A 72,089-nucleotide genomic window follows, 5' to 3' on the forward strand; every position below is an offset into this window, starting at 1 on the left:
ATTTTGTGTCCTAAAAAAAACATAAAACAAGCATTTGCTGCTTAAATATTCTTGGATATGTGGCCTTCCCTTTATCTTTTTGAGAAAGTCACTAATGCTTATATTGGCTTCATTCTCGTGACTTCATTTAATTCTCAGTACCTCCCTAAAGGCCATTAGCACATGAACTTGGGGATTATGGTTTTAACCTGTAGATTTTGGAAGAACATATTTAGAAACAGTAATAGGTACACCTCCCCTGACATACATTTTACAGAATTGTCTTCCAAAGTGTCAAGGTCCTCAAAAGCAGGGGAGGACTAAGGAATTGTCACAGGGTAGAAGAAACTGAGGTATAAGTACTGTATGTAATGAGGAAACCTCACTGGATCTCAACAAATTATAAGACTGCAGTGGGAAGACTGGAAGACTTAGAAAATTCAAAACCTGTGAAGCTTAGTTAATAGCCCTGTACCAAATATTATTTGGTATGATGTTGACAAATACATCATGATTAGAGATGATAACATTAGAGAAAGCAGGTAAAGTACATGTATGAAGTTTCTTTCTTAACTGTAACTTTTCAATGAATATATTATTCCTGTATATGTTGCATTTTCATATTATATGTGTGCATGGATGTATGCATCCTTGAATTCTCCATGCATGTGTTCAACCAACTACACGAGGTCATGAAATATTGTCTCCTGGACATGATATGGCCATTGCACTCATGAAGTCATGACTGCCACTGTTGACACCAAAGGGCCTGCCTATGACTGGACCAGCAGGATGATACTTAGTTATAGATGAGGAAGGAACCCATAGGACCTGCATCCTCATTGCTGGCAGTTGATCATTGTGAGAGGAGAAAAGTTCATTGTCTTCAGTAAATCACAGAGGCGTTACTCATGATCCAGTGGGTAGCTTCATAATCAAGGCCACACGTACACTGCCGGTTAAACTTAGGGAGTCATAGAAGAGAACAAAACAGAAAAGTCATGGTAGTGAAGGAGATCTTGTTGAAGGAGGGAAGGTAGCAGGAGTGGGAGGGATATAAGGTGGAGCTGAGAGTGACCAGAATATATTAAAGATGTATATGAAATTGTTAAAAGGAATAAATTAAAAAATAGAAAAAATATTTGAGGAAAAGTGTAAGAATATGGAAAGATTTTTTCCTTGCCATTATTTCCTAAATAATATAGTATAATAAATATAAATAACTATAAATGCATTTATATGTAAATATAAATATATGTAACTATAAATATATTTATATATAAATATAAGTATGAATAGTGTTAAGTTTATGAATAATCTAGAAATTATTTAAACTATTTGAGAAAAGTATTCATTGGTTATATGGAAATATTAACCATTATATATTAAAGACTGGAACATATGACAATTTTGTTATCTAGGCAGATGGAAAGAGGTTGTAGATGAATCCCCATGGATACTGGGGGACACTGCACATTTAAAACACATGTTAAATATATACAAATACAAACATAAAATTTCATAATAGTTACATAAAATTGGAATATTACATATATAATTGTAGTGAGCCGGACAGGATCGCCATTACAAGATGGCGCCGACATCCTGTCTTGTTGGAAATAAACAACTCCATATTTGGCTATGCCTTTGAGAGCTGCGTGTCACCTGCTTCCTGCATGCGCGGTGGATGAGGATCCTTGAGCCTATCCCAATGCGGTCTGGTGTCAGCTGTTGGTGGCAGCCAATCACAGGGCGACCCGTGTGCCATTTCCCTATTTAAGCAGCTGTCTAAGAGCCCTTCACCCCCTTCGCTTCATGCTCTCCCTGCCCTTCCCTTACTGCCCCTTGTTTTCCTGCCCCTCTTGTTTCATGCTCCCCATCAATCAAGGGTACTCCAATAAAGAGTGATCTGAGTGGAATCCTGATGTGGTGGTTGTTCTTTCTCGCCGGTCGAGAGGTCCGCCACAATAATTAAATGAACTAAAAGCAAATGTCAGAATAAACTATAAAAATCCTTTATATAGGAAAAATAATACAGATTCAACTAAAGTTGAGAAACTCATCGATTTTCAAATGATCATTTTATCTTTAAAAGAAAATGTAGAGACAGAACAGGAGTAGGTTCCTAACCTGCTAAATTTTTACGTGATTAAAACGTGATTAAAGAGAAGTCAGCATCAAGTTGATTTGAATTAGAACACTCTATTACCCGGCTCACTTGCAATTCAACATTTGACACCAAAAGAATTGAGAAGTAAAATAGGAGAGCACAGCGATGCTGTCCAAGCGCACAGATGGACTAGAGGAGTCTTTATGAAGTACATTGAAATAAAACAGCGGAGAAGCGTAGAGATCACATGACTCAGAAATGAGACAACCAAATTTAAGCTAGCTCTCAGCTTCACAGAATCACAGTTTCTTCATCAGCAAAATGTGCCTATCAGTATCTCATTTATCCAGCTATAAAGAATTGAAAGATCCCTCCAAAGTCCTGTTCATCAAAGCATTTGGCAATATACACTGAACACTGCCCTACAAGGGGGTCATTCTGTAGTCTCTAGAAAATGATAAAATTAGAAAGTGCAAATTTTGAAAAACTATTCTAGAGAGGAAGTGTGGGTATAGGAAGCTCTCCAGTAATAGGGATATTTACTGAATAGATAATTCTTTTTCCTCCATGACCCCTAAAAAAATTAGTTTTTCTATATCCCATTCAGGTAGACTAGAGGAATCCAGGGTTAATAGCAAATTAACTTTTTCTGGAGACACTATCCACTCTGTACATACTGGACAATGGGGAAAAGCACCTTTTCACTTTCACGCCTGTAAAATGAAGCCATTGGTAGATGTCCTCAAAAGTCTTTCCAGTTCAGGCGTCTTTAGGTTAACTGAATTCATTTAGGAACTGGTCATTCAAGAAAATGCTTTGCAAGACTACAGTTGGGGTATGCCCAAAGAAATCTGTGTTGCTTGTAAGATCACTTCAATTTTTACACATGCCACATGAAAAAAAAAAATCCATGTATAGTGTATCCTTGCTATAACCCTTCCCTCAGGAGATCCTGAATCCAGTGTTTTAAGGTTTTTTTCTATAACTGAAAATTAACATTCCTGTTAAGATTCTTAGGAATTTGCTAACCCCAGTGATCAGGGTTAACTGCCAATAATCTGAACAAGCAGTAAGCCACAGTTTAAAATGCCTAAAATTGTTACTGACTTAGAGATTATAATTGAAATCAGTACAATCAATAAGTTACAGTTAAAAATGCCTAAAATTGTTACTGACTTAGAGAATATAAATGAAATCAGTATAATCAATTTGCCCACTCAGATGTTAGCAATGTGACCAGAGCAACAACAGAGATGAACAAATATCTCTTTAGTGTATCTTCATATGTAACACAGACTGACACAACTAGATCATATGTTAGTTCTATTTTTAGCATTCTGGAAACATCCACATTGATTTCCACAATGGTTGTACCAATATGTACTCCCGTAAGCAGTGACTAGAGGCTACTGAAGGCCTCTTTCCTTCTTTCCCTGCATCTGCAGAACTATTTGTGATTGCTTTCTTCTTTGTAGCTGGTCTGATTGCTTTGGGGTGGAATCCCCAAATAAGTTTCAATTTACATTTCCCTGACAGTTAAAACTGTTAAACACTTGAAATATTTATTGGTCACTTACGTTTCTTCTTTTGAAAACAATATTCTTCCATGGTGGGGATGAGTTGGTTGTATGTAGATCATAAAACTAGAAAGGAAACCTTGAGACAGGAATGTTGTGGGAAGATCTCGTTTGATCCTAGCCACTGAGACCCAAAATAATCACTCAGAAACTATATTATTTGCAATACTGTTTGACCAATAGCTTAAGCATACTCCTAGCTATCTCTTATATCCTAAACTAAGCCATCTCCATTAAACTGTGCGTCACCACAAGGTCGTGGCTTACCAGCAAAGTTTCAGCGGGCTCCAGAAGAGGTGTCTGTCTCCTTCAATGGCTACATGGCTTCTCACTAACTCCACCTACTTTCTCTCTATATCTCTGTTAGGAGTTCCCACCTGGCTTTACTCTGTTAAGCCATTGGCCAAACACAGCTTCTTTTATTAACCAATGGCAATAAAACTTATTCACAGCATACAGAGGGGAATCCCACATCACAGAAAGAAGTTCTTCAGGAGATCTGGGATAGATAGAGGATAATGGAACATTTGAACATGAAGGCAGATGGAAGCTAATGGCGGGGGGGCAAAGGAGGGAGCAGGGGACACAGAAGAGCAATGGGTCAGGAGGATGAGAAAGGACAAAAGTTATATAAAAATGCCATCATGACATCCCTTACTTGGTATGTTAAATTTTAAAAATAATTTAAGAAAATTAAATCCCCCATTCACGGCATTGTGTGTTTGTGTGGTTTTAGCTTGTTGCTGCTGTTTTTATAATAGGCCTGCATCATGGTTTTCAAACATATAAATTTTCCGAACTCCAAATAGGCAAAATCAAAGTAATCAACTTCTTTTTTTCTTCAACTTGACCACTTCACAGGGAAGGAACTTATAAATCTAGTCCAAATAAACCTGTTCCATATCAGCTCAGAATAATTACCCAAGTCCAGCTCAAACCCCATCCAACTGACCCCAATTCACCAATTCTTTTATCTCTGTGTTGTTTACATAAATCTCATCTTAATCATCACTCAGAGTTTGGCTTGGGGGCTGCAAAAAAAGAATAACAACAACTTTAAAAGAACAAATGTATGTTAAACTCACTTTTACTAGTTGCATATTGAAAACCACAACTAGATGGCATTGTTTTCTGTTTGTGTATTAAGAATCAAATCATATGCAAAAGCCTTCCTATTTTCCCTTTTCTGAGATCATTTTCCTGAAGATAGTCAAAGCTACTGCCTATCTCAGATATAACCAAAAGAGTTGATCTTGCACCCGCAGACCACCGTCTGTGGGGAGGATTTAAAATCTTATTATTCTTACATGTGTGTCTGTAGTGTGCATACATGTATGTAGAGTGCATACATATGTACATGGTGTGTTTGCTTGTGCATATATACACGTGTGAATATCATGGAGATTTCCAAAGTTTACCATCAGGTTCTTCCTTGTTCATACTCTACTTCATGGAAGCAGGCCCTCTTGCTGAAACCACAGTTGCCCAAGTTCAGCCAGACTGTCCTACCGTGTTGCCCCAGGGAACCCTGTCTCTGCCCCTCCAGTGCTGGGATTAAAGGGGGTGCATCACCCCTATCCAGTTTTATGTGGGTTCTGGGGATCTGAACTGCGGTCCTCAGACTGGTGTGGCAAAAGCTTTAGCCTATGAGTCATCTTCCTAACCTCTTGAAGAGTTCTGAATGCATGGGAATTAACAAGTTTAAGGAGGCCTATTCCCAATCTGAGAAAGATGCAACTGGAATTCAAATTTTTTCAGATTTTTTTGACAGGTAGTGGTTTCATGAGTTAAGTAGAACATAACATCCCCCGACAAAGCCTAAGGAAGCAACCCATCAGATACATAATTATAGTTCCAGAGAAACATGCATATTCAACATGAGATAGAGAGGGAAATATAAAGCTTATCGAAAGCTCCTAATGATCCAGGACAAGTTTTCCCTTCAAATAAACTATGTGGAAAAATTATCTTCAAGAGCTTCTTGGATTTTAGAGTTGTGGATAATGGCCCTAGAGAGAACTAGTTCTCGAGTCTAAGGAGACAGAGAAGGAAACCCACCTCATTGAATACTACCCCATTAAGAAGAGAAGCTGTTTCTCCATTGCCAACAGTTTAAACAAAACTCTTCTGAGACTTGATGGGCTCTAATTGAGACGTCAACATCCCACCTTCAAAAGGACTTTCCTGGTTCACCAGCACATGGATGTGCTTCCTCTGTAGGCTTCACAGTAATTTATTGCTTCCAAATTGCAACTATTTTCTTTTGTAATGTTCACAGATTTAGATGACAATCATACAACAGAAATGACAGCCCATCTGGCACCAATTGACCCACTTTCAAACTAAGGACAATGCAACCCAAAACCTTTATCTCCAGGCCTTAAACAGCTCACACAGACCCATTAGGAAATTTATTGTCGTCTTTAAAAGACTTGTCTTTTTTCATTCAGTGTGCCCCTCTACAAAACCCAGCTGAGTACCTGGCGGCCATCTGGTCTCTGCACACACATACCAGGCCAAAAGTTCCAGATTTTTCTCTTCGGAATTTCCTTTGTAAGGACGAATCCGATTAGGTGAAAAACAGTTCTGGAAGAGTTACAAGTTATTATTTTGAACACAAGTGACATTTTCTTTAATAAGTGTTCCCAGACTAAATTCGCTTTGAACTCCAGATCTGCCTGAGTGCCCGGCTTTGTTTGCCGTGGTCACGTAGCCAACATGACGATACCTTTGGCCGTGACCCAGGTATTTTTAATCAGCAGAGCACAGTGTACAAAACAGACTCCAACGGCCCTTGCTCCCCGAGTTTTAAATATCTGGGAATCACTTTGGGGTTTACTAACACAAAGGAAACAAAATTCAATAGGGCTTTTCTGTTGCCCTAACTGCCAGTACCCAACAAAAAAGTCCCGAACGGAAGAGTGACTTTTTGCGAAGCCATCAGTGGTATGCTAAAGACATCTCATGATGTTGAGGCCTGTGAGGTGCCGTGTCTCTTTGATAGCGTATTCACAATTGTCTTTTCCTCTAAGTTACAGCGCCTCAACTGTGTTTGCACTTCAGAAACAGCCAAGGGGAGGCCAGGGCAATACCACTATAGCCAAAACTATAAACAGCAACACACAGATGTGTTTCAAGTGCTTATACCTTGAAGGCTCGCTACATGATTTCCAATGTGCAGGCAGGTTTGGTAACAGTTATTCCGAGCCAGTCACTTCATCATTTAACACTGAGTACAAAGGACATACTTGGATTTCTCTACCAGATAATCAGAAAAAATAGCCGGAGTGGCTGGAAAACAAATATTAAGGTCATACAGACAATGTTGTAGGAGTGAAGGAGTTATGTTACACATGCAGAATTGTAAAGAGCTTTGGATTATTTATTTACTTGCTTATTGATATATTGGGATCAACCACGGGGCCTTCTATTTGCGAAGCAAGTGCTCTATCACTGAGAAGTATGTCCAGCCCCTCTTCAGATTTTACTACAAGTAAAATGCAAAGTCATGGGGTAAGGCTTCAATTAGGAGTGCCATAATCTGATTTTACAAGGACATTTTTGCTGCTCTTCAGGGAATTAAATGAACACAATGGATATCACAGACCAGAAGTTTGGGATAAGACAGTGGAAACAATTAGAAACTTGTTCTACCACTGCCCTTGTCTGGGATCAAGGCTGTGGTATACTTGATGATTTAAAAAGTCAGGATTCCTCAAGGCCTTGCTTGGTTGTATTTCTCAAGGATCAGACAATTGACTGACGCCCTGATGTTTGGAGGGGATGTGTATAATTTCCTCTGACTCTGGAGTCAAGCTATTTTCAAAGCCTGGTACACATTCCTCAATTTAATCCGGCACGAACTGACTGCTTCCTACCTGAGACAGTCACTGAAAAATACAATAAAATGAATCTAGGCAGTTACTCTACTCAGACAAGACTCACATGGCTGTGCAGACATACTTACTGCTATGGGCTGTCAAAGGGTTGGCAATATCCACAACCAGCGAAAAAGCTATGGTCTCTAACACAAGTCTTGTCGAGGTGATAACTAAAATAATACCTTATACTTTCATCCTAAATTGTAAAGCAAGCATATTTCCTAAAGTTTAGATTCATGTGCAAGTCATAAAGCCATAGGATAAGCTGTGATGGATGAGCTAAAGGTCTCAGAGGGTGCTGTATGGGTAGCCAGAACTCAGCTGAGAGTCAGAAATAGCAGACACATAGCAGGGGAGAAGAAGAAGGACAAAATAAAACAGCATACACCCTGCTTTGCCTGCACCTTCTACTTTCTATTGCACGGTTTCAATTGCTTTTCTATTGCATGGTTTTCCACCATAGAGGCTGCTCTGAAAGGTGCCACTAGACATGGTGCAATCAAAGCCACGAGTGTGAGAGAATAGTCTCTGCAGTATGAGCAGACAGAATGCAAGCAGTGCAGCGTTTGAGAGAGAACACTGTGGCAAGACCAGGCAGTTGCAGGCAGTGCAGCATTTGAGAGAGAACAGTCTCTGCAGTATGAGCAGACAGAATGCAAGCAGTGCAGCATTTGCGAGAGAACACTCTCTGTGGCACGACCAGGCAGTTGCAGGCAGTGCAGCGTTTGCATTCAGGTTCTCTTTATTTGGATCAACCAATTCATTAACTTTAGCTAAATTTAGTTAAACAAAACTTTCTATAACATAACGCTACTAAAGTACAGGCGCAATATCAATTTAATCATTATAATCAGGAAATACATTAGCTGCTAAGCTCCCTTTTCTATGGAAAAGGACAGGATGACACTGGGCCATATCCAATCAACAGATCACTTAAACTACTACTCCTTCTCCATAATTTCTACGAAAATCAACTCTGCTCCCACGCGCATCAGAGACAAGCGTGTGTTATGTACCAATTCTGCACTCATGGCCTGCTGTTTTCCCTTTGCCAACTTTTAATCAAATTATACTTTTTAAAACCACAATCCCACTTGTTTGTACATTTGGAAACAGTGTTAAATATTCACTTTATTATAACTTATAAATTAAAAATTAAAGTTATTAAAATTTTATGTATTTTACAAATAAATTCAAAATGTAGTCCATTGCAATTATAAAACCAAGGTTTCAGCCATTCTTTTACTCATAATAAAATTCATCATGTTTTATTATAATAAACAAGATGTTCTTAAAATCTAATTACAGTTGCCTGTGCAGGGACTATGCATGTTTTTATATTTATCTGCTGTGTCTATTAGTCATCATGCTACGGTTTTTCTTCTGAGTAAGAAGGTATAAAACTAATGTGGTTTAACAATGTGGAAAAGGCTTCCTTCCCCCAAATACATTCCTCTACCCTACTATGCAAGAAATAGAAATCCCTTTGTTTGAATCTTGTCTCAATTACTTTCCTATTGCCATGACTAAACACCATGACTAAGGCAACCTATTGAAGAAAATGTTTAATTTAGGGTTCTTGGTTCAGGTCCAGCATGTAGGAAAGTCCATAAGAACCATGACAGAGCATGACAGCAGGCAGGCAGGCAGGTTACTGGACCAGTAGTTGAGTGCCTATATGTACAACCAAGAGAGAGAGAAAGAGCTAACTGGGAATGGCATGGGCTTTCGAAACCTCAAAGACCATCCTCAATGACACACTTCCTGCAACAAGGCCACACCTCCCTATCCTTCCCAAACAGGTCCCATAGTTAGGGAGCAAGTATTCAAATACGTGAGCCTACGGCAGCATTCTCATTCAAACCACCCTGGATCTCAACGAACCAAGTATTCATTTCTCTTTCTAGGGCTCTCTGCTTCACTTTTTCACTATCCTTGGTTAAAAAAAAAATAGTAATCAACTGAAAGCAAAAAGACTCACAAGATGGAGACACTATTTAGTAGAGTTCAGCTGTGCATCTCCAGGGTAGGGAGTTTGTGGGGGTGGGGAAGCAGTGAGGCAGAGGGCATCAGGAACACAGTCCTGAAAGGGAAGATAAGACACACAGAGGAAAGACATTTCTGAGCACATTTGCAGTGGTTTCCTTGTGTGAGTCACAGCACGATGTTTCAATTCTTAACAATATCAGCCTTCCTTTCATCTGGCGCCACCCATTGATAAAGATTACTAAGGGACTAGATGGAGTTGCTTGTATTTCCTGAGCCTTTTATCCCCTTTCAAAGAGTCAAGTTTCTGCACAATGCTAATAAATGAACCGTGGTGGGGCAGTTTGTGGAAAGTTTTAGCTGACCTGTAGCCCTAGCTTTATAAATAATTCTAGACAGTCATAAAGTCACTATGTTCGAAAGATAATTGCTCACGGAGGTAGCATGTAATCTCTGTGTAGGAAACAGAGCAAGAACATGATACCCACAAAGAAAGCTCTCCTTTAAGATTAGACCTTCTGGGTCTAACTTAAATGCACAATTTTACTTATTTACGTATTTATTTACTTATTGGTTGACTTCCAAAGAAAACCTTCTATATTATACATAGCTGTCATTGTGTTGTGTTCTTATTCACCCCTATCCTCCCTTTCCTTCCTGCTCGTCTCCCCTACCAAAAAAACACTTCCTCTGCCTTCATAACTCGTGTTTCTCATTACCCTCTCTCATTCCCACTCCTCTCTCCCTTTAGGTTTTTCCTTCCCAACTCATAGTAGTCACCTTTCTCTTTCCATGTCTCACATGTATGTGTGTGTGTTAGGTACATCGTTTCATGTAGAAATTTTCATATATTGGAATAATTTTACAACTATAAAGTTGAGAAAGCAATTATTTTATACACTTAAAAAGAAAGAAAAATTCCTTAGTGTTACAGGACTTTTAGATTTATCTTTCGCTAGGGCAATGGAGAGAAAGCATAAGAAAGAAATAAGGCCAGAAATGACATGATTAATGAAAATCAGGAGGACAAACTGCAAAGAAGGAAAAGATAAATGCTACAGTGCCAGAGTGGCTCAAGACTACTTTGGTGTGTGTTAGCTATGGGACACTATAGCAAATCAAGCATTTCTGCCCCAACCTCTGCCCCTGGTTTCTAGTGAGATGGCCTCTCTGGTGTCTGTATTCTATTCATGTACTTCAAAAACCATTATTGACAGCTCCTGCACCTAAGAATCGTGGGACATTGAGTTGGGATGGAAAGACTGTAAGAGGCAAGGGTTCGGGGGATTTGCTTTAAGAGCGTGTTCCCTATAGTGCACAGTAGTGTACCAGAGCTGCCTACTATCCACTACAGGTCAGAAGCCTTCGATCATTATTTCCCCACTTCTCCCTTCTTCCTATGAGGTTAGCATCAGTTATATTCTCAAATTTATGAAATCAGCTTCTTTATGTACCAGTTTTCTAATTTGGCTAATTTCACTTAACTTAAGTTTTTACAGTGATTATCTTAAAAACATCATCACTTCCTTCATAGTCCCATTGTCTTCTTAGTGGCTTTTTTTTTCTAATAGTGTATCATCAGTATTTTGTAAAGATATATTTGTCCTTATATTATATTATACATGGCATATATATGACATAAGATTATATGTATTATTATGTCTTTTAACTTCTTAATGTATGCTTTATTTTTTTTTCACTTATTGTCCTCATGTTCTTGGGCTTCTATTTGTCTGCAGATTGCTGCTCAACCATTGTTTTACACTTCTGAGTTCACTTTTAGCAAGAGCATGGGAATTTTTTTTCCTTCCGTGAACATCTTCGTGTATTACAGTCCTGGGTGTTCTCCATGAGTAGTAGTAGCCGAGAACAAATTCTCACATTAACGTTGAGATTTTTATGCTTTCAAGATATTCTGATGATGTAAGTTTCACACAAGAGCATTCCTTTCTGAGTGCAATCCCAAAATCTCAAGGGAGGTTTTGTGCTTTTATACACACACACACACACACACACACACACACACACACACACACGTACATATGTACATATATACATATGTATATATTTCTTTGTGTGTGGGTGTACCTGCATGTCAAAGTCAGAAAACTACTTATAGTTGTTGTTTCTCCCTTTTCTAACACGTGGATCCTGGTGATTAAATTCAGGCCACCAAGTCCCCAAGCCCAATAAAAATGCCTTTACCTGTTGAACAATCTCACTGACCTTTTCTGCTGTGCATCTAGGTGAATGAACTTTACACATTGTATATCTCAAAAAAATTGTCACACTTGCCTAGAATCTAGAGTGGGCAACAGCAACAAAAAGACAACCCCCTCCCTCCAAAAAACAACAAGAGACCCGATATTGACACCAAGAAACATTTAAGGATCTTAGCTCCAAATGCCTAGATCCCAGCACACGAACACAAACTTGAACAGCCAAATCCATATGCCTCCCCCAGAAGCCAGAAACCCTCTTGCAATAAGCCCCAGGAAAAGCAATTTAGGTTAAACACAAGGCAAAGAGTTCAACATTACAATTATGAATATGTCCAAGGCTATTAAAGAGGATATAAATAAATAGCTTAGTGAAGACTTAAAAAGAACAGTTGAATGAAATAATGAGGACATTTCTGCTGCAGAAATTCCTACTGCCAGTATCCTCTAAGTTACCCACCCACTTGGGCATGGCCTCTTATACTATATATGCCAATGTAAAGTATGCATACAGCTGTTTACAAGATTCATATGGCTTCATGCATAAGTTGGGTTCTTCTTGACTCAAGGGTTCAGAGCAATGGTCTTCAATTTGTGAGTACATGTCATTAAGCTATTTTAATAGTTTTTTGAAAAAATTCTGGTTTTGAAAAGTTTTTGTGAATTATGTTTTTAAGAAGTTTCTCATTATTAATTTATGCCCTCTGTTTTTAATGATTTGAAGGACTTCTTTATATACACCAAACTTAAGTTTTGAGATCAATTCTAATTGAATCAAAGACCAGCAGTATCCATGTATCTATAGATGAGCAACTTTTTTAAATCTCTTATTTTGTCCTGTTTATAATTAAATCGCTTTTCTCCTTCCATAATTTATATATATTTAAAACATTTTTCCTGAGCTATCACCTGCCTTTTCACACTTTTAATAGTTAGCCAGGGAAGTTGAGCATGACCTTAAGTGTCTTTTGGACATTTGAACTTCTTCTGTTGAGAATTCTCTGTTCAGCTCAGTGCCCCATTTTATAATTGGGTTGATTAGCCTTTTACGGTCTAGTTTCTTGAGTTCTTTATATATTTTGGAGATCAGACCTTTGTCAGTTGCGGGGTTGGTGAAGATCTTCTCCCAGTCAGTGGGTTGCCTTTTTGTCTTAGTGACAGAGTCTTTTGCTTTACAGAAGCTTCTCAGTCTCAGGAGGTCCCATTTATTCAATTATGCCCTTAGTGTCTGTGCTGCTGGGGTTATACGTAGGAAGTGGTCTCCTGTGCCCATGTGCTGTAGACTTCCCACACACTGAGACAATGGGGATGTTCTATCGGGAACTCACCAAGGCCAGCTGGCCTGGGTCTGAAAAAGCATGGGATAAAACCGGACTCGCTGAACATAGCGGACAATGAGGACTACTGAGAACTCAAGAACAATGGCAATGGGTTTTTGATCCTACTGCACGTACTGGCTTTGTGAAAGCCTAGGCAGTTTGGATGCTCACCTTACTAGACCTGGATGAAGGTGGGTGGTCCTTGGACTTCCCACAGGACAGGGAACCCTGATTGCTCTTTGGACTGACGAGGGAGGGGGACTTGATTGGGGAAGGGGGAGGGAAGTGGGAAGTGGTGGTGGGGAAGAGACAAATCTTTAATAAATAAATAAATAATAGTTAGCCCACTGTTTCTTACAAATTAATGCTGTTCTGGCTACATAAGGAATTTTATTCCAGGGTATTAGAGATTTCCTTAACTTTTCAAAGTTTAATTTCTTATATCTAGGTCATCTTGAATTGGTTTTTATATACGATTTGAAATAGTGGTTAAAGGTCATTTTTAACACCTTGAAACAGGTTTTGCCATTTATTGCAGACTATCTATGTCCATACTGAGTTACTATTGCTTTTCAGCTCCAAACCCCAACCCACCTCAAGCCCCAACTACCTGCTGCTTTGTTGGGGGATTTCAATCTACTTTTCTACTGTGTTGTCTGTCTTACTCTTAGATTCTATTCAAAAGGGTGACTAGAAAGAGATTGCTGGTGACAATGGGCTTGCTTCTCCATGGTTATGTTTTTGAACCCCTCCCCCTCCCCTGGGTTTTCCATGTCTGATGATTTCTGTGAGTGGCCCTTGAGTAGTTTTCTTCCTGGGGCTATAGGACCCGGTGCCACAGGCCTTCTCCTCTTCCAAGGCCGCAACTGCAAGCCCCAACTCAACATTGGCCCCAGAAGCTTTTCTCTCACTTTCCCAGCTTTCCCCTTTGATCCTTCAGCCAGAGGGGTGGTAACTGCTTCCTGCACTTGCTACATCCTACAGTTTTCTGCTTTCTCTTTTAGTACCTAATAATATTTTACTCTGTGCACAGTGATTTATATTAAATTTTCTGTTCACTTTACAGTGTGGTTTCCATCTCCCGACACCATCTGTTCACCCGCTGGGCTGTGGTTGGAAGAGCCCTGTAAACAAGGTGACTTCGTATGAATGGGTATGTTTCTGGCCTCTATTCTATGCCATGGGGCTGCTTGTCTATTCTCATTCCAGTACATTCTGTCTTAATTATGCTCTTATTGCAGTACGTTTTGGTATGTATGAATCAAAGGCTCATAGCTTCTTTTACCATAAAGCATTGTTATGGCTCTTGTAGACATGGAAATGTTATCAAAATTATAGAATTGACTCACTGGTTTTCATTACAAACTATGCTGAGTCTTTAACTGGTTTGCCGTGAATCTACAAAACAATTTGAAATGAAAAAATGTCGTAATACTCACCTTTTTAGCATAAACCAAGGGATACATCCATGAATATAAATATCTCTCTACTTGTGTAGGATTCTCACAATTCATTTCAATAACATATCATGATTTCATTATAGTTTTCCCATGTATTTCATTAACTTAATTGCAGATATGTGATTATTTTGATCCTGCTATGAGAGGCTGATTTACCATTTCCCGCTCATTTGCTACTGGCACATAGAGAAAGTCTTTTTTATTTATATTATATTCATTAAGCTAATTATTTTTATTAATTCTAATAGCTGTAGCTCTATTTTCGTTTTGTAAATTTGAAAAGCAATGGTTTGAAAGGAATTTGTTCTTCTAACTGACGTGTCAATTGTTTCCAACAAAGTTCAATACTATCTTCTTACATGTTCTTTTATTAGCTGGAAAACAGGTAATCTTGTCTTCCTTCTCATTCTCTATATTAGAATATTAGAAAGTTTTCCCTCTTTTGTCTTGATTGCAAGCTTATAATTTTGTTATTCTTTCTAAAACAAAATCAGCTTAGGACTGTAGCTATGGCTCAGCAGCTAAGAACATGGACTGCTCTTTCAGAAGACCTGAGTTTGAAGCCCAGAACTCAGGTTTGCTGACTCCCAGACTCTAACTCTATCTGCAGTGGAATCCGATGCTGCTGCCTTCCACAAGTACCTACATCCATGCACATAGCCACACACAGACATACATATACACGAAATTAAAATAGGAAAATCAAATATTCTAAAAATTTTAACTTTTTTTCTTGACTCTTTTCCCTTAGTAATTTTTCTACTGTATTGTACTTACCATTGATATTTTCCCTTTCCATTTTTAAAAAAGTTTAATTTTTCAAAGGAAGCATTCCTTTAAACAATTCCTTCCACTGAAAAAATTAAAATTTTAAAAAAGAATAATGGAATATTCCTTCAAATCATTGATTTAGCTGCATCTAATCAACTTTCATGTGCCATGTTTTTATTTCTATGTGGTTCAAAGTGTTTTTAGCCAGTATAGCTTACTTGGCAAGTTCTAGGATAATAGGAGATCCTGTTTCAAAAGTCATTTTTCAAAGTCATTATTTTCTTAATATATACTATACTTCCATTAGAAATTAAAACTACAGTAATTTAGAAATATTTCTTTGGATCAGCTCTATTAAAACAAAGTGTTTCCTTCCCATACCAAGAACTGTTCTGCCTGAGGAATTTCTGTTCAGCTCTCTAAGTCTCTCTGCACACAGTCCCACTCAGCACTCCCCTCCCATGCCCCAGTATGGTGGCATCCATATGATGGTCAGAGGAGACGATGCCTGCTTGGCTTAGTTCCTTATTTTCCCAAATGAAGACTGTCATATCTCTTGGGTTATTTGTTGCATGGTAAGATCTGGCTGATATGTTTTCAATATTGAGAAATAAACAGAATTTGTCAGCCAGAGATTGGCACAGATTTCAGATTAGATTCATGTACCAGGATTTCTTTGGGGTCACCAATCAGCTTCCAAATTATTACAAGAAGACTTCTGGTTTGTTATGAATGCTTGACCTTATCTTATGCTTGTCCCACTACCTTTTATAACCTAACCTGTTCTTCATCTACGACTTGCCTTGGGTCTATTTTACCTTTCTTTCCTTCTGTATATCTTACTTTCACTGCTTCTCACATCCAGCTGGCTGGTGACTGCCTGGTTTCTGGTCCAGGATATGTCCCTCTTTTTCTCCCTCATTCTCTCCTCCTTCTTCTCTCTAGAGTCTAGATTTCCCTTCCTACTTATTCTCTCTGTCTGCCAGCCCTGCCTATCCCTCGCCTGCTATTGGCTGTTCATCTTTTCATTAGACCAATCAGGTGCCTTAGGCAGACAAGGTGAAACAAATGCAACCCATCTTTACACAATTAGACAAAGGCAGCAAAAACTAATGCAACACACCTCCAGATAGTTAAAGTAATAGTCCACAACAGATTCATTTCACATGGACTTGAATGTACAGGCATGATTCCTTTGTTGGTTGCTAAAATCTTATACAATGTCAGGAAGGTTTCTACCGTTACCAAAAATTCTACACTTGACTTGACAGGTGAATGCTGTTTATGGCCATTTTTATCCACAGAAAAGAGATGTTTTGTGGAAGCAAGCCTATAGTGATAGTAGTGTGTTGACCTTTTAGTACTGTAACAGAACACTTAAAATAATCTGCTTACAAAAGTGGAAAGATTTATGTTTGCTCAGAGTTTTGAAGGTTGGGTTCACAGTCAGGCTTTATTGGCAAGATCATCATGGTAGGACTGCATGACTGTGGAGGCCTGATTACTTTGTGGTAGAGAATTAGAGAGAAAGACATTGGGAGATTACGGTCCCCTTTGATAATATGTCACTAATGACCAAAAGATCTCCCATGAAGCACCACTTCTTAAGGACTCTCCTCCCACAGGCTGGAGACCAAATCTCTAACATATGGACCATTTGGAGAAGAGTTACCTAAACCATTGCAGGTGACATTATACAATTGTCTTTGGATTTTGTGGGCTTCAAATGGTATGAGGGAGGAAGGACTGGAGTGCAGGGAATGGTTGGTGAAAGGATGCAGTTCTAACCTCAAGAAAGATGAGTACCCCTTTACCATCCTAAAAGAAATAATGGAGACTTTATAAAGTAGGGCTGCTTCATTTTCTTCCACAGGCACATCTGAGGCAAAGACTCAAGTTGGAGACAGATGATCATTCCAAATGAGACAAAACAATGGCAGGTAGATCCCTGCAAGACTACCATCCTGGAAAATGACAGATTTATATTATTAGAGCCTGCGTAGCAAAATAATAATAATCAGCTGCCTCAAATTCCACTCTGAAGTTAGGGCGGGGAGGAAGCCATGGAATCTGTGAGGTTTTGAACAGGTTCAAGAGTAAGAAAGCACTTAAGAACGAAGGGTGTGTTTCGAGTTCATTGGGCGGTTGCAGGTGGCATCTGGGTACTTTACAGATATAACTCTGAAAGTATGTATGGAATTCAGCCACAAAAGGGAGCAGACATCTAAAGAACAGAAACCACTCAACAGTTTCCATGGATTCCCTCAAGGGAGCAGTTCCCAGCACATCTTCCTGCTGTCACCAGGAGTTATTTCAAACTCTGCAGTCAGGACTCCAGATTGCTGGGATTAAAGGGCTGCACCACCACTCCTGGCTGTACGAGGAATTTTGATTGTCTTTCCAATATTTTAATCCACAACAACAAGCAATCCAATATTAAGTATAATCTGTGAACCTGAGGGAAGAAAAATATGAACAGCCATTTTACTTTGCTTACTCACTGGTCTTTTAATCATCCATATCTTTCCTTTGTTTCTCTTCCCCCAACTAGATATAACACTTCCTCATCTTTAACCAGCAACATCAGTACCATTTGACCATAAAGATAATTACATGTGAAAGTAATCTAGGTGGTAAGGAAAATAAAAGTTCTGGTTTATCGGACTCTAAATATACATTGTTTCCAAGATATTTTTAGATTTATTTTTATCACTTAATGAGTTCCAGGAAAGAAAGTTGACTTTTCTCTCAGAACTTGTCTCTTCTATTGAAGGATTTGTAAGATCTTTGGGTCTTTTGAAAGGACTTTCCAAAGCAAAGATTTTTGAACCACTAAGGGATAATTGTCTAAGATAAAAATTAAAAAAAAAAAAGATATTGAAGACTTAGCTAGCATCATACAGAGCCAGCCAAGGCCCAAGCTACAGAGCGCACTGAGTGCCAGCTTTTAGGTTCCTGAGACCTTCTCATCCTTCATTCAGCAAGTACTGGCCACATTCTAGTGCTCATCATCCATCATTATATACTTATTGATACTTATTTTATTTCAGAGTATTTGTTTGGCTTAGTATGTTACGTTCCCAGTTCTGTATCAATGTTTATTTTTTTTAACTAAAAAGTTCTGTTGTCAATTATGACTTTTGTTTATGAAACAATTAATACTTCCTTGGTTGTTTGCAACTTTTCCACTAGGTTTCATCTTCAGTTCTGCCAAGAACCCTCACCTGCTTTCCCCAAACCACAACTTCTGTGGAGATCAAGTTCTATTAGGTTCACTTCTAATAGTGTCACAGAGTTTCTCCTGGAGACCCCGTGAGCCAGGTGCGGCACCCTGCTCGCCAGGGCTAGTTATCGCTCTTGGCTTTGCCACAGTTGATGCTCAGATTGTATTAAGATCATGTGACTTCCTTAGGTTTCAGCTGGCCAGCAGAGCCCTCTATGCGCTCTCTCTGCACATCCTGACACGTGCTGTTAAGCTCCACAATGGTGGCCAGTGTAATTCCTTTCCAGTTACCTCGTTTTCCTGGCTGAGGTTCAGCTCCCACCACCCCCCTGTCTGTCAGGTTCCGGTTCCTAACACACTATCTGGAGGGCAGCCTTGGAAGAAGAGTTTGACTGGAGGATTTAGCGTTTTCTGGAGGACTTGCTGCCAAAATCCATTTCAAAATTACATAGCTTTGAAGATGAGGTTATTGATGGCTCCAAACTTTCTTTGAAGTCCAAAGGAGCTTTCTATTCAAAAACAAAAATTTGATGAACATGTCTTTAAAATAATTGACTTATAATAATTGTATAATCACAATGTTTTACTGATTTTACAATGTAGATACTGATGCTCATTGAGTGCTAACCGTACTGCATGTGCTAAACATGTGTATGTGTTGTCTTAGTTAAGACCACGACAACTCTGTAGAGACTTCTGCTCAGTCTCAGTTCTCAGATGAGTCCCACAGACATGAGTATGTCCAGCATCACTCGGCCGCGGGACAGTGAAGTCACGATTGGAAGCTTAAGGAATCTGCTTACAGATTCTGTAGCTTGCAGTTCCTCTTCATTGATACAGCAGCAGGAGACATAAGCCATAACCAAATGGACTCCTCTCATGGAGAATAACGCTATATTCTCATCTTCTTTTTGGAGTCAAACTACTTGATTAAAAGTTGCATGCCTTAAGTGTCATTCATGGGTGTGGTTATTGCAAGGTCTTTTAGAATGTAAAACCTATTTCATCTTATCCTTTCAAAAGATATTGTCTACAACTTGACAAGCTGTAAATGAGTAGATCATATGGGTAAGAAAGAACACATTTCTTTTTCAAATTGATCCTCCTGAGATAAAAGATGCGGCATCAGGAACCAGTGTGTGGTAAACATCATGATGGGATATATATAGACATACATGTAGTAGAAGGGTGGAAAGGGGGAAGACTCTCCATTGAATTTATGGCTCTCTGTCACTATAACCGGATATTCACATAATATCTTTAGCAATTTGACTTCTCTGGAAAGAATCTAAAACTCAGATTCTAATCAAATTAGCTTTTCCCCAAGATATATATTGGGGCTTAATAATGTAATATGGAACCAGGATACCTGAGTTTGCATCTTGGCTGTAGCAAATTCAAACGACTTGCTTAACTTCCCCGTATTACAGTTTCCTCCTCTGAACTCTAAGAAAAACTTTAGTAAGAGAATTATTCTGAGACTCAAATGAGCTTGAATTCTAAATGATCTTGAATTGTTTTGAAGACTATTATATATATATATATATATATATATATACACACACACATAATAAATTAATTATATATAATAAGTAATATAGAGGATATATAAGCTCAATATAACTATATAAAATACATAATATACAAATATAATTACTATAATGATAATATAATATTATATAGTAACATAATATTAACTATTTATAATATATGTGTTATCTTGTATGCTAGTTGTATATATGTGTGTATATATGTACACATATATGTGATTGTAAGTAAACGCTGGTCTTCAATGAACAGTCTTTAAGGTCAGCAGGGCTATTGTCTTTCAAATGAAGCAGGTGATAATAATTGTATATACTGACTGAACTGTTAATATATGCTAGTTACCATGCTAGGATCTGTTATACAAATTATATACAAATATATCCTGAGAGTCATCAAAAATCTAATAATTAGGCCGGGCGGTGGTGGCGCACGCCTGTATTCCCAGCACTCGGGAGGCATCGGCAGGCGGATCTCTGTGAGTTCGAGACCAGCCTGGTCTACAAAGAGAGTTCCAGGACAGGCTCCAAAGCTACAGAGAAACCCTGTCTCGAAAAACAAAACAAAACAAAACAAACAAAAAAAATCTAATAATTAAACACAGATGAAAAATAACTAAGACATATGAGGATGTGAGTATTTAAATGGAAAACTGAACAGTCCTGATTGGGCCCAGAATGGTGCCATACAGAAGCTAGACCTAAATGATATGATGGTCATTGAAAGTGTGGGAACCAGGCAAAGATGAGAAGGCTTGGGGGTTACACAGGGAACAAAGCCTAGAGAGGAGCAGGGGAACAGACACAGCTCTGATGAAGCGCATCATAAGCCACGGGAGACTACAAACATATCTTAGAACTAGAGCACATAATATGACATAGAATACAAATGACACTTCTATTCTAGACAGATGCCTCCAGTGCCACCAAACGCAATGGATTTGAAGGAAGTAGAACAAGTGTGGGAAAAGCCTATTGAGAGGTTATTGCAATGAGACTGGAGAGATGGCTCAGTAGTTAAGAGTGCTTGCTATGCTTGCAGAGGACCAGAGTTCAGTTGCCCACACTCAAATCAAGTAGATCGTGACTCCCTGGAACTCCAGCTCCAGGGAACCCAATGCCCACGTTTGTCCTCCATGGGCATGGCACATCTGAACAGGTGTACACACATCCACATACATGAATAATACGTAAGTATTTTAAGAGGTGGTTATTATAATGATTTTGCTTCAAGAGAGATCATGAAAATAGGATGGCAGAAGAGAAACAGAGAAGAAAGAAGATTTGAGAAACACGCCCAAGTGTTCAGTTGCGTTTCGTGTATCTAAATTAGCACCATGGGTAATCTTAAACATAACGAAAAATAATACCTACATGTCACTGAGTTAGAGAAACATTTTCATTTTCATTGGATTAACAGGTTAGTGGGAAAAATCTTTTCATTTTGTTCTTGCTATGATTCTTAAGTGACTAAAAAAATTTACATATTTTGTAATATTCTGATTTGATCTTGGAGCCAAGAAGTAAAAGATGAATTTATTTTTAAATCAGAATTTAACATTACTCAGAAAAGTAAAACCTTCCTTTAAAATCGCATCCAGAGCGAAAAAAAGAAAAAGGAAAGAAAAACAACAAATTTAGAAAGCAAGCAAATTATCAAAAGAAAATAAACATTTTGAAACAGCCAAAGCAGAAGCCTGGACGCATTTCAGCCGCTGATCTTTGCAGGGTGACGTCTGGAAATGTTAATGACTTCCTGATAAAAGTTCTCCCTTGAAGAAGAGGACATTCAAGTGACTTGTGAAGGTCGCCACGCTAAGGAGTTGTCAAAGCTCTTACCCCTTCTAGTCTCCTTCGAGACCTGCAGGAGGAGACTCTCCCCAGGTAGGGCTCTCTCGCGTGCTCTGATGCTCACACGTGGCTCTCTAATTAGGCTCTCTCCATCCTGCACTGCGCAGCTGACATTCTGAACTGGATAGTTTTAGCCGCTGGACAAGCTCACGTGCGCCTTAGAGTGTGACAGGATTCCTAGCCTCTGCTCACCAGATGCCAGTAACACCCTCCTCCACTCACAGCGCTGATAACCAAAACTGTCTCAAGACACTGACAAATAACCCCTCAGGGTAAAACGGCCCCCATTCAGAGGAATTGCTCTTAAGTCTTCTCTGACCTTGAAATACCTACCATCAACTTTAGCCAAGAGGGAAAAAAATGTGAGAAACTGCACAATTTCTCATACAGATTCTAAAATCTCTTCATGACTTATTTTTACCACGTGTATGCCCTTTTCTCAGAAAGTTAAGCACCTGTGTGCCTGTTCTCAAAAGCTGATTCAGCTGGTGGAGGGATGGCAAAGGAATGGGGTTGGTGCTGCTGTGTGATTTCCACAGCTCTTAATCCTTCCTCTGTGGTCCCTCTCTTGGTTGCATCTTCTTCCACATAATACTGGATCCCAGCGTTGTCTCTGCCCTTTGCCCCTACATACATTGGCAATGTCTTCCTGCAGCTAACCTCTGGTTTACCTCACTTGTCCACCTGCCTCTGTCTACTTTCCCCACCATCTATGTAAGAAATTGATGCAGAATGAGTTATTTCCCCCTAAATGCCATATTTTGAAGCCCTAAATCCCACCGTGGAAGTATATGAATGAGGAAGTAATCTGTGTCAAATATGGTCATGGGGTAGAACTTTGAACTGGTAGTATTGTTCTCTAGGAAATACATACCTCTCCACCCATTTTTATCCTGCGTCCCAGCATGAGAACACAGCAAGAAGGGGAGAAAAGAGTCCTCAGTAGGAACTGAATCCACCAGCATATGGTCTTAAAATTCTCAGCTTCTAGAAATCTGGGAAATTCTGCCTTTTTAAGCACTTAGTCTATTTTGTTATGGCAGGACATGGCACCTAATACATCAGTTTCTTGCTCTATGCCTTTATTGTTTGAAGGGGTTAGAGGGCTTCTGTTTTCCTACTAAAGCTGACTGATAAAAAAAAGCCCTTATATTACCAAGATAATACGTTATTTACCCAGCTCCTATTATGTACCCAAAATTATGCAAAAGAAATGTTAATATTCATTTTCATAACTGTTTTCTTCAATATAAAAATTGTAAGGATTTTTGTAAGTAACTGCCTTCTTTGGTTGCCCTCGGGCTCAGAAGAGGGGAATACACTTACCATACGTATATCGTATGAGAATCAATTATCAGAGCTCCTTTAGATGCTGCCACACAAAAAGCACAGGTTGAGTCATGTGGAACCAGTCATGATTCCTTCACTTACCACCTATGTGCCCTAAATTAGTCTCTCTAGGAAAGGCTTTCCCTGTATCAAAATAGGTCTAGTACTAGCAACAACATAAGAGGGTTGTTCTGTGCAAAGTGTTTAGAATATATTCAGAGACTGAGTGAATGCTCAGAAAATCGATAACTTTAGTTATAGTGCCAGCTCGGTGCTAACCACTGTGTAATAGGGATACAAGCACACATTAAGAAGCAATGTTTTCAAAGAGTTTTAGTGTAAGACAGACACAAAAAAATAGTTATTATAAAAATCTAACAAATTTATAGATAGTATATTATCGGAAAGCCAACAGATAACATCATCTGGGAGGTTACAGTCAAGGCTTGAATCTCATCTCTGCCCAATGTTTATCATTTCTGTCGTGTGTTGGCAGAGGCTGCTTGTTCATTTCCTGGTCGCCTAGACCGGAAATAGTCATTCAGAAACTATATTATTTAGATCACCGCTTGGCCAATCACTTAAGCATATTGCTAGATAGCTCTTATATGATAAATTAACCCATTTCTATTAATCTGTGTATCTCCACGTGGCTGTGGCTTAGTGGGCAAAGTTCCTGTGTCTGTTTCTTCTGGCGGCTACATGGCTTCTCCTTAACTCCGCCTACTCTCTCCTTCTCTACCTGCTTGGAGCTCCTGCCTTGCCCTATTCTGTGCTGCAATAGGCCCAAAGCAGCTTCTTTATTAACCAATGCTCTTCACAGCATACAGAGGGAAATCCCACATCAGTCGTGGGCAAGTTACTTAACTTCTCTAAGTTTTCACTGTCTCACCTGAAAAATGGGGGTCATCGTGAGGGCCTATTTCACAGGAATGTGTGGGAAGACATGAGGTGATAATATTGTAGAGTGCTTGACAGATGATACATCTCCACAGAAGAACCATTGAATGGGAGAGCACAGAATAGAGATGTCCAGTCCAGCAGAGATACCCCAAGTTTTCTACTCCTTTGCTGTCACTTCGAGCAACTTAACAATAATTGCCTTCTGTGGTCTTTCTCCTGCACAGAGGAGGAAGCCAGTTTCTGCGTGCGCGCGCGCGCGCGCGCGTGTGTGTGTGTGTGTGTGTGTGTGTGTGTGTGCACATTTCTCTTGTCACTGAGAAATGGAGTTGTTCCCCTGGGCAGGTCCTGATGAACATCCCCAGAAACACAGAGCCACCTGAACACAATGACCAGACACCAGAAAAGCATCAACGTAAACACTTTTTATTTTGCGAAAAAAAAATACACATTCATTTTTTTCTGTCTCTCACATTTAAATATGCTGAGTATGTGTGAAAATATCTGTAGTGAGCCTAGGCAAGACATTTTAATAAGACATTTGCTCCTGGTATTTACAGTACTCGCTTATATAAAGTTACAAAGCCAAAGCAAAAACTTAAACAGTGTTTAGGATTACTTGATAAATCTGCAGATTCATTTGCTCCCAATCTGGCAGTACAGAACCATAGAAAACACCAAACCAAGAATCTAGAAATAAAAATAAAATACAGGATTAATGTGGAATTTAAAGAATAACAAGGAGAAAACAGAAACTGTCAATTGAATCTGTCATGAGATTTTAGACTCCTGAGGAAAAGAACCAGGAGAACAATATCGAAAAGTGAGTACAGATCTCTCTCTCTCTCTCTCTCTCTCTCTCTCCTCCCTCCCTCCCACCCTCCCTCCCTCCCCCCCTCTCCTCTCTCTCTCTCTCTCTCTCTCTCTCTCTCTCTCTCTCTCTCTGTGTGTGTGTGTGTGTGTGTGTGTGTGTGTGTGCCCCTGCCTCATTGTGCAATATCAGCTGCTACTAAAGGATGCTCTCTCCTTGTGGTACACATACATCTTTCTATAAAGTATTTCCCTCTGAGCTCTGGGTAACACCAGGCTGTGGGAGCTAAATATACTTATTGATGATTCCCTGGAAAGACCATGGTCATCTGGTTTGGATCATCCGCAGAGAAATCAAGGAGTCTAGAATTTCTCCTACTGAAGTTTTAGCCAATGCTTAGAAGTGAAAGAATTATATACATTTTTGAAGAAGAAGAAAAATCACTCGCAAACTATGGGGGTTAGCTTAACTCAGGAATTTTCTTTTGAAGTAACAAAACACAAAATTGAAAATCTAGGGTGTGAATTCCATCTCATTAGTTCTTCCAAAAGAAAAAAAAAAAAGCTCTCTCTAATGGACTCCACAATTGATGACTTTAATGCTTTGGTTCTGATGCAGAAGTGATAGAGTATGATCGTTTAAGATGACTCAGCAAAAGGCAGCTTCCTCTGCCACAGTTCCATTAAAAAGGAGATGTGGAGTTTGGGGAGGAGGGTGGCGACTTCCACATATGCTGCACACAGGTTGAAGAACTTAATGAAACACTTTCAAATAGTAGTTTTATATCAGTATTTTATCACTAATATCACACTTCTTTCATTTCTTTATATGTTAGGAATATTTGTGTTCAGAAACACAGAAAGGAAATTCAACGTTTTATGATATGTGAACAAAGACTCAAAACAGACTTGCTGCTAAGTGTTTATGCACTTAAGACTCCCATTTGCTGGAGCTGTTTTTAAAAATGTGGTAAAATGGCCAATTCTCTGAATTGCTTTGTTCTTAGGACCTCCTGTGAGGTTAACTTTTGTCCTATTAAAAGATAAATATTCCATGTCATTTGATAATTTTTTGCTTAGTGAAACTAAAAGCACAAAATGCTGACCACCTTTTAATAATAATCTGCTTATTTAAGTCTAGATAAGGATTCCAAACATTTACAGATGAATTTTTCACAGAATTAAGTATGAGTATTTTGTATGAGTTTCTAGTATTCAAGCTGAAAGGAGCCCCAAAGGAATAGAATATTAACAAAGCCTCCACCTAAAGCCTAAATATAGATTATGTGTTTTTTTTCTGAGAAGATTGTCTACATATACTTTCTGCATTAGATTTGTAGAGAGCTGCTTCTATTTCTTTATAAAGGTTTATGAGAAGAGACTCTGTGCATCTTTGTGTTTCCTTGAATTTGGAAGTCAAAAAGATTGAAGTGCTGAGAGACCCATTGAATGACTCCAAGACTATAGTTTATTTGGGGGCAGATACATTTCTACTCACTAGATAATGGGGGCCATTTGCAAAGCTCTCTTTTGGATAAAATAAGGTATCAAATACTTGTTTTACATCAAACTCCAGACAGAAGACAGGCTTTAGATTGAGAAATCAAAGAAAAGTATCCAACAATTCTATCAATCAATTGTTAACTATATCTACATATAGTCTAGGCATTCCAATGTCACTGGGCTCTCTGATGATTGCACATCATGACAGTACCACACAACCTCCATAGTGGTAAACTATTGTAATAGGGTTTATTCAAGTACTTCCCTGGAAAGTCAGGTATGAGAATTAATAACGTCCCTAAATGCGTAACACGTACATGGAATTTATCAAATTCATAAAATATTGATATGTGTGCTATCCCTCTTGCAATCTTCCTTTCCTCTAGATCTGTTTAGATTCTTGGCAGTAAGTTTGGCTATGATATGGAAGACACCAATCTTTCCAATCAATCATGTCCTTATTACTTTTGGCTCAGCTTCAACAAACCTCTTAAAAGCATGCGTGAGCTCTATTCAGTCATAGGCAACTCTCTAAGTTTGAGTCTAAAATGAAATTTAATACAAACCTCATTTAAAACCTGCTTTGGCAATCTTAATTAGTTAGTGATTAAACCCAGGTCTCTGGGCACATTAACTTCATGCTCTATGACCAAGCCATATCCCCAGCAGTGACTGTACCTTTAGAATCAACTCTATCAAAGCGTACTAAGTACATGTGTGCCACGTGTTCATGTGACGATAATATATATGTGATTCTTCACTTGCCTTTGCAGCCATTGTCTATTATTTCAAATTAGCATGAAGCCAGAATACAAAGGACACAGAACCAATGGCACAATCAAGAGAAACAGACCTAATGCAAGCAACATTTGACTTTGACTCATTTGGATGATGATATATATATATATATATATATATATATATATATATATCTTGTGTGTGTATTTGATACTAGTAGTACCGGCTTTTATTCTGATACATGACTAAGAAATTCTACCAGTAACAACTGAGGACACTAAATTGTTTTAATCTCAACCAAAATTCTGACCAAGCATTTGTGTGACAAGAGGCTCCAAAGCAACTTAAGAGCCTAAAGGGACACTACCCAGCATTCCACGAGAATGATGTAAACGTCATTCTTCTGCAATCACCTGGGAAGTACCACACAGTGTTTGAATTCTTGCTATTGTATCTACATGCGGTCATGAGTGGTTCTGACACATTTCATGCCTACGTTTCTCGTGATCTGAGATAATACCATAAATGCTGCTTTGAAAACGTTTTATTTCATATTCTTTGTAAATATTTGGAGACCATACGAAAGTTACCTTTCAGGATATAAAATGAAATGACAAGAAAATCCATCAAGATAGAAATCCAATGGAAAATCCATTTTTCAACATCAATAATTAAATTGATGGAAAGGATTCACAAGCTTCACTGAGAGCTTTTCCTGAAAATATCTCCAAGATCATTTATAGTATCTAAGATGAGAAAATTTAAGGTAACTACTTTTGCTGTTTAGAAGTTCTTAAATTTCTCTAGAATGAATTGGAGGCAAAACATTTCTCCACTCCTCTGAGTTTGGCTTCTATGTTCTGTTGCAAGATAATGGCTAGAAATGGCCAGTTGTGACAGCTGGATCTTTTTTTTTTCTTTTTTTATTTCCTTCATTCTACCTTACTTCAGAAAATTTTAACACTTGAACTAATTTTGATACCAAAGGGATACCTACAAATAAGAATTGTACAGATGTTATTTTCTTCCCTCAAGAAAACAATACCTAGTATATATTACTCTTTTTCTGTGACATCTGTGTTCAGGTAAATCATATGTGTGTAGACAAATCTATGGCCTATATATACTGGTACATTGCAAGAAGATATTTAGAAACAGCAGCCTCGGCCCTTCTTGGTTTACAGGACTATAATCCTACCTGTTCCAGACTCAAGGCTGACTCAGAGAGATGCTGTGCCCTGGGCAGTGTGTACCCAGTGCTCTCTCAGCACCCGCATTTGGCATTTGTTACAATCAATGAGAAGTGGAGTGAACGCAGAGGCAATGACACTGTAATACTGTACCTCAATAACTGCCAGTCCGAAAGCAACTCCAATGACTATGATAATGTTCTTTTCAACCAGATCTTTTATCAAAGAAAGACAGGTCTAGTAAAACAAACAAACAAACAACAATGCTTTTAGTGAAATTTTGATCTCATACTTCTTCATCTGGTTGACTTGTTATATTGTTACCAAGTTCAACAAAAAGGAATTGAACTATTTCTTCTACATCTAGCTTCATCTTATTCTCGGTGTTAAAGAGAAATTAAGGCTAATATTTTTTTTCTTTTTGCTTTAGCTACATAGCTCCTGAATGTTGGAGTTAATAATCAATAGAATGATAACAGCTTATCAACTACTGCAGGACAGGCCTTATGTTCATGAGTAGTTAGCTGACCAATAAATAGTTGACTCCACAGTTGTGTGTGTGTGTGTGTGTGTGTGTGTGTGTGTGTGTGTGTGCTTTCATTTGGTTACAGCTTGGTAGAGTTTTTTTCAGCGGGTGTATTTTGTTTTAATTTACTGAGTTTTTTTTTAAACTTAAAATTGGGAGGTTGGGAGGGGAGAGGGTCTGGAAAGACTTGGGGAAAGGGAAGAATATGATCAAAAATATTTAAATTTTAAAACTGTCTTAATAAAATGTAATAAAATAAAATAAAGAAAATGAAAAACTAAAATCATTTTCTGCAAATTTAAAAATGAATTCATACTAATATAATCTCCAAGCTATAATTTTTATAATCAAAACATTATAAATAATTGAATCTTATCTTTGGATTGTTCATTTAAGAACTGTGTTCTCTTAACAATGAATTATGTGGACTTGTGAGCTGCGGCAGGTAGATCTACTGTTGAGGCTACAACTAGACATAGTAAGATGTTCCTCTTAAAACCAAAACATTTCAAATACTTTAATAATAAATATGAGTGCTACTTTTATCTTTAAAAATTATGTGTACTTTTATGCTATTACTTTAAGTAAGAGAGAGAATTTTAAAAAGTTACTTCTCTGATACATTATTTGGAATGCATTCAAACTATCCTGGAAACCAAATTTTAAAATATTTCAGGCAAATTCTAAACATCCCAGTAACTGAAAATTACACGGGTGACTCTTTAAAATGTGGAAACACTGCATAACACAATTCATATTGTCATGAACTCTGTCATCCCTGTGACACTCATTTATATAAAGACTGACCAAATCATGCTATTAGCTAGAAGAAGTGAAAGATCTCCCTAAGGCTGGACAGGTCTTTCCCCCAGTCCATTCCTTAATGTAATGGATTTCTCCCGTTGTCATTTCTAATCCAAAACAGAAAACAATCGGGATTATCATGTCAGTTAGGGTCAAGAGGGAGATGGACGACTACATCTATTGGTTCGCCTTCATTATGCCTGCCCCTGCTGCACCCAAGAAAATAAAATGATCTTGGCAAAAGAGAGGGAAGAAAATTAAAGGAAACCAGAATAATGGTCATTGCAGATTTCCTGTTTTTCCAGACTTGCAAATGACACACGGCAGATGGAAGTATTCAACGAATTTATAACCATCCTTTTACGGTAGTAGGACAGTTGTTGGCTTATACTCAACTGAATTATGTGTGAACTTTCAGGAAATATCTTTTTATGAGGGCTTTTCAGAATGTATCGTAGGGAAAAACATCTTTCTACCGAGTCTTTCATAGGCAATAAGCATCCGTGTCAACAGAGCCTATGAATTCCTCCTCGTCCTAAGTGATAGCCACATTAACCTGTACCAGACAGATTTACATTCTACCTTGGAAACAGTATGTGGCTAAGTTTAAGTATGCAGGAGAGAATCAGATATAAAGGTAAGAATACAAAAATTTAATTGCGATTAGTTTTGACAATGAAATGACGCAGTAATATTGCAATCTGACAACTTCCTCTCCTGTGAATCACTGTAAATATGGGCTGCCCCAACACTGCTTCAGGGCAGAGTCTCATTACCTCCAGAGATAAAGGTCAGTCGTTCAGAGGGGAGAATTGTTTCCCTACAATTATTATTATTATTTCATTTATTAATGACATCAACATTGGTAAACAAAAATATTGCTAGGTGGGAAATAACTTTGGGTATTATAATGTCTTTGGGTATCATAGACTCTAATCTGTTGTGGTTTGCCATAGCATTTTGGGTCTCTCATGGCCAGATAATTGCTTAAAGGATATTGGAGCCTTTTTGACCTTACAGTGGTATAACTGATATAGAGAAGTCTCCAAAGAATAGCAGTAAAAAAAAGTTAGACGTCAATGACAATTGTCATGTGTGTACTAAGCCTTTCCAGGCAGAATGAACAGCTTAGGAAAAACCTTGTGGTGAGGGGTACATGTCTTTTATATTTACTAAAGATTAGTTTTACATTTGGGTAATTGCTGTATTTTCATATCAGAGTTCCCCAATGCTTGCTGTCTTTTAAGTTTTTACAGAGACTGTCATTGTGAAAAAAAAATATAGCAGAACTACTTACTGTGCCAAAATGGATCTTATTCTCACCTGATTGTTAACATTAAATCCTTGATAAGGAGAACACTGATATTCTGTCGTATTGGGACATTCGCATGACTCTTGAGCGTATTTAAAATTTTGTCCCCAGTCTTGAGCTCCCTCAACCAAGCCACAGCATTTAAACTGTGAAAAGAGAAGCAGAAGGAAAAGCAGTCATTAGCATAACCAGAAACACTGTCATACACTGAACTGTTCTTCTAAACGTGATTACAAAGATTCGCCTTTCGCTAAAATATAGATTTGATTTGGTTTATGTATTGTGTGTTAAGTGTGTGTGTGTGTGTGTGTGTGTGTGTGTGTGTTTGTGTGTGTGTGCAAAAATATGCCAGTCATATGCTCTGGGAAGCCAGAAGAGGGCATAGGATCTGTTGGAACTGTATTAAGAGAGTTATGGCCAGTTATGAGCCAGCTGACATGGACCTTGAGAACAGAACTCCGAGTTGAGCTGGCACCCTGAAAGAGTAGCGAGTGCTCTTAACCACTGAGCCAGCCCTGCAGTACTCCTTGTGCTAAGATATGACATATCGCCTTACCCATACAGAGCACACATACACATAATTAAAATAAAAATAAAATCTGTTTATAGAACGGAAAGAATGTTTCAGTTTTGTCTGAAGAGCAACACAAAGAACAATGACCAAGATAGTAAAAGTCTGAAGAAATTAGAATAAGTTTTTTTTTAAAAAAGGTTCTCAACTTTTAGTTTTAATGACAAGAGAAAGGGTAGACTCTGAGCTATGCATCCCAGCTTCACAAAAAGAAGTCAAGTTCTCGATTTAAATATATGTGTGTATATGTATGTATATATGCACATATTTCAAATTTTTTGAGTAATTATCAAAATAAAATTTCTATCCCAGGATCTCTGGAGCAGAGACATTTCCAAGACCGAAGAATTTCAGAACTTCCCTGGGATTGAATTTTCATAGAGATCTTTAAAATAGGAACATGAGCACAAATCAAGGATCAGCCTTTCAGGAAACTGTCATAGAGATGAAAGCCTAGACTACACTTAGTAAAGCAAGAGAGGTGATGCTCCAGGGAGGCAAAGAAGCAAACCTGACTTGGAACGGAACATTATCGGTGAAGAAGAGAAAGCAATTCTCTCCACCCTCTCCTCACTCGTCTGCTAGAAAGAACACGCTGGGAAAAATCAGTAAACAACAACAGCAAATACTGGTTGATCTTTCAGGTGTGAATATAATCCCAGCACTCAGGAAGCAGAATCAGGCCGGCATCTGTGAGTTCACAGTTGATCTATTTATATGGCCAGCTCGAGGACAGTTGAGGCGACATTGTGAGACACGGACTCATAAACAAACAAACCAATGAAACAAAATGCCTGAGCACATGCCTTTAATCTCACACTTGGGAGGCAGAATTTGAGGCCAGCCTGGTCTACAGACTGAGTTCCAGGACAGCCAGGGCTACATGGAGAAACCCTGTGTTGAAAAAACAACCAATGTCTGGTTTAACTTGAGTCCTACACCAGGAGAGGGAGCCCAAGACTTCCTTACACTGCCTGGACCAGGATGGCCAGGAACCAGAGACTGAATAATAGCCCAGGAACCTGGAGTAGAACCAAATAGAAATAACAACCAGAAAACAAACAAACAAAGAAATAATTCCTAATGATAGTCTGCTATACTCATAGACCTGTGCCTTGTCCAACCATCATCAGAGAGGCTTCCTTGAGCAGAAAATGGGAGCAGGTACCCATAACTAGATATTATGCTGAGAAAGAGTCTAAATTGGAGGTCTCCATTAGGTCTGTCTCCTCAGAAACTGGAGAACCCCTGAGAAGATTGGGAGGAAAGATTGTAGAAGTCAGAGAGCTTTTATATATGAACCTAGTGTAGACCCACATAGACCCATGTAGGCCCTGTGCTTGGGGCTTCAGTTTCTGTGAGCTCGAAAGTGTGTTGCTTAGTTTAGAGGGCCTTGTCCTCCATTCCCTCTGACTCTTAACGATCTTTCCGCCTCCTCTTCTGTGGGATTCCCTGGGCTCTAAGGGAAGGGAACTTAGACCCTTTCTTTGGGATGTATTGTATGAGAGAAAAATCTATTTTTAAATAGAAAAAAAGAAAAGAGAAAAACAAACAAACAAAATCTCAAAAAAAAAATAAGGTGGCGATTTTTCAGAAAATTAGGAAATAACCTTCCTCAAGACCCAGTAATACCACTTTTGGGTATATATCCAAAGGATGCTCAATCATGCCACAAGGACATGTGCTCAACTATGATCATAGCAGCTTTGTTTGTCATAGCCAGAACCTGGAAACAACCTAGATGCCCCTTGACCAAAGAACGGATAAGGAAAATGTGGTACATTTACACAATGGAGTACTACACAGCAGAAAAAATTAAGGACATCTTGAAAATTTCAGGAAAATAGATGGAGCTAGAAACATTATTTTGAATGATGTAACACAGACACAGAAAGACAATTATCGCATGTACTCACTCATAGGTGGTTTTTTTAAACACAAAGCAAAGAAAACCAGCCTACAGACAACAATTCCAGAGAACTTAGACAACAATGAGGACACTAAGAGAGACTTACATAGATCTAATCTATATGGGAAGTAGAAAGTATAAAAAGACAAGATCTCCTGAGTAAAATTGGGAGCATGGAGACCTTGGGGGAGGGTTGAAGGGGGAAGGGAGAAGCAAGGAGGGGAACAGAGAAAAATGTAGAGCTCAGTAAATATCAATAAAAAAATGAAAACTAAAAAATTGGAAATAAACTTTCATTCAGTGGCTGTAGTTGGGTGGCCATAGTGTTCATAATTAAAGTCCATGCTGCCGAAGGTTCAGGTGCTGCTCATGGCACCTAAGCACCAGATTGATTGCAAAGATAAAAATAAGAAAATCCATATGAAGTAATAGCCCCAGTGCTCAGCGTATAGAATCTGCTTTTTTTTTTTTTTTTGATTTTTTTGAGACAGGGTTTCTCTGTAGCTTTTGGTTCCTGTCCTGGAACTAGCTCTTGTAGACCAGGCTGGCCTCGAACTCACAGAGATCCGCCTGCCTCTGCCTCCCAAGTGCTGGGATTAAAGGCGTGCGCCACCACCGCCCGGCTAGAATCTGCTTTTTAAAGTGCATTAGCTACCATAATTTTGTTTTCGCTGCCTATGATTGCCTCTGCTATGCTCTCAAGGGAACATGATCACTCCAGTATTATCATCAATAATTTAGAAAGACATGGGGAAAGCAAGTGTCAGACACTGTAGAAAAGTGATGTAGCAAAGAGAGTTCAAATGATGAGTTTAAACTAACACGTTCAGTTGAGGCAAATATAAGGACTTGGGCTTTTGTTTCAAAGACTGAGTAGTACAAACACGTGACTCGATATTCTTATGAGCTGAAATTTTACTTAGTTTCAAGCTCAATATTAACAAGGAGGGCTTCCTTCAAACAACCTCCTTCATGTTCCTATGACAGAGATGACAAATCACTTATTCTTTTCAATTCTGTAATTTTGACTAGTAATAAGCAGAGGGGACTTGATGTATAAAGTAGAATAGGAATCCCATACACACCTGATGATTAGAGGCATAGAAACGTCAAGGAGAAGGGGAGGAGACAGAAAGGCTAAAGTTGGCCACGGTATCTACTCTCTGACCTGCAGTAGGGGAGCTAAGGAGAACAAACTCTAATTTGACAGCTGGATGTAAAAGACCAGAGCTGATGATGACACATCACCCTTACGTAAATACTAACCAAGAATCCTAGAGGGACATGCTCTATCGTATCTATCGTATCTAGAGAGAGCTTGTATGGAAATTCCCTGAACCCCACAGAAAGCCAGGCAACATCTACAACTTCTGTCCACATGTAGTGTGTGTACAGGTGCAGCAGAGTTTGAAATAGGACTCCCCCCTCCCCGCCAAGGAAATGTAATTAAAACAAAGAAAGCCAAATGAATATACAGATCAAGTAGGTTCAGGGTGGACAATGAAGCAATACGGCTCTAAGAGCCCAGGGACTTCTATGCATAGGATTTCTGTACAAAAGGAGAGCATCCAAAACAGACAACACACAGCACAGTTAATAAGCCACCGTTGGCACAGAGGCCTCGAGTCCCTGGAAATGGGCAGTGGATGTGGCTCAGCACCTGTCCCAGAATCCTGTTGGATCTCTATGATCTTTTGTCCCAGGCAGGTTCCTAGAAAGGACCAAGATTGCTCTGTATGTACCACAAGAGGACTGAGGCTGCCCGTTTTCCTCTTGTCATCAGCTTGAAGTAATTTGTGCTCTAGAAGGGAAATCATGTAGGAGGGGTGTGGGCAAGCAAAGGATACAGTCACGGGAAGTTAGGAAAAACAGCACCTCACACAGGAATTTAGACGGGGGCTGGCTCACAACAGATTTCTGTTCTTGCAAACAATGTTGTAAGGAGAATTTTTGTAATCTGGAACCTGTCCAAATAGGAACCAGTAAGCAATCAGGGGAAACAATGCCATCTGATAAGTAGTTTAAGAAATCAAGGGTGTTTGGGCTTGAAAAGCAAACTTTGGGAATCAAACATCAGCTATTTTCAAAGAAAAAGCCACTGTGTTTACAGGCACCCATAGACTTTCTTTCCTAAGAGATCCAGAAATATTTAAGCATAAATAATATGAATCCTAGGGAGATAGTTGCTGGGTTTTTTTCAAACTGAAAAAGAACACACTGATTATCAGACAAGCAGAAGTGGATGAGCAAAAATGGGTAGATATTCAGTTCAATACTTAAATGACAGAGGGTAAATGTAAAATATTTCAACCAATGAAAAAATCAGGATAAATAACCTGTAAAATCCAGCCCAACTACATCCTTATAAAAATGTCTATGCCAAGCCACACCTATGGTGAATACTACATGAAGATAATATGATGAGATTTCTAAAATCTAAAAATGTGGCTAGGAAGCCTTGGACAAAAAATAAAATTCATCATGATTGAAAGCATATGCATTTACAGAGGGGAAGAAAAGCAGGAAGCGCCCTCGAAGGATGTGGGACAATATAATGTCAGGAAGAGAGGGGTTCTCAACAGACCTTGACCACACAAACCTGGTCTGACACAGCTTCCTTCAGAAGTAAAGACTGGGAAGGAACCAGATAATCGAAGAGCCTTAATGTTTCCATTGAATTTTACCTTCTATGAGAGAGAGAGAGAGAGAGAGAGAGAGAGAGAGAGAGAGAGAGCGCAGAGGAAAGGCTAGCAGCCTCAATAAAAGATGAGGTCCTCTAGATCTGGACTCAAATTGCTCTCCCTTCATTTGTCACTTCTCAGCCTCCTCTCAACAACAGCATGCATGGACATGATGTCACCATCTGTTTTGGTTTTATGCTCTACAATCTTGTGTTGTGCATTAGAGAACCTTTCCGAGGTGGGAACTGGGCCAAAAGGAATCACTCTTTTTAAACCAATTGTTGCTGGCTGTGAAGAGTGGGTGGGTGGGTTTGCAGGATGGAGTTAGTTCCTAGGAGCACGGGTTACCATGAGAGGGGGAGAGAGGTTTTAAGGAAGGGTGGGGAGGGTGATAGGTGCCTGCAGTGTGAACCTGGAGAGGGACTACTAGGGCCTGAAGGGCAGAAGTGGTGGGAGTGGGGAAGAGGGGAGGATGGGAATTGAGTAAAACAAGGCATGTACGAAAATGACACACTGAAAGCCACCGTAAATACTGTGCAACTTTGTACGCTAATTATAAAGCAAACTTTCTAAAGAAATTTTAAGAATCTGAGCACACAGAATGACAGGAGCAAGACCCAGCATCAAAGGAACAGGACTTCCTCCTTCCTAGACCCTCGCTTCCTGTCTGAAATGGTCCCTTCTGTGTTTCCTCCCTCTTCCGTGTGGCCCTGACAGAACTGAGCAGGTGTGCTGTGCTTTAACCTCCAGAGCTGGGAGCAAAATGAACCTCTTTTCTTCCTGGTGTGGTGGTGCACACCTTTAATCCCAGCACTGGGGATGGAGGAGTGGCAGAAGCAGGGGGATCTTTGTGAGTTCCAGGCCAGGCTCATCTCCTTAATGAGTTCCAGGACAGAGAAGATTACATAGTGAGACCCTGTCTAAAATCAACAACCAGACAAACCAACAAACAAAACCCTCAATAAACAAGCAAATAAAAATCTTTTATGTCTAAAATACTTAGTCTCAGGCATTTAATTATACCAATACAAAAACTAAAACACTGTTTCACAAGACTGTAAGGAGCATGAAGTGTTAGCTTCATGTAGAGGGAGGAAGAGAAGGAGGTAGACTCCTTAACATTCTACTCTTTTAGATTGCAAATATTAAAATAATTATTGGTTTCTCCCATAAAAGCTTTATTTATTGCAGGCCTATCTTCTTAACCTATCTTCTAAATTAAATTAAATCCTAAGAGACTGGAAACTGTTACAGATACTTTTTTCTTATTACATTGTCAAATAATAATCCATCAGTCAGAAACTGCAAAGTGGAGAATGTATCGCCACAGAATCCAACATTTTAAAAAATTAAATAGTTTACTGAAGAGATGACTCAGTGGTCAAGAACACTGGCTGCTCTTCCAGAGGCCCTGGGTTTTATTCCCAGCAACCACCAGGCAGCTCACCACCACCCATAACTCCAGTTCCAGGGGATCCAACGCCCTCTTCTGGCCTCTGCGGGCACCAGGAACGCATGTGGTGCTCAGACATACCAGCAGCAAAACACTGCACACATATCATTTTAAAATTGATAGTAATAGCAACTTTTTGTTGAGTCCCAAACTTTGGGACAAATGACTGAGGTGATTATCTAGCATATCTAAACAGACCTGGCCAACAGTTTCCCCCAGCATTCCTCAGTCCCTACCTGTAACAGGGAATGGCTGGAATACCCTGCCCTCTGCCCTGAACTCTCCCACCCAGAGCCTGGGGTGCCCTTCTCCCAGAGGCTTTTCCCTATATAAGCCAGACATTTTGGTCACTATTCCCTTTTGTACTTTTGACCTTTTGGCTGCTACCTCTGGTCCCCCTCTCCCTTTTCCTTCCCCCTCTCCCATATAGCTCAGCTCAGGCTGGTTATGTCCACTCTGTACTCTCCCAGATGTCCCGTCTGTGCCTACAGTCTCCCGTATATCTACAACAAACTTTCTCCTCCACCGTGCCTGGGAGCAGTCAAGGCCTTTCCTTTCCTTCTTATTTCTTTTGCCATTTGTTTTTTTTTTTAATTTTAAAGTTAAACATTGAAGAATTATATTCAAATTTCCAAGTGGCCAAGAAATGCTAATTACCTCTGCTTGAAATGAAATCATGGCGTCCTGGAATTGTTTTGCCTCCTCAGTTGATTGAGTCAAAAGTTTTGCATTTTCATGAAGCGTTTCATTCAGAAGGCGGCTAGACTGAAATTGAAAATAAAATATATATATAATTATTCAGAATTTCAATGTTTTAGGTCTTTCCAACAGTCAAACATCATCTGTGAACTTACCTCAGATTTGAAAGTAGCCCCCAGGATACCTGCTGCCACTTGCAAAAACAGAATCAGGAGCAAGCCGATAAAAAACTGAAAGACAAGACAGGGATGCGTTATTCTCAGAGGAGCCAGTAACTACCAACAGCATGGCAGTGTCACGTGACCCTGGCAGCCAGAAGTATCAGCCTTAGTCTCCCTTTATGCACCATTGTGTTGGAATGGAACGACAAATATACTCTATTGCTACCAAGAAACAACTGCCTCAAAAAAAAAAAAAAAAAAAAAAAGATCATGGAAAGTGATTGCTGTTAAATCTCGTTGGGAAGACCATTGTCGGTTCTCTCATATTAAAGGGAAGCAGGTTTGAAATCTCAGTACTGTTTCTCCATTCCTGTTTAAGTCAAGGCGAACACACACACACACACACACACACACACACACACATACACACAGACACGCGCTCGAAGCTGCCCTCTAAACAGTATCTTCACTGTGGGAACCATGTGGAACCTTCTTTCCTGTGTAAATCCTGAACTCTTCCTGGAGGATGGAAGCCAGATACCAGTCTGCTTTTAAAACAAGCTTCTCGGGTAATTAAATTTCCCAAATGGCAAAGAAGGCCTCAGTACACAAAATCTTCTCACAGGAGATGTTCCTAGAGTCCCATTAAATATGTGTCTGCCTTTCCTCAGAGCAAACAGCTAAACACCATTATTACTCTCAGACATGCATACATTTCTGAAACAAGTTTAGGTTCATTCTAACTGGGACCCAACAAATACTCTATTTTCTAACAGCTTGACAAGATCTGTTCATTACTCTCTAGTGCATTAATTAAAACGTGAATGCTTAAGAGGTATCCCTGTCCAGTGCACCCTGCTGGAAAATCCTAGGTCACAGATCTGAGTATCTCCATTGCAATTTCGTTAGCACATTGTGGACTTTACAGCCCACACAAATATCTCCTATCATTACTGGGAACCGACTCCACTCCCTCCAGCCACACCCAGGACACTCCCATTCCTCACTCCCAGCAGCCCTGGATCCCAGGCTCTCTTCCGGGTGACCACAGCAACCCTCCCGGAGGCAGAGGGACTCTTCACTTCTGTCTCTGGCTTGAAAGCTCCCTTCCCCATCGCCACCCTTCTTCTCTGTGGCCACTTTCACTGTAATACACTTTCACTTATGATTCCTCCCACAATGGGTTCCGTACCCGTTAGCACAGTGTCTGACACGGAAACATGCTCACGTTGCTTGGATAAAATGACCGAATGAGTGGACGCATGACTGATTAAGATGTATCTTCTTTTCGACTCTAAATCTTAAAGTCCCCTCAAATTTAAACCGAGGTAATCCAAAACCTAAGCCATAGTATCTACCATATACAAATTCTCTAGAATAAATTAGGGTTTCATCAAGCTTGTCAAGTCTTTTGCAGATCCCGGTTACAGACAACCCCAGGGGTCTGGAGGGTGGATGCTGGGATTGGTCTGGAACCCACCAAGAGAAGCATGCAGCGGCTTTCTTTCACGGCACCACAGCATCCCAGGAAGCCCAGGACCATGATGATGGCCCCCACCGCGATCAAGATATTTACAGCAATGAAGGGGTCCGTGCCATAACCTCCAGAAGCGACGATCTAGAAACAGAAGAGAATGGGGGTGTGAATTTCTAGCCTTGATATTTTTTTTTCTCGTTTTCCAAATATCCCTTGAGTACCCACCAGGGGCCAGGCTCTGTTCTGAGACCCTGGGAAGCATTTGTGGTCTAACCTATGGAAGTTCTGAGACCCTGAGAAGCTTCTGTGGTCTAACCTATAGAAGGTCTCTGCCCTGGCAGCGCTCACATTCTGCCAAAATGCCACCTTCCTGAGTCGTGTTAAGTCTAGGGTAATTCTAGAATGAAGCAGTTGATGTTGAATTGGAGGAACGGTAATGGCCCTTTTAAAGTTGTTTCTAAAAGCTGAAAACGAAAAGCACCTTTAGTCTTTAGAGGGGCTCTTTGGTTCACACGTTGTTTATTGGACACGTAGAGTAGCGTGGCAAAGGCTTTGATTTATGACAACCTAATTATTGCTTACAGCATGAGGAAGCACCAGAATCTTGTTAGCTGAAGAAGGCATGCATGATAGAGCAAATGCTGCGAGAACCATCTCAGGGAGGTGAAGAACAGGCAAAGCTGTGGTGATAACAATTAAAGCAGTTTGCCTTTGAGCAAAACAGGCAAGAAGGCAGGAACTGGCTGAAAAGGCATACCAGGAAAGAGTTCAGGGTTAAGGAACACGCTCCTGCATCTTAGTAAGTATACAATAAACTCAGTTCCTGGTAGTCCATATCAACTCTTATCTTCTCATTCCCAGAAGGACTAAACCCAGAGACTTGAATTTTACCAGATTGTCAAATTGTTGTGGGATGTTGAGAAAAATGCATTAGGTCTCTTTACAGTGGTTGAGTTACCCATCCGCATAATTCAGTTCTTCCTCGTGCAACACAAGTATCCGCTTGTCCATTAATCTCATAGCACCCCAAACACAGATACCACCGTCCTCCTCCACTCATGCGCAGGAGTCGATTCCAGCTAAAGATGGAGATCTTGCCCCCACGTTACACATGTGTGCTCCATACTGCCCCCCACCATGTCACCTGGAACCTCTAGGTGCTCGGCTGTCTTCAACGACAGATAAAGACTCTGAATTCTGTCATCCCCCAGACTACCCAGAGGTCACCTCCCTTACCAAATCAATGTAAAAATAGCATGCCAATAGTGATCCATCTGTTTTGAAGTCGTTTGAAATCCAGGCATAACCTATGGGAAGTGTTTGTTCAATAGTCAATATGAAGGCGTGTATTGAAATTATGAAAACCTAAATACGAAGAACCATAATCTATGTATGAAATCCACAGAGAATTGATAAAAAAAAATACCTTAAAAGGACTACGATATTTAACAAGCGTGTAACTGCAGGACAGTAAGCTAACCTCAGCCTGTGGGCCCATTCTCGATTTGTGAAAGGGGAATAGGCTGGCTCTGTGATTCCCAAAGCCTCCTTTGTCTGTAAAACATTTGCTTACACACAGTGTCTAGATTTACAAGTTTAAAGCCTTCTTATGCTATAAATATTTTTTCATGAAATTTGGAGAGAGATTTTTGTTTGTGTGTGTGTGTTTGTTTTGTTGTTAAGATTGGAGCCAGATTTCTCCGGAGGGATAATTACTTTTCTTGAAGGTTGTAGGTCCTGGTAGATGGAATCCTCTGCTCTGGTGGAAGACCCCACATCCTTGAGTATATGGGCAACCCAAATTGGGTCTGGTGGGTTATTACAACAACAACAAAATTAAAGACACAAATTTTGGAAGGGGTAGACTGAGTGGATCTGGGATTAGGACAGGAGTGGGGGATGAATATAATCAAAATACCTTGTACAAATGTATGAAATCCACAAAGAATTGATAAAAAAAATACCTTAAAAGGATTACAAAATTCTTATTTAATTTTATGTATTTTGATCTTTTGAGGCAGGGTTTCTCTGTATAAGAGCTCTGGCTGTCCTGGAATTGTTCTGTAGACCAGGCTGGTCTTGAACTCCCAGATCGACCTGCCTCTGTCTCTCAAGTGCTGGGGTTAAAGGCATGCACCACCACCATACCCAGCTGGATTAGAGAATTATTAAAATCAGAAAAATCTTGTTGTTAACAAGTAGGTACAAGGTCAGGGACAAAACAGATATGTCAAGAACACAGCTTTGGGAAGACAGCTCCACCTGGTCATCTGGACATGCTATGACATCTAAACAGAAAGCAAGGTTACTAGAACTCAGGGCGGACATAGAGATAATAAATAGATGGACGGTCTACACAGGGAGCTTCAGTAGTGCAAGCTGACACCCCCATGGGCAGTAATTAAGGTCTCTGGTGAGGCCACCCACTGCCAGGGACCGGGCAGAAAGAAAGCTGTGTGCTGACCCACTACCAGCCACTGTCTCAACTCAGCCCAACAAATGCCTATTCTTACTGAAGAACAAACTAGAAATCTGAGCCAGATGTTTGTTCTAGCAGGAACCCAGTAAGCTTTCTAAAGCTGTCCCATATAAACAGAGTCCACGTGTTTCTTAAAAGGGGAGAAATTCTAAAGAAGGGCTGGCGAGTCTGAAAGAGGAGGCTGCGGGATCTTCTTTAGATTGGAAGAAATGTCCTGAAAAAGGGTGGTGCCCGTGTTTTTTGTCTTGGAAACTGTTGAAGTCTGTCCTCAGAACGTACCCTTCCACGACACATTAGCCTTCCTGCCATTCTTTTCTGTGTTTGTTCTCATGTTGGCCCTTGTAAACTACTAGTTCTATTTTCCCAGGAATAAAATGCAGCTCGCAACTCGGCCTTGATTCTTTACCACTAACTGCAGTTAAACACACAGCAAGCCAACTTCGCCTCACTGAGGCTGGTTGCCCTGGTACTGACTTTTGTTCTGGGTAGGAGGCTGAAGGCACAGGGCTCTGAATGTGACTAACAGCGCTGTTGGGTCCTTGCAGTCCATTTCGGTCCCAGATGTGAAGTCAGAATCATTCTCTCAAGGACAACGGCTCTCTTTTAATGTGTTCAATATGTGTCATTTCTTAACAGACTAAACACCAAATTTGCTTAACAGAAACACTGGGAGTAAGAAAACATCCACTAGAAATCGAATAAGAGGATAAAATTAAGGCTGTGCACACATCTTCAAACTTCCAAAGTACCCACAAAGTGATGGTTGGTAGTCCCTTTTCCTTTTTGCAAAATTATGAGCCTCAAAGTCAGACAGATTACGTGCACCATTAAAACCCACTTCCTCTTCCTCCGGAACACCAGATCGTGGGGCCATCAGGAATTTAGAGCCACATTTATCGGAATAAATAATGAATGGAATTCTAATGAGCTCGGAGGCAAGCTGACCTGCTCCACCCAGCCCCTCCCAGCTTAATCAGCTGGTGAAGTACAGAATTGAGGAAGTAGCAAATGCCTACCTCAGGGATTCTCTGGACTCCCTTGGGATAGAAAAAAAGTCATGGGGGGGGGGTGTTGGACAAGATCTCCTGAGTAAATTGGGAGTGGGGAGGACAGGGGGTGGGAGAATGGAAGGGGAGGACAGGGGGTGGGAGAATGGAAGGGGAGAGGGGAGGAAAGAAGGGGAGTGGGGAGAAAAATGTATAGCACATTCCCATCCAAACAATCAAAATGAGAAGGATTTTTAAAAAAATAGAGAGAGGGGGAGCTAGAAAGAGGGAAAGAGGGATGAGAAGGAAGAAGGGAGAGAGGGATGAAGGGAAGGAGGGAGAGAATGAAGGGGGAATGAATCTTTCTGGAAAAGCTGTCTATATTGGAAAACAAAACAAACCAGCTGCCAGTTTCCTTTTAATCCTTCTTTCCAGTAAGCCATGCCCCAAGGCAGTTAGTTGCGCCATGATATAATAGCAATTTAAATGATTTTAGAGCATTGTCTTCACTGCTGGCTTAATATTGTCTTTATAGCATTCAGTAGACATCGGAATTCTTCTTAAGGGAGGAAAATTATTGGTGCAGAACCTTTGACAAGGCCCTAGCAATAGGTGTGACCCTGTAAGAGCCTGATACCTGCCCTCACAACCAAGGGTGAGCAAACTGCTCTGTAGGTGCTAAGAACAGTAAAGCCAGGGGAGGGGGTGGGGGGCCACCCTTTGAATTGAGAGGGAAGAGGAGAATGGAAATAAGGGAGTGGAGAAATGGAGCCAGCATGGAGTTATTTTTGATAAATCTGAAACAATAACCAATTTACACACTTCCCCTTTCCTCAGTTTTTTGCACATTTGTAACACTTTAGCTTGGAAAAGAAATAGCAGGTGTTGAGTCCAATGGCTGGGGCTGGAACTGTGCCTATAAACTAAACTTCCAGACCTGGGAACATGTTGATAAGAAGAACCTTGTCCCTGGGATGAAAACGTACAGAGTGTGAGGAAGTTGGCTTTATTAACTGCTTGCGTGATCAAGAAGCTGACCACCACCTGAGCCAGACTAGCATGGCAGCCACAGGTTGAAGCGATTGCCTCTAATTCTGGTTGTAAAAGGTAAACAGCAGCTATCCTTGTACTGGGCTGTCCTTGAAATCTAGAGGCACTTTCGTCTCCAAGGAAACGTTTCATCGTATTTCATACTGGACCAGCCAGCTTGGGATCAGCTACATCATAATCAGAATGTACTATAGATGTTGTTCTAGGTGGGGAAGAAAGATGCTCTATGTCTCCAAGCAGCTCATTAGCCTGGCCTTCAGTGATGAAGGATGCAAGATTCTACTCTGACCCCTTCCCACATCTCCTTGTGCTGAAGGCTTTCTAGTGCCAAAATAATGTTACCAGAATTTAGGGGATTGCCCCAACTGGGGTGACACATGTTATCAGGGAAACTGGGATCACCTCTCAGGGTTTTCAGTCTCATTGATAAATAATTTAAGAATGGGCACAGAAAAAAGCTCAAAGACAATTTTATTTGAGCTTAAATTTATTTATTTATTTATTTTTGGCTCCCCGTTGGGGAATCGAACCCTGGTCTCCTGCTGAGCTTAAATTTAAAAAACAAAAAAACAAAAAAAAAAAAAAACAAAAAAAAAAAACCCTAAGCAGATGAGCTATAAATCTTGGCGGCTTTCTGGAGGAGGAAGACAGCTAAGAGGAAGAAAGGAAGCAGTGGTATTAGAGTTCCATTGACAAGATCAGCCATGGAGGTCAGACAAATACCCATGTGGCAAAAGCAGCCTAGGGATGGCAGTGTCGTGAGCATCATGCCAAATGCTTGTTCTGCATTATCAACTACAGAATGCTGGGACTCTGGGAAGGAAAAATATGTTATCTCATTTAAGGATATAATTCCTCCTGCATTTTTATTTGTGGTTCTTTTTTTCCCCATACGAAAACATTAAAGCTGTTTATTTTCCCTTTTTAATCACCTCTTATTTGCTTTGGTTCTTTTGAGATTGGGTTTATCTGTAACTTTGGAGCCTGTCCTGGAACTCGCTCTGCAGACCAGGTTGGCCTCAAACTCACAGAGATCCACCTGCCTTTGCCTCCCGAGTGCTGGGATTAAAGGCATGCACCACCACCACCACCTAACTCATCCTGTATTTTTAACATGGCTTATGGTAAAGCAGCCTTCTTGAGAGCTTGGCCTTAGGATTGACCAAGTGATTGACCAGGCCAATTGGATTGATTAACTCTTAACATTTTTGGGTAGTTTGGAATGACAGCTCTCTCTACCCCTGCCAGAGAAACTGCTTTTCCTTCATGAAAATGGATGTTTCTCTAACAGTAACACCCCCTCTCAGCTCTCCAGGAGGACTGTTTCATGCAAGACACATAACAAGCAATTTTCATGGCTTAAACTTTAAACCCATAAAACATCACGAATGGCAAGTGAGACACTTAAGAAAATTGGTACAGAACATTCACTACTTGTCATTAGTGTTGCTGTTGCTCTTCATTATGAAGATAGAGTTGTGTCGTGTGTCTGTATTTACCTCTTTGCCATCCTTGCTGACTCTCACATATATCGCTAGTGCCAGGATCAATGTACCACATATCTGCAGAAACGAGGAGGAAAAAAGGAATGTTAGCGTACAAAGATAAAATGTAATTCCATAAACTCCATTTATCTGGCTAAAATAGTTTATTGATAACCAGACAATTACACTCTTAGTCTTTAGACAAGATGCCACCTCTGCTAGGAGAAAAAAAATATTTCACATGGTTTAATTCCAATCATGTGTTTTTTTCCATTATGGTTTAAAGATAAGATACCCCTAAAATACTCCTGGATTTGACTCCTGAACTCTATTTTGGACCAAGAAAGAAAGGTATAACTCACTAATCGTCAAATATACATTCAGGATTTCTGAGGAAGATGGAAGTTTGCAAAGATAAACAACAGCAGAACATTTGACAAAATGTGAAATTTAGCAATGATAGTATATATTAATCAATATTTTTAAACTCAAACCTTATAAAAAAAATAGGTAGTAAGGCTTACCCAGAGAAAAGAAACAATGGTGAACAGTATTCAAAGTCTTAAATTCCTTTAATGACTTTACCAGATTATTTAATTTGGACCATGGCCAACACATAAAATGTAAAACACATTTTACTTTAGTGTAGGGAAAACTCTTGTCTCTCAAGATTAAAACAGAAAGAGATATACATAGAGGCCTCAAAAAATCAAAGATGTGTCATTAGATCAATATGCTGAGGGCAGCCCTGATAACATACCAGACAAAGTTGGCCTTGGAAGATTTTTCTAGATGTTTCTGACCTTTTCATACACTAACAAAGAAATGTCTGGGTTCTCCAAAACCGAGCGACCTTGAAGTGTCATTGCTTTTCTGCATGCATGGTTGAACCACAGGTCTGCAACCTGTAGCAGAATTTTTAGTACTACTCATTAAGTTTGCAGTGGAAATAAGGTCAAGGGGCTTGTTAAAGGAATTGGGAGTACACTGAGCAGTTGAGGAGGAGACATGCAATCTCTGCTGCCTAAAAGACCACAAAAGCCATCTCAGTCCAAACTGTTAAGATAAAGTTACTGATTCCTGATAGATTGCGGTCACAAGGTTGAAATCCAGGCCAGCTCCTCACCAGTCTGCTCTTCTTACATGCTTTGACTCCTGTATAAAATTATTCTAATGCAATTTTTAAAAAGAATAAAATTCTTTGTTCAGTAGACAATAACCTATGCAATTGACTATCTTCAATGCAGGCATATATAGAGACACGATATAGCATCTGTTAATAAAAGTTTAGAGTTACAAGCCTCATTACCCTTCTTCCCAATCAAGCTAATATTTACCAATGAAGACAAGGACCCACGTTAGCAGGTGGTAGTCAGCAAGTCAGAGAGCAAGAACTAGAGTCCACTGATGACTAAGGAGGCCTTCTGATGGTGATTTTATGACCATTGCGTTTTCCTTGTTTCTTAATTGACTCCCTTATGGTATTTCCTGTCCCTTTATTCTCCCTTTACAAGTACATTTATACCAACCATCATTTTTAATTTATTCTTGGAGAATTTCATACAGTGTATTTTTACCATATTCATTTCTATCCCCTAGTCCCAGGCCATCCTGCCTCCCTTCATATCCCATTTCATGTTCTTTCTTTCTCTAAAAAAACAAAAAGAAGAGAAAATTCCACTAAAAAGCACGGAGTCTGATTTGTGTTGGACTAGTGCCTGTGAGCATGGATTCTGCCTGGAAAGTTGTTGATACACTCAGAATCACTCCATCAAAGAAAACCGATTTCCCCTTTGCCAGTTGCTATCATTTGTGAACAGCTTCTGGCTAGGGCTAGGAGTCTGTACCCACCTCCCCTCCTACACTGCCCCTACACTGCCAGGATTGTGTCCTTCTTGAGCAAGTCTCATGCATGCTTTTATTGTCTCTGTGAATTCATACAGGTATCTGCCCTTTTGCGTCTGTCTCCTTAAAACCACCATCACGTCTGACCCTTACACTCTCTCTACCCCCTCTTCTGCATAGATCCTGAACCTATTGGGAAGAAATGTGGCAAAAACAAAACAAACAAACCAACAAACAAAAACATTCTATTCAGAGCTGAACACTCTACATAATATTCAGTTGTGTGTCTCTGTGCTAATTAACATCTACTTCAAGAAGTCTCTCTGATGAGGACTGAGGGATGTGCTCATCGCTGGGTAGAGTAATATGTCATTAGAAGTCATTTTCTAGAGGTGTTCATTTAGAAGAATAATAGTGTTTAGTCTTTCTTTGGGGGCCATGACGTAGCTAGTCTCGGGCTCTTGACCTCATTAACAGTACAGGTCTAGGTTCCGTCTCATGAAATCCAATCAGAAAAAGCAGTTGATTTCTTGTCTAACATTCATTGCACCCTTACACCAGCAAGCATATTTTAGAGACAGGTTGCTATTACAATTCTCAGCGGTCACAACTGAAAGAATCTGATGAGGATGACCTCCAGTGCGGTACTTAACCAGCAGGTATGAAGCTTTCGTTTGAGTACCAACCAGGTTTCTCCATCTTTGATAACAGAAGCCTATGGTGGGTTAAACAGTAAGACTGTAGAGGGCAGCTAATAGCATCAGCTATTGCTTGTAATGTTTAGGGGAGTCTATGGAAACTTTTTGACCAACAACTCAAAAAGATATAACCCATTTTTGGTACTGATAGTTTCATTTCGTAGCATATAATATCTAGTTGGGATATTGTCTTTCTCCTTGCATGTTAAGTCCATTTAAATTCTTTTTATATATGTATAGAGTTTAAGAAATTTCTACAATAATAAGTTTTCACAGGGCTTTTCCAGAGGTCCTTTTTTCAAAAATATTTATTTATTTATTTATTTATTATGCATACAATATTCTGTCTGTGTGTATGTCTGCAGGCCAGAAGAGAGCACCAGACTTCATTACAGATGGTTGTGAGCCACCATGTGGTTGCCGGGAATTGAACTCAGGACCTTTGGAAGAGGAGGCAATGCTCTTAGCCACTGAGCCAACTCTCCAGCCCTTCCAGAGGTCTTTAGTGCTGCTTCCCTCTCTCCGTATTGCCTCATCTACCCTGGTCTTAGATTTCCCACACCCTTATTCTGATCATCTTAATCACTCTGGTATTTAACTTTAACTAAACGTAATGTTAATCATCCATGACCCTCAAATGATGTTAGGTTTTTCTCAGCAATTGTATATTGTCTGTAACATCAACATTGAAAAGAAAGAGTACTCGATTAACTCAAAAGTCAAGAATATTTTGTCTAATTTCAGTCTTCACAATTAGACAAAATTCTTTTACACATATAGAAATTAGCTAAATGCTCAGGCCCATGCCCAACACTATTCCTCTCTTTTGTGTGTGCTTTAGTTTTAAAATAAAAATAAACTGTTTAAAACTCATCTTTCTTATCTTATTGGAGAAACTCAAATGTAAGGATCACAAACTTAACACCATTAGAATCCTCAAAAATGCTCCAGGCAATCTTAAAAGTAGATGCATCTTCTATCAAATTGATTAAATACAGATCGGTTCCACTACCATGGTTTTAAGATGGACCATCATAGTGAGCTCCTGGGGCCTTCCCCATGCCTCATCATCGGCTCTAAGGATCTGTTAAGTTGTAAAGACATGCCCAGCTCTAGAAGACTATGAAATGAAAGACGTTAATATATTGACTAGTCCTAGCATCAGTGGACACTGTAGAACTCACTGGCTCATCATTATTTTGGCTTTACTTTCAGGAGAATCACTCTGCTCTTTATCTTGTCCTAACTTGATGTCTTTGATTTTCACAGTGAGGATGTGGTTGGTCAGAATCAGTATTCTGAGAACGTAGACGAATTTGATATTTGTGTACGGGCAAGCAATGGTCTGATTAGCATCGCCCTAGACTCATATAAAACACTGTTTCAATTATTATATTTAGAAATAGGACTTTTAGGAGATAATTAAGGATAAGTGAGATCATCAAGGTAGAATACTAATCAGTAAGACTGTGAACCTTACAAGAGAGAGCTGTCTCTCTCCCTCCACTAACTAAACCCTGGGAAGGACCACGTGAGAACAGAGTAAAAAGGCAGCAGAAGGACCAGACACCCAGATGGCCATTCCCTCATGCCCTCAATCTTCAATCTCCCAACTTTCAGAACCATAAGAAATGAATTTCTGTTGTTTGAACTACCAGTCCACAGCAATATCTTATGGAGGCCCAAGCAGACTAAGACAGACAATGCACTAACATCAACAAAATGCTAGGAAGAGAATGGGAAGACATTCTGAACTAATTTCTGATTGGAATTCTGAAGGGCTTGATGGGAATTCGTGTGGGTTCCTAAAATCCCAGCTTACAACTGCTCCCGATGGTCATTAGTGGAGGATAGTCTGTTTTAGCCAGAGCAATGGGCTCGAAGTCACTTGGTGGGGATCTTTGGGGCTTCATCTATCTAGAGCAGAGGCCAGCATCATTGAGGTATATACCCTTCATTTTCACAGACTACTTGCCTTGTGTCTAGTTTATAGAAGGGTCAAGTATGATTAAAATTATGCTTATATTTTAAAAACTTACTATGCATAAAATATGATCATCATTTGAGAGGCTGGTTCTTATATTCCATCATTGGAATAAAAAATCAATTAAACTACAGCATAGTAGTCCTTGCTTACAAGTTTTTATAAAATTTCTTAAGTAATCTTTGCAATTAATCTCTCTAGGTAAATGTGCCACCCTCTTTTAATGCGTGTGGGAAGGAACACAGAACAGCCAAGAAACATAAAGTAGCCCACAAAGCAGTAGGGTGTGCCCAGGATCTGAATCATAAGTGGTGTGAATCCACAGTTTTTTTTCCATTTCTTTAACTGCGGTAGAAGAATTCTTGCCTTATCATAATTTCTTTCAGTCTTAGTTCCTCCTCTGGTCTACAATCCAGCATGGAAAATAATCCCCTACATTATGAAATAGTTCCATATCTTTTTCATTAAAGTGCTTATAAAATGCTGATTGAAATGTTATTTTTTGAAAGCGAGTATTATTATTTTGAGCCTTTTATGCACACTAACTTACTTAATCATCACGATGATTTAAAGAGGTACATAGCACTTTGGTCATAATTTGGGGAGACAACAAACTGTAAAGTACAGAGAAGCTACTCCCTCCAAGGAAATACAACAAGAAAAGAAGCAGTATCTTATTAGACTTAAAGCTCACCACAACTGGTCTCTTACATCCTCGCTGTTACTGTAGTTCAAATGAATGGCAATAATTGTACAACAACAGTCACTGTATGTACAAAGACCATAGATTTCAGCCACGGTGAACTGTTTCCCACAGAGCTTTTTAATCAGTTGACAGGAGAATATTATATAACCGTGTCCTAGTATTTGCAATATACCCCAATCTCAGAGATATGTCCGCAAGCTCTTGATTAAGCTGAGCCCATCCAATGTAGAAAATACAATGAACATTGAATCACTGGCTCCTGGGTTTTGTCCATGTTCAGCCTCCCTTCTAAACACTTCAAACTCCACTGTACATCGATCCCTTTGGATGCAGATGCCTTTGACTTTAGGGCCTAGCCCCTTTTCCTCACTGTGCTCATTTAAAGACTGGCAATGTGTCACTGTGCTTTTGCTCATGAAATCTAATCTCTACCCGGTGCCCTGTGTCTGGCTTTTATTATCCTGTATTTTCCCATAAAGGGCCCCAGCTTACTCAGATGCCCAGGAAACCCTAGGCTTCTTTGTTATTCACAGGCCTGTCCTATCTAAGAAGGGCATGAGAAAGTTTGGGCATTTCCTGTGTTTGACATATGACTCATGGAAACAGGTTTGGTATCTATAGCTTTTCTATTACTGATAGCACCTCCAATTCTGTCATTGGCATGATCGGGAATGATTTTTAATTCACATTTTTTCTTTGATCAGTAATTCTATCAACTGTAAAGCACCACATATTTGTGTGGTACATTGAGGTCTCCCTGAAGAGAAACCACTAGGTTTAGATCAAATGACCATATGCATATCTCGAAGATATTTCAACATCTGGCCCCGCTTTACTAAAGCCAAGTTTCACAAGTTAGAACCAGAAAGAATGCATTTGAAAACACAAGGCCATGGACATCTACAAGAAAACCACATCAATGGGAACATTAAAATTTTTGCTCATGTAAACATTAAGAATGTGACAAATTGCTAACTTCCTATGAAAGATGATAACTTTCCAACTGAGAACTCTGGGCTGAGGGGAGACATAAGAGGAGAAACAGGAATGTTCCCGGATCTCAGAAACAGCTCCAGATGCCTACGTTTTGATTTAAAGTGCTGATGTCACCTGTGACTAAGAAGTTATCATTGGTCTTTCCAGTTATTTTCCTCACTGAGGGTAGCTGTCCCTAACAGAGAGATTGCACGTCGCCACCACACATGGGGAGGAGAAAACTCTGTAAAGGAAGTTAGACTATCTAACCGAAATCTATACTATCAGTAAGATTTCATGTGTGACCACAGAGAATGAACAGATTGCAACCATAAAGTAATCAGAGTACCCCCGGGAAAGCTAAGACTACGTCTGGAAATACAACTTCACAGAGACAGGAGAGCTGCAATTGACCTTGAATCTTTGACCTTAAATCCATTATGCATCCCTTCCCGGGATTATCCTTATATAATGTTTTGGTTCAAAATTTGCATCTATTTCAAAATCATGTTATTGAATTAGACAATGAATTCACAACTTCCATCAGGACTTATTATTCTCTGTTTATAAAATGATACATTTTAACGTTTCCCTAATCTACAGATAGTTTCTGGTGTGGGCATTTACAGACAGATTTTTTAACATCTTAAAAACTGTTTATTATTATATTAATATTTGGTTGTTTAAGTGGAATATATAAATATATATTATAGAAATATAAACAATGACTGTAGTTCTATAAAAGGTAAAGAGATCAGGACTTCTTAAAGAAATAGATAATTCTACTGAGCCTGGAATATTTGTCCCAGTTAACAATAAAGAAGCTATAAAGATTATTAAAATCATATCAAAAAGACTTAGAAACCAACTTGGAGAGTCTTTTTTAAAAAAAAAATGTCAGAATTAATTGTACATCAATTAGGATAAGAACTGAATTGAACTATATTTTCATCTCATAAGGAAAATATTCTCTTATTGTTGAATGGTATGAGAAAGCCTACCCATTTTGCAATCTGGTTAAAAGAAATAAAATGAAAGGTATTTATACTACATTTACGTATGCACTTATGATATATAAAATATGTGATATACATAATATGTGTTCTCTCTCACCCTCATGTGTGCACATGCACACACTTACACACACACACTTACACACACACACACACACACACACACACTCACACTTTGTGGGCCTTTCCTGGATCCCAGTTCAAATAGCAGCTTTGAAGCGATTAGAAATTGAAACCTTGACAAAGAAATCTTATTACATTTTTGAAATATGAGAATGGTACTATAGATACATTAATAAATGTAATTTCCTTGCAATGCACATGTTAATGTATTGATAGATGAATGATAACCCTAACCATTGCTTCATAATTTCCTGGGCAGGTGAATGAAAATATGGGTATACAGATTGACCGTGGTCTCGTGGTTTGAGAGCCCCGGTAATGGAGTTAATTTTCCAGATTTGTCTTCGCTTGTGACTGTTGGAAAGCTGGAAAGAAAGCCAAAGTATGCATTTATACTCTACCCTCAGCGACTTTAATAATTCAAGAGAAGCAAGCTATCAAATGAATTTTTAAAATTTGTCATAAATTCTTGAGTTTCAAAACATATTTTTCGTTTCTAGTATTTTCAAAGCAGCCCACTTTTCTTTTCTAGGAAAAAACAAAGTATAAAGAACAAAATGTTTTTACTCTGTTATTTATATAAATAAACATCTAACTAATTTAGTTCACCAATATGTCACCTATACGAGGGCTATTGGTCATTGAATGGAAAGTCATTTCATACAATAAAATTATATTAGTTTCTTTAAATTAACCATTATTTAGTTTATGAAACTGGAACTTTCCCTTTCCCCCTACTGCTCTGTTCAACCCTCTTTAAGCCCTTTTCCCAAAGCTAAGAAAGAAAAGAGAAGAATTTTATTGTACTGAACCAGCCATCTCTCTGTTATAGGCCAAACAGTTCAGATACAAAGCCAGAACTCCTTATTCTTAATAATACACAAGCCACTTTACAATCCAGAATATAAAATGATTTTTTTTTTCTATTTGAGCACTCTGGGATATTTCTATTTGCTTTACCTGTGAACGGGTTTTACTTATAACATATATGTAAGACGATAAGGTTGTTTTTCCTACAGCCCACCCCCTTTACTTCTCGGCATTCATTTCTCAATGTTAAATACTTCTTCCAATGTACTTGTCTTAGCTCCATGAGGGGTTCTCAACCTGTGGGTCACAACCCCATTAGGGTGGAACCACCCTTTCACAGGGGTCCCATATCAGATAGCTTGCATATCAGATATTTACACTACAATTCATAGCAGAAGCAAAATCACAGTTAATGAAGTATCCCCAATAATAATCTTACGGTTGGAGGTCACCACAGCATGAGGAACTGTATTAAAGGGTCACAGCATGAGGAAGGTTGAGACCTACTGATCCACATCAACAGACTTTCAAATGAAACATTCTCTGCTAGATACAAACCCTGCTGTTTGAAAGGGTGTATTGATGATATATCAAAATGCTTCAAAATACCCATGCATAGTCACTGGCTTAGCTGAAGCTTATGATTAAATACTCTTGCTGCTTCTCCCAGAGTGTTTCAAGGCCCCTTATTTTTTTTCCTGGGGGCTCTGAAAATGATCCCCGCATGTATTTATCGCCCTACCACCCACTAGTTAGTCACCTGTTTTAAACCCAGATGTCAAGGGAGGGAACCAGAAGCCAGGCTGAAGCAAACTGTTTTCCTTGGAGTCCTTAAACCAGAGATTGCTGATTGACATAAAACTAAGAACAATCGTCCTTTAATTAAGGGATATTTCCCCCTGTGTTTAGTCTTGCAACAATATGAAAACATTTGGGACATGTTTATCTTCAGAGAACTTGAGTACCCCCCCCCCCGGTTTTTTTTTTTTTTTTTTTGAGTCATTGGCTTATTCTCAGTTCCCAAAACAACCAAAGAGAGACAAACAAATCCAAACAGTTAAATGGAAAATGTCTCTTCCTCCTCATCCTCTAGCTCCACGGAAGTCTGTTCTTGGTTATGGTATTTATCTCAGGTTCCACTTTCTTGTACAAAACTGATAATTAAAAGAAAAATACTTACCCAGAACAAGAAGTTGAAGAAAAACATGGAATATTTTAAGCAGCCACTCACACCTGCCATTTCGGAGAAGGAACAGCCACCCAGGTACTGTGCAAAATGAAGCAGTCCTTACAGGGTTATCCGGCAGTAGGCTCTGGCCGATTTTGCCTGCAGAGTTAGTTCCTTGTATCTGCTGCTTCAGGGCAGAAATAAAGAGCAAAGAAATAGGAAATAGTCTGAAGAAAAAAAATATATATATCCAGTTATTAGCGTGGATAAAATTTTAACCCACACATTTAAATATCCCAAACGTTATCTTCCTGCTAGTATGCTCTTTTCCTTGTTATGGCTGCTAGGGCATTGGGCCAAGATATTTATGATCTCTTCTCAAAGCCCGCTCCCTCTCGAGTAAACAGATATCAAGTTAAGGGAGTGTGACTGGAGCAGGGGTGGGGAGTGGCACAGCCAGATAGCAGGTAGGAGGTGGGCAGACTCCCGCAGCCACAGCCTGGCATTGCTGACCTTTCTTTTAACCACTGGGGTAGAGGTGGTTGGGCTCCCAAGTAAAGGAACCTGTATCTCATTTCGTTTTGCATTGCGTTTTGATAAGAGCACTGAGTTTCTTTCAGAGGCAGCAACTGGTATTTGGAAACCTGCAAAACCTGCAGGTTTGGTTACAGCAGCCTTTCTTAACTTCAAATGAATAGTGAACCAACCCTTGGTTGGCGCCTTCTTTCCAATGCTGCCTGTCCTTAGTTAGTTAGCTGTTAGTTCCTTAGTTAGCTTGTTGTTTTCCTTCAAAACAAATCATAAGGAGGAACTCCCTTAAATACCTGTCACTTTCAAGAACTGAAGGGGAAGTGGGCTTGGTATTAGGGTAAGACCATGGGGGGGAGGGGGTAGCTTTACCTCTTTGAGTGAAAAGGGAAAAAAAAAAGCAGGGGGGGGGGTGGAATCTCAGGAGCTGCTCCTGACTGCTCTTATTGTGTTTAGTCTATGATACAGTCGCCAGGTTTAATGGCCTGGTTTATTTTTAAGGTGAATTCTGTGGTTTCATTCTTCTGAGAACTGGTCTAGAGCAACATTTCAGTCTAACTCAGTTTCTGGGTTCTGGGCAGTTGAGAAAGAAAATCCCGCGGGGACCACGCTTGTGAACCCGTGAAAGCAGATCATTCAGCTGGTGCTAATGGGATGCAGCCTGCCCCAGGTATTAAAGACAGGGTTCTGTGATCTGTTTAGGCAGGTTGCTTTGGGGCAACAATGCGGGTCTTGGGTCTTTCCATGTCCTGCCTCTCAGAGGAAGTTCCTTGGCCCCTAAATAAAAATAACCCCACACTTCAAAAGGTTTTTAAGAAAATAACTCTAAAAACTAAAAATAAAAAATAAATAAAATCTCGAATAAATGCAATGTAACAAGTGACTGGGGTCTTATCCCATAAAAGTATCTCTTTAATTTTTACTAATGTGTGACTTTCCTCAGTAACTATAAAAAAATAACTTTGGTACATTGCTAGCAGGAATACTTAGTGTAGTAGATCATATTTAGGATGAGTTCCCCAAGGAATATTAAACCCAAAGCTCACTGATTAGTAGGACAACCTGCTTTGTGATCTGTCTCTGCCAACCCCCATGCGGGAGCTACAGAGGTGATCTGCCTCAGGATGTTTTTGTTTGGGTGCTGGAGAACCAAACTCTGGTCTCCATGCTTCTGCTCCAGGGACTTTATCAGCTGAGCCACCATCTCCCCAGCCCCATAAGCATTATGATCTGAATAAACCTCCACACCATCTTATACTCATTTATCTGTCTTTCTCTCCTTTTGGGGCCTTTCTGCCAGAAAAGCGGAGATCCTGTCCTATTCCCCTGTAGAGTCCTAGCATATAATATTGGATACAAAGGGGAAAGAACCTGCGATCCAGATCCCCAGAAAGCTCAATTAGTGACTCCTTCATTGGGCTCCCTAGGGAACGATGAGGGCGTTATCCAAAACATCCAATACATTTCTGTATTTCAAACCTTCCCAGAGCCTTTAACTTTTGAATATTCATGCTTGCTAATATTCACACAGCAAATGCACGAATGAACGCAGCCATGGAATACATCTCCAGAAGGACATCTGAAACCACTGCCACAGATGCCAGATGTGGATACACTGTCAGAAGTGTGGATCTACACAAAAGCTCAAATTTTACACTTCAAGAAAGTGTCACTCCATTTACAAACCTGGCGTGTGACAGAGTCCCTTGTAGAAACAAAGCCACGTGGTGATTAATAAATCTGAATTCTGTCCACCAGAGTCAGCAGCTGAGTTTTGAAGTTCAAGTCATTTATCTTCTTAGTTGCTGAGATTTCGTAGGAGTACGGTGGAGTGGGGTGAGGTGGGTCGGAAGTGTCAGTGATAAACCTTCAACATTACAAACCATCAAACCAAGGACAGGTGATGCCAAGTGGTCTGTTGTAAGTCAGATGACAACTGGGGAAAAGGCAGAAAGCACAAATAACTTTAGATAACATATCCCTAGTGTTGCCATCATGCCAAAACCTGTTACTCATAGAACAAACAGGGTAAATAAAGGAGGAGAGAATTGGAGTCTGACTAATCATTCAAACCCTCCGAGACACGGTCACCACTGAGTCAGGTTTGCTGACACCACGGAAATTCTGGCAGCCGAGAGAGGAAGATTCTTAGGCTCAGGGTGGTGAAAAGGGCATGAGTAGGAACACCAGGCCTTATATTTAATACGGCATTTCCTCCAGCCTGACAGATTTCCATTTGGAGACTATTGTGACCTGACTATGTCCCCAAAGATTCGCATGGTGGACACCTCATCTCCAACACAACAGCGTTCAGCAGTAGAGCCCATTAGAGGTGACTGGGTTACGTATGAGGAATTCACAGTGTTCTGGTGGGAGTGGGTTCTTATCTCGAGAATGGATTATTTTTGTAAAACCATACTTTACCTTTCTCATGCCCTTTCCTGCATAGTGTACTCTCCCCAATTGCTGCTTCTCTCTTTCACCTCCTCTTCCTCCTCCTCCTCCTCTTCCCTCTCTCTCTCTGTCTCTTTCTCGCTCTCCGTCTCTCTCTCTCTCTCTGTCTCTCTCTCTCTCTCTCACACACACACACTGACAGACACACACACACACACTCACCACATGTGTGCACACACACATATACTCCCCCGAGCTCCCACCATCTGCCATGGAGTATTGTAGCATGAAGGCATTCATCCTTACAGCCTCTTGAACTTAAATTTCCTAAGCTGCCAAGCTGTAAGAGAGAAATCTCTCTTCCTCAAGACTTATTCATCTGGATACATTCTGTTTTAGCAGCAGAAGACACATAGAGATTGGACTTACTGAGAAAGCAGTGATAACAATGACATCACCGTGAGAGTCATTTCTCCTTTACAGGACACACTCAAAACTGCCTTTCCCCAAACTATATTTTGGGGGTGCCCTTCTAATTTTGGAGCATAGCAGTTTACAAACCAGGATTTAAAATGCATGGTTTCAAAAATTTTTAGGAAGAAGACAACTTCCTCTTTATATTTATGTTTTCAAAGTCCAGTAATCCAAAAAAAAAAAAAAAACATTGTCAGTGGAGTAGGTATTGATAAAAACAAATGACACCTTTTAAGGGGAGAAAAGGATCTCTTCTCTATTGTCTTCTAACTTCTCATGCCGCTGTCACTCTGATACACACATATCGCATCGTGAACGGTGAACTCATTTCCTCAAAGATGAATAACAGTGGTGAGAGAATGGTGTTGTAATGTTGTGGTGACTGTTCTTGGAAGTGGGTGTGTAAGGGCCTCAGGTCACCTCTCTTAAATAATTAACGGGAAAAGGAAGTTCTCGCTTCTCCTTTGGATCCTCTTCGCTTGCCCTTTGGGGAAAGCTGAAGGGTGGAGAATCCCACTTCGGGTGTTCTCTAACCCAGTTCCTGCCTGCCTTACCGTTCTTCAGCTCTTGCTTCCATCTGGGTGTGTTTATACAGCCACTCAGCTCCTGCAGACCTTCCTGTATGCTCCCTGGAGGTGAGAAGCATCTGATATGAGGGCAGTCCCCCTCTCTCCTTTGTAGGACATTTTAAATAGCAAGCTGGGGTTATATTAATTACAACTTGGAATTAAATGTGGCTTATAATTATGAATACCAATATTCTCTATAAATGCTTTTATTTTAAAAATACTCATGGCTTGTTCCTGGACATAAGATGATTAACCATCTACACGGGCATAAGGGAAGACATGGAAGTGTGTATGCAGAAAAATAGAATCCAGATCACTAAAATCTGTTGGTAACTGATGATAACTAAAACTTGAGGCACAATGGTGCAGTGATGAAAAGCGAAACCAGAACCTGTGGACTCGAGATGCTTGCAGATTCTTCCCAGGTGTCTCTACGGTGCTGCACACTCTTTTTATGCAAGTTGAGAAGAAAGGCAGATGCTGGCTGGGAGCCCTTTTGACGGCCCTTAAAGATCAGCTTTGCCAACCTTTCCAAGGGTGAACCAATTCTTCAGGGATTTCTCAGGAGCTGCAGGACCATTTTCTTTAGTTTGTCCCGAGAAACCTACCTACCTATATAACAAGATGGTAACAGTTTAGAAATTTTCTCCCGGTAGAAAAAAAGTACAAGACTCAAAGCACAGATGATGTTTTGGGGGTGGATTCAGTAAAGTAATCAGTTTGTGTGTTGCCAAGGTTTGCTAGGCTCCTGGGCCTCGGGCTCCTGAGATCCAATCAACCAGCCAGACCCTCCAGATGGGGCACCCAGTGGTCTCAGCGTCCTCACCGTGAATGTTACTGCAACCTGTCGACAGCTTCTTCTTCTCAAATATGCCTTTTCTCTCTGCTATGACTAGACTTCCAGCAACCTCCAGACAAGGAACAGGATTATTTATTAGGTTTCTAGCTGCTAGGTTGTCATTACAGCTCCATCTTCCTTCTAAGATTGCGTTCTCCTAAAGTCCTCCACTTACAGATCATTGGTCTGTTTGTTCAGATCCAAAGACCTGATCTACCTGATCTATTGGAAGTTCATCTTGTACTTTTCCCCTTCAAACTAAGATTCATAAACATGTTCATCAAGAGATTGAAAACTACAAACCAGGACTTTGAGATAACCAGCTCAGCTTCACTGGACAGTCCATTTTTTTTTTTTTGTACCAAATATTTGCCTGGTTGTTTGCCTCTTTGTTAGAAATGCCAGCCTGGTTTTTCTGTGAGCTCTCTGAATAAGTCCTTTGTTTGAGGCATTCACAAGGGTCACATTAGCTGCTGAGCAGGGTTTGGTTCCGAGTTAATGGTGATTAAACACTAGGAAGCGAGTAAAGGTCAGCAACGAAAACTTCTCAGTGACAGTAGCAGCAGAGTTAGGTGGAGGGATTTAAGTATGTCGTGTCGGACACCAGCCTCCAAAATGGAGAGAGCCAATAGAACGCACATTGAACTCAATGCATGATTGCCCCATGACTGATCATAAATAAACAGACATGTATTCGTAATACAAATTAGAAAGTCACAAGTGACTAATTCCAAGCCAGAAAGACTTGTTCAAGAGAGTAGGAATGTCATCCATGGCTCCTCTGTTCCTAGAGAACAATAAAATAATAGGCATTTATTTTGTTTATTTATATGCTCATTTATGAGGAAATCCTATAACCTTCATCTCACACCTGCCTAAGAAGCAAAAAAACATATCCCAAGTAAACTCAGATGGGGGGGAAATACCTGCTCTTGTTCAAGTAGTTCTTAAACGACCAAGAGTTCTCTTTTAAGTTTTCCATGTGAGACCTGATTCTTTTCTTAGTATAGAAAGAAGACATGAGGAGAGATATAGAGAGAAAAAAGAGAACATCTCAAGAAACCTATAGCTCAATACCTAGATCATCATTCCAAAAATAAGAGGACAATAGTCTGCCTGTGTTATCCTCACCCCATCTCTTATAAACAGACCACCCTAATTCCAATCAGCTACAGGAGATGTCTTGAAGAATACGCTACGTCCATATGTTTGTAGTTTTAAAGTAGTTAGCTTCACAAGGAAACAGCGCTCCTCTCAGGAACCATAGATTGTTGAACACAAAACAAACACTAGAACATAGAACCTCCCTTTGAGTCATTGGTCAAAGGGTTCCTAAAGACCCCTAAAACAATAAGGACTATTGCCATTGCTCTTGGCTTCCTACCAGAATATAGAGATAAGAGTCTCTTCCTGAAGACACCACACACTTTGGTCATAGGACTTAGATCAATCAATCTGATACTGACCTGTAAACCTTCCTCCCTGAGAACTAGCTCTCATAGGCATTCTGCAAGCTTCCAGGGGATAAAAGTTATCAATAGTCCTACCCAGCTTGAGACCACAGCAAGATGAAACTGGCAAGGTATCCCCAAGTAGTAGCACTTGTATCTTGGGGGCAAACAACATCTGTTGGATTAGATCAAAAGCTCGCTCATTTGGAAAGAACCTATACAAGGCACTGTAAACCTTGCCAAGAACTCTCTGCTGGGGAGCTCACAGGCCTTAGGGGAGAACCCACTACCTTACTACTAAAATAATATAGTCTCCAGCCCCTCCCCTAGACTCGTCTTTATACTCAGAGATAAGTGAGGCTCTCGCATCTCATCAAAGTTTCCTTTTGTAGCAGATGGAAACTGGTATTGAGGTAGACAATTGGTTAAAATGTAAAGAAGTAAGCGGACATGGGGTGTGCAAGCCTGATTGGGATGTCTATAACATGACCTCACTCTAAGGTTGAGGGGACACTGAGGAAAAGGGGGTGGGAGCCCTGTTAGAGCCTGAGGCCCAGGACATCTGCCATGTGGTGGTTTCTTCTGACAAGGATAAAGAGCTGCTGCCATGAACTCTGAACACTATGGGTCTGAAACAGACCCATAAAGACCACACCAATCAACATGGCCGCATAGATGAAGGGCAATTTTACAGACCTCCATCCCTAAGTGAATAAGCTATAGGTAGTCAACAGCTGCTTAGAGAGGGGGGACCAGATCTTTTTTCTTTTTATTTTCAGGGATGAGATCCCCAATCCTAAGGGGTCAGTCCTAAACTATTGGGGAAATATAACTAGATTTAGTAGATTGAGTGTGTGTGTGTGTGTGTATGTGTATGCTGTATGTATGTGTGTATATGTGTATATATACATATATATATATACATATACAAGTATATGTGTATATGTATGTATATGTGTCTATGTGTGTATTTATATGTGTATATATGTGTATGTATGTGTGTGTATTTACGTGTGTATGCATGTGTGTATGTGTGAATGTATGTGTGTATGTGTATATATGTGTATGTATACATGTGTGTATACATGTGTGTATATATGTGTATGTAAGTGTGTGTGAGTGTGTGCAGTCATGAGCGTGAGAAGGTGTGGTTGGGGAATATAGGAGGAGTCTGAGGAGAAAGAACTGGTAGAAAGACTACAAACACAATGAACATACATACATACACAATGAACATACATACAATGAACATACATACAAACATATGAAATCCTCAAATTAAAAATAAAACCTTACAAAAGAGACTAAGGAAGTGAATACACGGAGTCTCCCAGACATGCTTTGATTCCCTTCCTCATTTATGCCAGATCTTCGTGTATCCTTTCCCAACCTTCTAAGTGATTCTCTTACTTATTAACATCGTGGTTGATACAGACATGTCTCTCCATGGACCAACCATGTGAGAAAGGCAAACAGTGTTTTAAAAAACATTTGACTTAGGGGTCACCCAAATGCCGGGGGTTGGGGGTCAAACCAATCTCAGGGATTGTTTTGCTTTACACACTCTGTTGACCTCTATTTTGCCTACATTAATCATTAAACCTTAAGAAAATATTCCAGAGGAAACCTTCCTGGTTTGGGCCTTTGTCTTGTTTTGTTTTGTTTTGTTTTGTTTTTTAATGGTGGAAAGGACCCATACTATGCATACTGTTTATAACACACTCTTCCTTGGAGCTTGGGCAGCTAGGAAGTGTTTGTGATTACCCTGCAGCCCTTCTTCCTCTCGCTTCGCACTTGGTCTTTGAACACATGAGTGTGAAGAGATGTTGTTTAGACAGACTGAGCTAGCCAGAGCCCTCAGAAAATGTACAAATATGGGAACACATTCCAGAATTTTCAGCTACTATCACAGGGCCTGGTGTGTGAGGAGGATGAGCCAGGAATGTCAAGAGCCCTAGGACCTGTATTCTCAGCCAGTTCCCCCAGGAACTCCATGAACAAGAAATTGTTCCTAACGCAAACCTGTACTGCAAAGGATTATGTCGCCCACCCCCAGCTTTGAACCCTAATGGAGTCCTGGCATTGTTAAAATAAAATCCAAAACCAGAGAAGCTGGGTTCCCAGCTGTCTGGCCAGCCCCTTGCCTTCCCTCCTTCTCTCTCTAAACACCTCTGCATTCTTTGCTACTTCTCAGAAGTGCCAAGTACATTCTTCATGGAGAGCTTTCTTAGCCTTTCCCCTTCAGAACAGATTTCTGGAACATTTAGATCTTTCATCTTGTTCTTCCATGGCGTTACATACTTGTCTACCTGTTATTTTCTTTTAGAATTTCTTTCTTGAATTCAGGAAGTAAGGGGAAATTTTTTTCCTTATTTTTGAGTGACATAATCTCCAAGTGTTGGGATATTGAAAACAGAATAATTATTTCTTAAGTCAATGACTGAATAGCAAGCTGCCTAGATAATCTAATTGCTTGTTAATAACAATAAAGAGTGTCTGTTTTGTTCATGGTTGCGTTCCTACTGTCTGGGAAAATGTGCTGCCTAGTTCCATGTCGGCTGACACAAGCTATGATCATTTTGGAAGAGGGAACCTCAACTGAGGAAGAAGTCTCCCCACCAGATTGGCTTGTGGCAAGCCTGCGATGAATTTTGGTTGCTGAGGGATGTGGAAGGATCCAGGTCATTGCAGAGGTACCACCTCTGGACTCGTGGTCTAAGATGTTATGAGTAAACCAGGAGAGGAAGCCAGTAGGCAGTGATCCCCCACGGCTTCTACTCTACTCCAGTTCCTGTCTCCGGGTTCCTGCCCCAAGCTCCTGCCCTGTTTTCCCTCAGTGACAGACATACATCATTTTTTTTCCCAAGCAACTTTTGATTATGTTTTATGTTTTTATTACAACAATAGAAACTCTAACTAAGACACATGGTGTCTGCAGATTATAGTCAGATGCATGTGAGCTGCAATCCAGCAATGCAAATGAAAAGATGAAACCCGAATTGCTCTAGCAGGCCATACACTAGACAAGCTTTAGACAGCGTCCAAAACACAATTATTCGGGTAACCACCAGGAAGGACCAGGGTACTGAGTTACAAAGGATATGAGGAAGTTGGCATTTAAACTGGGGCCTTCCAGATAAGAAAGTCACAAGCCATGCCAAGGCCTGGGGTAAGAGCATTCCAGGCGGCTAAAAGTAACAATGCAAAAGCTCTAAAGGGAACACAGGCTTGGCATGCTAGCAAAAAAATAAATAAATAAAAATTAAAAGCCTTCGTCAGGTGTATGTAACATAAAGAATCATGAAGGACCTTGGGGCTGCAGGAATGGTACAGCAGTTGAAACTTTGAACAAGGACCCAAGTTAGGTTGCCAGCACCTATATCAGGTAGCTCAGAAACACCTCTAACCCTAGTTTTAGAGGGATCTAATGCCTCCAGCTTCCACCGGTACTCAGATATAGATAGATAGATAGATAGATAGATAGATAGATAGATAGATAGATATAGATAGATATACTCAGATATATATATATATATATATATATATATATATATATATATATATATATATATATGTCCCGGCATAGACATCCACACATATACATAATTAAAATTAAAATACATCTTTTTAAAAGAGGACTAGAACTGTGTTGTGCACTGTGTGAGATGAGCTCAGAAAGAGCTCCTCAGGCCCGATTCTGCAGAGAGCTGTGACTTGGGAAAATGACGGTGGCTTTTGTTTTAGTGGAGGGGGCTGCAGAGATGTCTCGCTAATTAAGAGTGCTTGTTGGAAAATCATGAGGACCCAAGTTCAGGTCCCAGCACCCAAGTAATGAGCTGGTCTTCCAGCACACACCTGTGACCCCAGGACGGAGCCCGATGGAGGCTTAAGAATGGGGGTTTGCTGGCTTCCTGTGTAGCTAAGAAAACTGTGAGTCCTGAGTTTAGGAAGAGACATTGGCTTGAAAGGAATAGGCAGAGAGGGATAGAGGTGGCCACCAGATGCCCTCTTCTGGCCTGTGAACATACACATATGTATAAACTCTCATACACAAATATGCACGTACAATCACGCAGATAACACAAATAAAATAATTAAATTTAAAAATCTTTAAAAAAAAAAGAGTTAGCAGACGTTTAATGCAATGGAGTGATGTAACCCAGTGTTCTCCACAGGAAAAATTGATGGTTGATGAAGACTAATGAGTGTGTGTGTGTAAAACATAGATTTCAAAATTAACATTATTAAGAGGGACAGATATACCTTGAGAATCCCATGAGGTGACCCAACAGAGATATCAAAAGGGCTGTTCAAAATAGGAATTTAGGATTTAGGGAGAACTTCATAGGATTTAGGGAGAACATCCAAGTGATATGGGTGATGTTTAAGAGTAAGAGACCAGATAAAGCTACCCATGCAGAAGGAATGGATGCTGACAGAACTCTGATCTGTTACCTGGTTACAAAACAATACTCAGTACTCAAAACAGAGAACACAAAGGACTCAAAGGCAATTAACAAGGCGTTAAGAGGGAAACCAGCAATGTGATGTCCAGGAAGCAAGTGGGAAGACGGAAAAATAAAAAAAAAAAAGCATCTTAAGAGAGAGATGTCTAGAGAGAAGAGAAGAGAAGAGAAGAGAAGAGAAGAGAAGAGAAGAGAAGAGAAGAGAAGAGAGGAGAGGAGAGGAGAGGAGAGGAGAGGAGAGGAAGGGAGGAAAGGGGAGGGGAGGGGAGGGGAGAGGAGGGGAAGGGAGGAAAAGGGAGGGGAGGGGAGGGGAGGGGAGGGGAGGGGAGGGAAGGGAAGGGAAGGGAAGAGAAGAGAAGAGAAGAGAAGAGAAGAGAAGAGAAGAGAAGAGAAGAGAAGAGAAGAGAAGAGGAACTCCTGCACTGGTCTGAGCAGGATGGAGGACACTACTGTGCTTGAGAAAAAACAAGCAAACAAACAAACAAACAAACCAATTTTAGTTATATAACCGGAACCAAGTCCCAGTAGAAAGGACTGAAGGAATGATGAGAAGTATTCAAATCAAATTATGACTTACATGATCATTTCAAATGTTAGCACAAAACGAAGCATTTCGTATATGGACATTCCACAATCCTTGGGAAATTTCAGACGGATGTGAAAATGCATTCTTGTACAAAAGAAATGTGTTTCTTAACATGTGTACAAGTAATAGTGTGTTGCCTGGATTTAAACTCTTCAGAGACTCTGTAAGAGCCTGTAGAAAACCTTAGATGCAGCAAACACTCGGGACAATGCAATAGAGAATAGAAATACCGGGTTCCTTGGATGATACCTTCCTACAAAGGCACTCAAGTGAATCTCTCTCAAATGCCAGAGTAGCTAGAATTCATACTGATACTCCATGAGAGCAAAGGAAAAGAAAGAGGAAGGAACCCAGGACTGCAGAATGCTGCTGGATGAACCAGCATGTGCAGATACAGTGTTCCGTGAGCATCCATTCTAGGATGAGGGCTTTTGCTCTGGTTTCCACTCACATTTCCCCTGAGTATAAAGACTAACGGCCTACTCATGGCCCTTGCAGCTGAAGTTCCAGCTCTGTTATGTCTGCAGGGTATACTGGCTATACTAGCCAGATACAAGTGACATTTGAATATGCTTCACCTTGAGCATCCCACTAGCTTTAATTACACTTATAAATACTGATTCTCTTGTCCCCTGCATTCTTTTCTCTTGACGTCACTTTCAACCTTGATTAGTAAATCTCCCTGCATGTCATCTAATATCTTACTCAGAACCTCAAACTCAATACCATCAAATCAAAATGGCTTATTCCTTAAAATAAATGAGATCTTTTATATTTTCTTTGATTTAAATTAATGCACTTATGTTTTTCAATAGTTATAAATTTAGAAAAAACTAGGCAGAAAATGAAGACTTCAACATACTTCAACCCCTAATCCCACCACAATTTCCCAGATTGTTACCATCTTGCATTGGTGTAAAATACATACATTTTAATATTGATGATATTAATATATGATACCGTGGATATGTTACTATCAAATAAAGTCTGTCAGTCATCTATTTGAGTGTGGGCAACCTATCAAGGGCCACACCTGTGAGGAAAATTGACTCTCCCTTCTCCACAAGCCATCGACTGCCATACCTCCTCCACTGGGGATGGAGCCTTGGGAGCGCCTTCCCCATCCATACTAAAAAGTTGATTTGCTTGATGCTGTGAACCACAGTTCCTGTGAGTGTATGAAAGCAACAGTCCTTTCATGTCCAGAAGACACTGTTTTGCCAACTGGCTCTGATTTCTGTCTCTTAGAATCTTTCTGCTCTATTTTTGTGATGTCTCCTGAGCGTCAGTCAGGAAGAGGCATGATGGAGAGGTCCCGTTATGGCTGAGCACTCTCCAATCTCTTAGTCTCTGCACTTTTAGCAGTTGTATAATCTCTGTGTTAATCAAAGATCCACGGCAAAAGGAAACTTTTCTGATGAGGTGTGGGAGTTGTACAATTTCTGGGAATAAAAATAGGTATCTAGAAGGCAGTTTGATGCTATGTTCACCTAGTAAATGATTAGCAGTAGTTTAGCCTTGTACTCATGACTTCCCCGGTAAATTGGTTCCAGACATGTGTTTCTTCCAAGGAAGCCTCCTGTCCAATCAGAACGCTGTATAATACTCTCATAACATTCATCCCACCGTTGCACCCCTTGGCATCTCTTGCCACACTAGTCATTCTTGTAGATTATAGGATTGACAATTGAGTAAATTTGTTCAGTTTTTTATGCCAGAACCTTGCATCACATCTTCCAACACTATAAAACTAGCTTCCAGCCCAATCTGGACATGGTTTCCCCATGCTCAGTTACCAAAGATGCTGAGGAGTCTTCAGCAATCAGGTCTTACCATCAAATTCTGGTGGACAACCAAGGGGAATAGAAATAGCCTGTATGTTCAGTGGGTCTCTCAGACCTCTCTCAACAAATTGGAGCAGGTTCAGTCTCTCATGTTGGCCACGAGTGAATTGATTTTATTGTCTTAGTCCAGCTTTTCCCCATATTGGCTGGACTTTTGAGTTGAACATCCAAGTCAGCCTTACCCAAGCCAGCTTTACCCAAGCCGGCAACAGCCCTACAGGATGATGCCTGAGGCCAGTTTGGGGCTGGAATTCTAAGTGGGGGCATCTCTACATTCATTGCTCTGGTTAACATGTTCTGTATTGCAACAAATCTGGAGGCTGGTTTCTACAGTAACTTACCTGGAAGAAATATGGCAGTAAATTATTATTATCATCATCATCAATTTTATTTTGTTTTTTTTTTTTTTTTTGTTCTGTTTTGTTTTTGAGTGTCTCTGTCCTGTTTGGTCTTCAGTCAACTTGTCCCAACCTAGAGCTACCTGGGAATAACAACCTCAATCATGAGAAAAAATGCCGTCGTCAGATTGTCTATAGACAAATCTGTGGGACATATCATTGATGGTTAACTGATAGAAGAGAGTACAGCTCACCAGAACCTTGCCAACCCTGAGCAGATGGACCTGGGCAGTATAAGAAACCAAGCGGAGCAAGCCAGGAGGTGCAGTCCCATGAGGAGGGTTTCTCCATAATCTCTGCTCTCCCTCCTGCCTCCAAATTTCAGCCTTGAGTTCCTATCCTGACTTCCCTTCATGACAGGCTCCAACTGGAAGCTGAAATAAACCCTTTCCTCTCCGAGTGGTTTCTGGTCATGATCTTTATCACAGCAATAAGAAAGTAACTAAGACAGTCTCGTTCTCTAGCCCATGATGACCCATGCTTACTATGTAACCCAGGCTAGCCTTGAACTTGCAGCCATCCTCCTGCTGTGCATTTCCAGGTGCTGTGATCACAGGTGGGAGCTACCAAGCCTGGATCCAAGAAAAGACGTTTTGAGAGGAAATGTGAGGTTGGGGAGTACAAATGACGGTCTGGGACAAAGTTCTCCCGGGCTTCAAATGTGTGTGTTTTCTTTTCTCCTCAGTGACGTGAATTTAACCCACCTCAGCTAACAGAATTTCAGTAGTAGCATGAGAAGCAAGTATGATCATTGACGGCTCCAGGCTTGAGGAAGAAGACTCCCAGGCGAAGTCCTTCCTTGCATTTGCTGGCCCCCAGGTGCTCTGTTTAAAGTTCAAAGTGACATATTTGGGGACATCTTTTTCTGACTCCCAACACATGCTTTTATAAATATTAATGTTTTCCCTTACATTATGGTTTATCTTTCCATTTTCTGTTATTGATTTCTGATGAGACAAGTATCCTATCACGTGGAATAGGGTTCCAAAACCATTGCAATTTAGAGACTTGTTTTCTTTATCTACACGCTTTGTTATTGCTACAGAGGAAAAAAAAAACTAAACAAACCCTCAGACATTGCTTGCTCTCAGTTGGCTTAGAAATCACTACCTTTGGAAGTCACACAGCAGGGCCATCAAACCACTCCCTTCTTAGCTTTGCTATATTTAACCTCTTGGCCACAAGATTTTCAGTAACCCTTACGTGTATTTCTTCTTGGAGACTGGGAGATCACTTTCCTGAAAGCACTGACTCTTCTCTTGAGCCTGCGGAAGGCCCGAGGCTCACTGCAATGAGATTAGAAATAATGGCATCCGAATTACTAGAGTGTCTGACTCCTTTGTGGTCTCAGCGTTTGGTTATGAGAGCCTGTCTACTGTCATAACCAGGAACATGATACCGTAAAAGGAGTGGAAAGAGATGGCACTTGAGTTCCAGGAAGAATCTTGCCTATTCCAAGGAAAAGATATGGGTTTTTTTTTTCTCTCTGATCCTGTCTGTCTTCTTCAGTATGCCTATCCTGATGGTATCACCCTAAGGTTAGGAGGCTCCTCTGGGGACAGAGGCTCCTACTTCAGCATCTTTTGGCCACTGAATAAAGGTCTTTCTTTTCCCATCATTCTTGAGCCATTGTTTTATCAAGTAACAACAGAATTGTTCCCTTTTCTTGGTTACATATCTCTGGCATAACCAGCCTCGTACCCACTGCTGGTAACCTACTATATTTTATTGAATTCTATAGAAACTTCCAAAACTATGACGATGCTGAGGCTTTACTGTACTTTCCAACTAAAAGTTAGGCAGCCACAGTTTGATCATCATTGTCAAGAAGACACAAGATTCCCGCCTCAGATATATATATGTATAAACCCCAACATGGCACACTGGATGAGCTTCACAGTAGCCTAGACTTCCCCTGTTATCCACGTCTCTTAGCAGAACGACCCATAAACCCAGTTGGGGGTTAAGCATGAAATAAACCTGAGTTACAATTTCTGATACTAGATTGAGAAACTGCGATCTTTTAAGGATTTCTTTCTGCTGTAAGGGACACACTATCTGTCTTCAAATACTGTTGGCTGTACGAACATTCCTGAAAAGTTGGAGAAAGAGCTGACGCTGCCTGCATTTCAAAGATGGGCATAAATATGAGGAAATCAAGATTCCTCTTGCAATATAATCTCTTTAGGTTTTCAAGAGAACTTTTAGAATAAGGGCTCTATTGCCTAGTGATGATTTTAAAAATTCTCTAGCAGTTTTGGATAACACACATAAAATGTAACCTCCCTAGCAGAGCATGAAGGCTTTTAACAAATCCACCTCTCACTTACCTTTTCGAATCTCAATCCCTAAAATGCCCTGAAATTTGTCATCTGTGCCAGCTAATACGGACTTCTGATCCTTTTTTCTTCTTCGATTAGTTCTGTCTTTTCAGTCATCGCCTTCTCCCTATCTAGATGCCTTTTCTACATTAGTACTTCCACTACGACAATCAGATTTCTTTGTGTATTCAACCAAATAATATTGCTCACATTAGATATGTCGAAAATGAATCTTTTCCTTCCCCTGAGTTCTAATCATGCGTGCACCTTTGTGTTTGTCAGGTTTCTATCATGGGAATGAAAATATCTAAGGCATCTTAAAAGAAGAAGGAAATATATTGGCTCAGGGTTACAGAGTTCAGAACCCATGGCCAGCTGGTTTGGCTGTCTTTGGGCTTTGACTATGTCAAAACATCATGGGCTAAAGGAGGGCTGCTTACCCCATCATTGCCAGGAAGTAAGAAGAAAGAGGAAGCTGATTGGTGGTGCACACCTTTAATTCCAGCACTCCAAAGGCAGAGATAGGCGGATCTCTGTGAGTTTGAGGCCAACCTGGTCTACAATAGCTAGTTCCAGGACAGGCTCCAAAGCTACAGAGAAACCCTGTCCCAAAAAAAAAAAAATCAAAGAAAAGAAGAAGGAGGAGGAGAAGGAAGAGGAAGAAGAAGAAGAAGAAGAAGAAGAAGAAGAAGAAGAAGAAGAAGAAGAAGAAGAAAGGGTCTCAATATCCCTTTCAAAGATATAAAATCAATGACACAATTTTCTTCTGCTAACCCTCAGCCTCCATCACCTTCCAGAAGCACTATAGGTTAGCAGGCTAGCACCAAAGTCCTCAACATTTGGGAAACATGTGAGATCCAAACTAAAAGCCCATCCCTCAGTCTAAGCAGTTCATTGCTGGCTTGTATTTCTGTCT

At 40.0% G+C, this 72,089-nt stretch overlaps 1 protein-coding gene across 1 annotated transcript; it reads right to left on the reverse strand.

Moving 5' to 3' along the window:
* Nucleotides 1-24,559: 24,559 nt before the first annotated feature.
* Nucleotides 24,560-55,620, reverse strand: Tspan8 (tetraspanin 8). The gene is made up of 8 exons (XM_041671715.1): nucleotides 55,317-55,620; nucleotides 45,998-46,060; nucleotides 39,987-40,124; nucleotides 38,501-38,575; nucleotides 38,304-38,411; nucleotides 31,044-31,178; nucleotides 28,544-28,627; nucleotides 24,560-24,839 (listed from the first exon to the last, which is right to left on the reverse strand). Exons 1-8 carry the CDS (start codon nucleotides 55,374-55,376, stop codon nucleotides 24,786-24,788), a joined length of 717 nt encoding a protein of 238 aa, XP_041527649.1. The 5' UTR covers nucleotides 55,377-55,620; the 3' UTR covers nucleotides 24,560-24,785.
* Between the last annotated feature and the right edge of the window lie 16,469 nt (nucleotides 55,621-72,089).

Source organism: Microtus oregoni, unplaced genomic scaffold (assembly GCF_018167655.1).
Source record: "Microtus oregoni isolate MIOR12 unplaced genomic scaffold, Mior012 000001F_ref0000356, whole genome shotgun sequence".
Taxonomy (NCBI): domain Eukaryota; kingdom Metazoa; phylum Chordata; class Mammalia; order Rodentia; family Cricetidae; genus Microtus; species Microtus oregoni.

Bases quoted from the DNA above. Each gene is read 5' to 3' on its own strand.
- Tspan8 (XM_041671715.1), bottom strand. From the start codon at position 55,376: ATGGCAGGTGTGAGTGGCTGCTTAAAATATTCCATGTTTTTCTTCAAC. The intron at 46,061-55,316 runs GTAAGTATTTTT...TCGTTTCTGCAG, and splicing joins TCTTCAACTTCTTGTTCTGG to ATATGTGGTACATTGATCCT. The intron at 38,576-39,986 runs GTGGGTTCCAGA...CTTGTCTTTCAG, and splicing joins GCCGCTGCATGCTTCTCTTG to TTTTTTATCGGCTTGCTCCT.